General features: G+C 47.6%; 1 protein-coding gene across 2 annotated transcripts; it reads left to right on the top strand.

Moving 5' to 3' along the window:
* Positions 1-12,613: 12,613 nt before the first annotated feature.
* STEAP3 (STEAP3 metalloreductase) lies at positions 12,614-59,350 on the top strand. 2 transcript variants are annotated; one of them, XR_005719048.1, is made up of 6 exons: positions 12,614-12,684; positions 36,983-37,482; positions 39,057-39,584; positions 48,207-48,371; positions 56,495-58,950; positions 58,989-59,350. XR_005719048.1 is itself a non-coding variant. In XM_040228973.1 (5 exons), exons 2-5 carry the CDS (start codon positions 37,003-37,005, stop codon positions 56,774-56,776), a joined length of 1,455 nt encoding a protein of 484 aa, XP_040084907.1. In that variant the 5' UTR covers positions 12,614-12,684; positions 36,983-37,002; the 3' UTR covers positions 56,777-59,350. The 2 variants fall into 2 exon arrangements, 1 of the variants encoding a protein (XP_040084907.1); XM_040228973.1 differs by having other exon boundaries at positions 56,495-59,350.
* Positions 59,351-71,413: the final 12,063 nt, after the last annotated feature.

Genomic DNA, 71,413 nt, shown 5'->3' with positions numbered 1-71,413 from the left:
GAAACAAGAAAACAAACACATCCCTAGCCATCCACATGTTGTAGTTATTGCAGTGAAAAAGAAAAAGAAAAAAATTTGAGTTTTTTTCGTTCCCTTTCCTGAGAACAAAAAAGGTATAGAGAACAGTGAGCAGGCCAGAACATTCCCAGTTTTTTTTACTTTAACTGCTTCTAACTCTACATGTCTCGAAGTTTGCTTTTCTGCCCCCTAACTCTAAATTCTTAAAGTGATGGGAATACCAGACCACCTGACCTGCCTCTTGAGAAATCTGTATGCAGGTCAAGAAGCAACAGTTACAACTGGACATGGAACAACAAACTGGTTCCAAACCGGGAAAGGAGTACATCAAGGCTATATATTGTCACCCTGCTTATTTAACTTATATGCAGAGTACATCATGAGAAATGCTGGACTAGATGAAGCACAAGCTAGAATCAAGATTGCCAGGAGAAATATCAATAACCTCAGATAAGCAGATGACACCACCCTTATGGCAAAAAGCAAAGAAGAACTAAAGAGCCTCTTGATGAAAGTGAAAGAGAAAAGTGAAAAAGTGGGCTTAAAACTCAACATTCAGAAAACTAAGATCATGGCATCTGGTCCCATCACTTCATGGCAAATAGATGGGGAAATAATGGAAATAGTGACAGACTTTATTTCTGGGGCTCCAAAATCACTGCAGATGGTGACTGCAGCCATGAAATTAAAAGACACTTGCTCCTTGAAAGAAAAGGTGTAACCAACCTAGACAGCGTATTAAAAAGCAGAGGCAATACCTTGCCAACAAAGGTCCATCTAGTCAAAGCTATGGTTTTTCCAGTAGCCATGTATAGATGTGAGGGTTGGACTATAAAGAAAGCTGAGCACCGAATGCTTCTGAACTGTGGTGTTGGAGAAGACTCTTGAGAGTCCCTTGAACTGCAAGGAGATCCAATCAGTCCATCCTAAAGAAAATCAGTCCTGAATATTCATTGGAAGAACTGATGCTGAAGCTGAAACTCCAATACTTTGGCTACCTGATGTGAAGAAATGACTCATTTGAAAAGACCCTGATGTTGGGAAAGATTGAGGACAGGAGGAGAAGGGGGTGACAGACGATGAGATGGTTGGATGGTATCACCAACTCAATGGATGTGAGTTTGAGCAAACTCCAGGAGATAGTGAAGGACACGGAAGCCTGGTGTGCTGCAGTCCATGGGGTTGCAAAGAGTTGGACATGACTGAGCAACTGAACAACAACCACCTGCTTCCCACCTTTGATGAATGAGGGTTTCTGGAATGTCAGGAAAGGTTGTAAGGGGAGAGCTGAGGGAAGACTGGGCCTCACAGCCGCAAAGTTCAGGTCTTCCAGCCAGGGCTGGGCCAGGTCCAGTGGGCAGCACGTACCCAGGGTCCTAGCATCCTCCTTCCATCCCTCCAGGCTCTGGAATCCAGGGGACTGAGTGTGGCCAAGAAGGACAACAAACCAAGGAATATAGGTGAGGGCAGATTGGGGAATTAATGTGTGTTCAAGGACTAATTTTACCATCTGCATGTAGTTTACTCCCCTTCTGTCATCAGCTCCATTTTACAGATAAGAAAACTGAGGCTCAGGATTCAACTTCAAAAGCCTTGTCACTTCAAAAGCCTTGTTCTCTCCAGATATCAAAGGCAGTGGGTGGGCCATAGGTCCTCAGTCACTTCCCTTCCTGGATTCCAGAAAGCAAGAGATTTGATTTTGGCTAAATGACCTTTTTGAATGCCCTTTTTAGCCCTGGCCAGACGACTGTTTGGGCAGTTGCTTTGAACTCTGATTAAACATGCAGCCCTTAGCCCTGAGTGAGGAGCTCTGAATGCACAAGATTTGCTAGACTTATTTTGTCCCCTAAGTACACTTCACCCCCTCCCAGCCCCTCATGTGCCTTTTATGATCCACCCCCAACAGCTTCCAAGAGACAGAAAGGAAGTGGTAGGGAATGGGCACCAAAATACACCCATCAGCTTTGAATCCCAGCTCCACCACTTTCTGAGCTATTTCACATCATGTAGGTGAGGTAGGGATGTCCCTCTAGCTCAGATGGTAAAGAATCTGCTTCCAATGCAGGAGATCCGGGTTTGATCCCTGGGTCAGGAAGATCCCCTGGAGAATGAAATGGCAACCCACTCCAGTATTCTTGCCTGGAGAGTCACATGGACAGGGGAGCCTGGTAGGCTACAGTCTGTGGGGTCGCAAAGAGTTGGATACGACTGAGACTAACAATACAATGCAATAGGTGACGTAACCTCCCCATACCTGTCTCCTATTTGAAAATGAGGGGAATGTTCTATGAAGATTGGTGGGGTGTACCCTGTGGATCTGCAAGCCTTGTAGTTTCCCAGCCCCAAGATCAAAGAAAGAGCCCAGAGACAGTGACAGAGACAGCAGTGGTTTATTGGACAGGGGATCTTTTGCAGAGGGTCCTGGAGAGACCCCTCACTGAGTGTGACAGATGGTGAGTGAGACATGACAGCAGTTTTTGCTACTATTTGACATCAGCTGGGCTCATCAGTTATCAGGGACTAATTAAGCTCAGTAGTTAAAAGGATTAGGTAGTTATGTGAATGAAGCAAGGTCTGGTTGAAGAGGGGATATACAGAGAGTAAGAGAACAGCCATTTTGAATGACCTGCTGTTGACTGAAAAAGATGCACAGCTTGAGAGTTGAATTAAGCTTGATTTGGGGCAAAATGAGGACTGCAGCCCAGGAGACAGCATTTCAGATAGCTCTGAGAGGCTGCTTCAAAGAGGTAGTGGGGGCAGGTCAATCCATAAATTATGGTGAAGGGGGAGTTCAATGCCATCAATGTTTACTTTACAAGAGGTTTTCTGCTCGTTTCCAGGATCTGATGTCATCATGAAGGGATTTAGTGCTTTTCTGGATATGAGGAGATGCAAGGATTGGGATCATAAAATCTGTTCCTTAAAATACCCACCTATCTAAAGACCTGCCCCACCAGGTTCCCTGGAGCTCAGGGTGCCTCACTCCCTCCTGAACTCCCCTCAGGGAGTGTTGAAGGTGAACACCTGCAGCACAGGGTTCGATCTCCACAGAGGCGGGTGGCAAATGCCCTTGTTCTTCAGTCACTGGCAATACTCTGGGCAAGTGCCCATTTGTAGTTGACATTGCCCATACAAGGATTATATGAGCTAACACAGTTAACACGCTAGGAACAGGGCCTGGTATATAGCATGCCTCAGAAACTCTTAGCTATTATTATCACACACACTCATGCCTCTTCAAATTTTCCTGGGCACCCCCAGCCAGCAGGACAAAGCCTCGATTTTCACCCAAAGGCAAACCAGGCCTCTATTCATCTGTCCCCGTTGTCCCCAGCCCCATCTGCTGCAGCATCTTTCAGGGACCCCCAGATCATGCACAGGGCAAGCCCTGTTCACAGGACTCACAAGGCATTGGGGGGAGTTTCAGACACTTTGAGCTGGCAGCGGCAGGGAACTGGGCAAGAAGTTTCTACAGTCAGCCTGGAAGCTGACTAGAGGGCCCACAGTGCCCACTGACCGCTATGACAGGAGGGTGGAGTGGGGAAACTGGCATTCACTGGGGGTCTTTGACATGAGTTGAGAGGAGAGCTAGTTCCCTGAGGGCTTCTCAGAGACAGGGAGAGTTTAGATCAGGACGCAGAAGGAAGAAGACTTTTCCAGTGGGGAGAAGAGAGGCCTGCTAGGAAGTGCATTTCTTACGGAAATGACTTTTTTCGGTGGTCTGCCCACTTCACTCTTCCTTTTCCTCTTAATTGATTGACTACCTTTTAATGAACACCTGCTATGTGCCAGGCATTTTCCTGGCAGTTTATCACTTCATTCTTACAATCACCTGAAGGAGATATACGCTATCATTTTGCAGCTGAGGAAACCAAGTTTGAATCCTGGCTTCAGTCTGAAGCCAGGTCAGTATGTCGCTTTGTCCTGCAAATGCCTCTAAAGACCAATCCCTGGTCCCTCTCCCCAGCTGGAGTCCCCAGGATCTAGCTGACTGTGGCCTTGGTTCTTGGAATATATACCAGGACTTGGGCCACTATCTCCTTTATTTGTCCGGCAGGGACCTAGCTTCTCACATGCTGCCAGGGAATAGCAAATGTTTACACGACTCTGAGGATGACGGCCCACTTTTGCACATCAGTGGAATCAGGCAGTACACTGGAAACAACCAGACTCTTGAAAACCTAGCTGACATTTCACAGACCTGCTTCCGGGCTATGCAGATCTCACCGGTGGAGCCTCACCTCTGAGAGGCGAGGGCGGCTCACGGGACTCCGCCGAGGAGGGGCAGGGCTGCAAGTGTCCCCATCCAGATTCATCTTCCCTCTGGCCACATTACGTGGACTACTCCTGCCCTGCCCCCGCCTAGGCTGGCCCCAGCCCTTAGCACAAAGGTGTGCTGGCCGCTGCCCGCAGGAGCCGTGCACCTGCTGAGGCAGCAGGAGCAGAAAGACCTGCGGTTGAGGCAGACCTGGTTCAAATCCCAGCTCTGCTTCCTCACTGCGTGATGCTTTCTTCATCTGAAAATGTGGCTCGTTCTATTCACCTCACAAGATCTTGATGGGGCTTAAAGCACGTGATTTACATGTGGCACAGTCCTTGCCTCAAGGTAGTTGTTGTTCAGTTGCTCAGCCTTGTCAGATGCTTTGTGACCTCATGGACTGCAGCACACCAGGCTTCCCTGTCCATCACCATCTCCCAGAGCTTGCTCAAACTCACGTCCATTAAGTCAGAGATGCTGAGGTGGGAATCTGAGTTCTTGTCTACAGAGCTGAAGAATGGAATCCATGAACACGCAAGCACTCACGGTAGCAAGTGAATAGGATTTATTAAAGAGAAGGAAAGTACCAAGCTCTCAGCATAGACACTGAGAGGGGGTAAACAGTACCCACAAGGTGGGACTTAAAGCAGTTTTTATATCCTTCCTCAAATTATTTCTAACCAATTATTATAATAACCAATAATAACCATTATTTCTAACCAATCAATTTAAAGTTAATTTAAACCAATCAATTTAAGTCAAGATACTTAAAATCTTTATGGTTCCTCTTTATCCTTGGATTAAGTCACCACCCTTTTTCATGCCCTCTGGCCTTTTTACCAGATGTATGGGTTTAAGATTAATGATCTTTAAGAATTTTCCACAGTTTGTTGTGATCTGCACAGTCAAAGGCTACCAGACCACCTGCCTCCTGTGAAATCTGTACACAGGTCAAGAAGCAAGTTAGAACTGGACATGGAACAACAGACTGGTTTCAAATCGGGAAGGGAGTACATCAAGGCTGTATATTATCACTCTGCTTATTTAACTTATATGCAGAATACATCATGAGAAATGCTGAACTGGATGAAGCACAAGCTGGAATCAAGATTGCTGGGAGAAATATCAATAATGATATGAAGATGACACCACACTTATGGCAGAAAGCAAAGAAGAACTAAAGAGCCTCTTGATGAAAGTGAAAGAGAATAGTGAAAAAGTGGGCTTAAAACTCAACATTCAGAAAACTAAGATCATGGCATCTGGGCCTATCACTTCGTGGCAAATAGATGGGGAAACAGTGGAAACAGTGACAGACTTTTGCGGGGGTGGGGGGCTCCAAAATCACTGCAGATGGTGACTGCAGCCATGAAACTGAAAGACACTTGCTCCTTGGAAGAAAAGGTATGACCAACCTAGACAGCATATTTAAAAAGCAGAGACATTACTTTGCCAACAAAGGTCTATCTACTCAAAGCTATGGTTTTTCCATGTATGGATGTGAGAGTTGGACTATAAAGAAAGCTGAGTGCTGAAGAATGATGCTTTTGAACTGTGGTGTTGGAAAAAGTTATTAAGAGTCCCTTGGACTGCAAGGAGATCAAACCAGTCAATCCTAAAGGAAATCAGTCCTGAATATTCATTGGAAGGACTGATGCTGAAGCGGAAACTCCAATACTTTGGCCACTTGATGCAAAGAACTGACTCATTTGAAAAGCCCCTGATGCTGAGAAAGATTGAGGGCAGGAGGAGAAGGGGACAACAGAGGATAAGATGGTTGGATGGCATCACTGACTCGATGGACATGAGTTTGAGTAAACTCTGGGAGTTGGTGATGGACAGGGAAGCCTGGCGTGCTGCAGTCCATAGGGTCACAAAGAGTTGGACACTGAGAGACTAAACTGAACTGAAGATTAATAATCACCAGTTGCTTTTCCCCCAAGCATGTGGAACAGAATACAATTACTTCCATTCCCTGGATCTGAGTGCTGATAATTTATCATACTAAAGAGACATTCCAGGAATTCAGGACAATGGAGTGGATGTTTACTGAAAACAAGACCAAGGTCTCAGAGTTCTACACTGACTAGTAATTTCTACTTCAATGCTAATCCAGTCATCTTGTCCTCCATCATCCCCTTCTGCTCCTGACTTCAGTATTTCCCAGCATGAAGGTCTTTTCCAGTGAGTCGGCTTTTCCCATCAGGTGGCCAAAGTATTGGAGCTTCAGCTTCAGCTTCAGCATCAGTCCTTCCAATGAATATTCAGGACTGATTTCCTTTAGGATTGACTGATTTAATCTCCTTGCTGTCCAAGGGTCTCTCAAGAGTCTTCTCCAACACCACAGTTCAACAGCATCAGTTCTTTGGTGCCCAGCCTTCTTTACGGTCCAAATCTTTTACCCATACACGACTACTAGAAAAACCATAGCTTTGACTATACAGACATTTGTTTGCAAAGTAATGTCTCTGCTTTTAAACATGCTGTCTAGGTTTGCCATAGCTTTTCTTCCAAGGAGCAAATGTCTTTTAATTTCATGGCTGCCGTCACCATTTGCAGTGATTTTGGAGTCCAAGAAAATGAAGTCTGTCACTGTCCCATTGTTTCCCCATCTATTTGCCATGAAGTGATGGGACCAGATGCCATAATGTTTATTTTTTGAATGTTGAGTTTTAAGCCAGCTTTTTCACTCTCTTCTTTCACCATCAAGAGGCTCTTTAGTTCCTCTTCATTTTCTGCCATAAGGGTGATATTATCTTTATATCTGAAATTATTGATATTTCTCCTGGCAATCTTGATTCCAGCTTGTGCTTTATCCAGTCTGGCATTTCACACGATGTACTCTGCATATAAGTTAAATAGGTGGTGGAACTTCAAAAATGTCACTTCCTTACCCTCCTCCCTTTGGGAGTCAATACCCAGGAAGCAGAGAATTAGGCAGGATGAAACATCCCCAGGCCTGGAAGGAAGCCTTATCTAGCTACTGACCACAGTGCATGCACAGATAACCTTGAGGTCAGTGACCCCACCTGGGCCAGGAGAGGCTCTGACACTGCTGCGCTTGAGCAGTCTGGGCTGACTTCACGCTCCGCCCACACTGAGCTGAGTGAGCTGAGTGAGCCCTGGCCACCAGGCTCAGGCCCAGGGCAGCAGCAGCAGGACATGGAGAGCGAGCAGCTGGCGAGCAGAGCTCCAGGCTGCGGTAAGTCCCTTGACATGGAGGACAGCCCCTTGCACCCTCAATCAGGTGAGTTGGGTAGGGACGCACTGGGAGAAAGCAGGGAGGAGCATAGTATGGGTGTCACCTAGCTGGTCGAGCTTTCTTTTCTTAGTAACTTCGGGCAGAGTCATCCGTCTCCCAATTCTTCCACCTTCTCAAAAATCCAGCAGAGGATGGGAATGGAAGGGTAATATTTGCCCAGGGAGAAATGAATTTGCCGTTGTAACACACAAATGTTACCTATTTATTTTTCTTAAACAATCGGCTTTTTCCAAAAGCAATTTAGAACAGCTTATAAAGAAGAGCTTCACAACAAGGTTAATAGTAAATAAGACTTGGGAAATCATGGCCGGGGTAAAAGTAAAGTAGAACTTAAAGTAGCTCAGCTGGTAACGAGTCCGCCTGCAGTGCAGGAGACCCCGTTTCAATTCCTGGGTTGGGAAGATCTGATGGAGAAGGAATAGGCTACCCACTCCAGTATTATTGCCTGGAGAATTCCATGGACTGTATAGTCCATGGGGTTGCAGTCAGACACAACTGAGCGACTTTCATTAAATATATTTAGCAAAGATAAGATAATCATGAATATGGGTCTGAGTATCCTAGTCTCCATGGTAAAAAGGGAAATAGGATCAGCAACTGGAAAGGAAGATGCATACTAGTCTTATATTTTTTTCCTAGAGCTTTATGTAATAGGCATTGAGCACTGTGAGAAACAGGTTATTTACTTCATATTTCTAAAAATTCAGAAGCAGATAAAAACAGGCTATTTGGCTCACAAGAGCCTTTGAGAAAGCAAAGGGAATGGTATTAAAGTACCACCCCATTAGGGTGAATGCATTCCAATACAGGTTTCTGATGGTCAGATTGGCCTGGGTGTTCAGCGAGTTGTCCCTTTCCTCATCTGTGTTGTAGACCCGCATTTCTCAGACTTTAATATGCTTGAAATCTCTGGCAAGTCTTTTGAAAGTGCCTTTCTGATTTAGATCTGGGGTAGGCAGTTCTGAAAAACTCCCAGGGTACCACGTGTACCATACTTGGAGCAAGGAGCTAAAAGCCCAGACTTCTCTAGCTGTGCACCTATGCGGTTCCCCCAACAGAAGGTGACGCTGTGCTGCCATAGTTCCCACTGACCACTGATGTCCAGTCCCAAGCCATGATTCCCGACTCACACAGGGACTGACTAGGTGCCCACCATGTGTCCAAGCGCCCTTAGCAAAATGGCTGTTCCTGCCCACCCTTCCCCTAGTCTTGGATGTGCCCACCCCTCCCCCTAAAAGCACCTGCCTCTAGAACCTTGTTCATGCTCTTGTGCTGCCACAGTTAAATCTCTTGTGGATACAGTCTCATTCCACTGAACTCAGAGAGCTTTTCCTTTGGAGAGAGCTCATGTTGCAATAGAGGACTAGAAGGAGGGCAAGACTTACACCAGAGTGCCAAGCCCTGGGTGCAGGGACAGAGGGTTGAGGGCCCTGTTAGTCACACCTTATAATGCCTTACAATATTGACTTGAAATAATCCACGACATGAAAGATACTGTAAGCTTAAACCCTGAGCCCTGAGCACACTTCTGCAGCGTGCCTCCCCCCAGCCCACCCCATGCCTGTGACCACTGCCTCACCTCTGGGTGGTTTCAACAGGCTTTACCCACAGGGTCATCATGGAAGAAGACAAAACGCCTCCATTTTCCCTTGAAATAGCTTCCCCAAGTTGCAGTTCCGCTCCTTCCCTCATAGAAGGAAGCAGTTCCCTGCGCCCAGAGGCTTGGTTTGGGGAGTCTCACCTTGCCTGGGCTGGGCAGTGGAGGGCAGGGCACCTTTCCTGGGGCCGTAGCCCAGCCTGAGCACATCTAGGTCCAGGTGGCCTGGCTCCCAGCCAGGCTGTCAGAATACATCTGGCACACGGCTTCTAGTAACCATCTTGATTTAGTAGTCAATTAGAGTATTTATTTTGTGAAATGGATGTGTTCTGTCTGAGCTTATAAGTGCTGGATCAATCCAAGAAGCTGAGTCTGAACTATGTCCTTCTCCTCTCTGGGCCAAGTAGGAAATAAACCTAGATTCTCTTCCCGGGTACTCTCATCTTCTAAGCCAAAGGAGTAGCCTTGTCTGCAGGAAAAAGGGAACTCTCAGGACACTGACATGCAGGGGCTCCATACCCAGATATCCACCAGCGCACGTACTGAGCACCTCTGTGTGCCGGTAGCGCTAGCTCCGGGGCAAGCAATGGAGGAGACCAGATGTCAGGGGAGCACTGGGCAAAGCTTCCCAGGGATGCTGGGAGGTGCAGAAGGTTGAGAATGGCCAAGCATTCATTCAACAACTGTTTACAGAGCACCGACTATCTGCCAGGCTCTGATCCAGGCACTGGGAATACAGAAGTGAAAGAGGCAGATAAAACTCCCTGCCCTGAAGGACCTTACATTTCTGTGGGAACAGAACATTAATGAACAGCAAACAGAGAAGGCGTGTCTTATAGTGTGTTAGAAGGAGAAAAAAGGGCTTTCCTGGTGGCTCAGTGGTAAAGAATCTGCCTGCCAGTGCAGGAGACATGGGTTCAATCCCTGGGTTGGGAAGATCCCCTGGAGTAGAAAATGGCATGGGATTATTCTTGGCAAGAATAATCCCATGAACAGAGGGGCCTGGCGGGCTACAATCCATGGGGTCTCAAAGAGTCAGACACGGCCGAGTGACTAACACACACCAGAAGGAGAAAAAGGCTAAGTGAAGAGAAATAGGGCAGGGTACCCAGATATGAGGGAATGCCGATAATTGGGTGAGTCTCACAGAGGTGATGTTATTTCTCAAGGATCCAAAGGAGGGAGGGAGAAGGCCCGCGCGGCAGGGCTGAGTGAGAGCAGAGAGAAGGGAGCTGGAGACAAGGTCCTGCTGGGCCTGATCGCCATAGAAAGGACTTTGGTTTGACTCTCAGAGACCAGGGAGCCAGGGGCAAGTTTTGAGCCAAGGAGTAACATGATCTGACAAATGTCTCCGAAGGATGGCTCCAGCCACTCTGCCCTGGGCCTGGCTGTGAACACGAGTCTGGCAGAGGAGGTGCTCGACCAGTGTCAGGGCACCATCCTCCCCCCAGCTCAGGAGGTGGCACGTCTGCTTCCGGGAGTTGGGCTCCAGGAAACACTGATTCAGCTCTCAGCCACACTAGGCCCCACGTCAGGTGAGACAGACAGGCCAAGCATCAAAGGCCAACGGCATGGATGGTGCTCTGTCCACCAAGGTGCTTGGCCTCAGCAGGGTGTTCACCTCTCTCCCTCCCTGTGCCTTTCAGGCCCCTCATTGTTCTCTTGCACAAGTTCATGATCCACTAGGACATTCCTCTTGTATCTCTGCTGCTCCAGCCTTTGCCCTCTCTCCAACTCATGGGGAGCCCCTCAGAGCCCTACCAGGTCTCTTTAGAAGGATGCTAGACAGATCCTTTGAGAATATTGGATGACTTCTCAGCGTCTCTGTTTCCCAAGCTGCATCTCCTTGTGCTCCAGCTCCTCTGGAATAACAGGAAGGGTGCTCAGAGACCCTCATCAGACAGAGAAGATATTGAAAGGGCACCTACTGTGTGCAGGGCACCATGTGAGGGGCACCAAAGAAGGCTACATGCTCATTCCTGTTTCCCCAAAGTCACTACAGAGGCAATCTGCCATCCGAGGGCCAGAACCAGGCATGGGGCAACTGTGTCCCCAGCACTTTGACCATTGTGATATGGTGCAGTTCCCTGAGTGTGGAATGCACAAAGGACCTATGAGAACTGCTCCAGAGCTCAGAGAGGATGTTTCCCTGGGGCAGGGTGGCACAGGAGATGGGAGAGAAGCTGGGCCTCAGGGTCTGGCAGAGTGGAGAGCTGGGGAGGGTGGGTATTTTATGCAAGAGGAAACCTACGGAAGGGAGGAAACACAAGATTCTGGTGAGGTGAGAGGACGAAGAAAAGGACTCTCTCCCCACCGCCTGGCCAGAGCTCTGCCTCTCCCCTCATTGTGCTCCCTGAGGTCTAGTTGTGGGGCCATTCTTGAGGCCCAGCCGTCTGCCTTTCTGGTCTCTGGGTTCAGATAGCCCCTCCCTAGGACTTATCTCCCCAGAACAGCTTGAGATCCTGGAGTAATTTGAAGCTCTTTATCAAGGGCTGGCAGAATATGTCCTAGAGGACTAAACCAGAGAGAGTCCCAGGGGTCAGGCAACCCCCAGTCAGCCTCCCAGAAGATGTGTGACGCTGGTGCCCCACAACGATCTGAGCCCCTGTGTGGAAGGAGAGGAACGGTGGTCAGCAGCACATGATGAGACTGCAGGTGAGAAAGGGCTTCAGATGACGGCGCACACCTCTAGAAAGGTACCTGAAAGCTATCCTCACCTTATACCTGACTCACGGCTGTGCTGGGAGGCCACCGTCATGGGGGAGTGGAGCACAGCGCCCAGGGCTGGAGGCCATCTGTCTCTGGGCAGGACGGTAGTTTCAAGCCTAGGAAGTCTAGATGAGGAGACTAGGGCCCTCCCAAGGGCCCTCCCCCAGTTCCCAGGCCCTGGAAGTGAGGACTCTGAAGAAGGCTCAGAGGTCTACGCTAAGGGTAGACCAGGGACAGAGGAGCAACGGAAGCGACGGAGGCCTGGATGCAGCCCAGTGGAGGAGGGGGCCTCTGCTGCTGCGCCCCTTGCAAGATGGAAGGAAGCCAGGTTGAACTGGTGCCTTGGCATCTTCCCACCTGTGTGAACTTGGCCTGCCACTTAACCTGGCATTATGAAATGGACGTGGATTTGAGGTGTCCCTCGGATGAAGGGAGCCAGCCGGTCCCAGAAGTTACTGTGGACTCCAGACGCCCTGCTTGTCCGTGTTAAGAGTTGCCCACTTTAATGAGGGAGACAGAGGTGTAGTTCCAGAAGTTTAGGAACATTAGGCCGGGGGAGGGTCGCGTCGCTTGTCCCTGCCGCCCACTACCACGGCTGGAGCTCCAGGACCCGGCGGGGATCGAGGACCGAGGACCCTGCAGCTCCCCGATTGCGGTCCCGGGGGAGGTGGCCAAGCCAGATAAGCACAGCAGCCGGCAGGCGGGCGGCCTCCTCCCCCGCAGGTCCTGCCCCGCAGGCGGGCGGGGCACCGGGAGAGGAGGAGCCTCCGGGCCGGGCCACCGCCTCCGCCGCCGCGGACCTTCTGCTGCCGCCGCTCCGAGCAGCGGCGGGCCTCAAAGGTGAGTGGCCCCTCGCCCAGGTCGCCGCGGGGCTGCGCCCTGCCAGGGACCCCGGCCCCGGAGGCTGCCCCGTAGCCTCCTGCGCCTGGGCCGCCCCAAGCATGCAGGAAACCTGGGCGACTGGGACCCAGCCACGTGTGCCCGGCGGCAGCGAACCCAGGTCCTGGGTCCTCCACTCCCTGTGTACCTTCCTTCCCAACCTCGTGCGCCACCCGAGGTGGGCAAGGCCGGGTGCGCGCAGCGCCGGGGTCGGGACTGAAGGGACCTAGCTAATTCCCTGGCATGCTGCGTCCGGCGCCCCACCCCGCGGACCCGCCGAGTCCACCGGTCCCGCGTTCCCCGCTGCTACCGCCCGCGGTCTCAGGGGAGCGCCGGAGCGCTGGGCGGGATCTTCTCGCCAGGCCTCCCAGCCCTGTGCCTGCCCCGGGTGGGGCAGGCGGCAGGGGCGGGGGCTCCCGACCTTGACCGGGAAGAGGCTGGGCTGACCAGTGTCCTCTGCCCGCGGAGCTCTTGCCTGGCAAACTTACCGGTTTCCGCGAAATTGGGGGCAGGCTGCCCAGAGAGGCGTGGTTGGAACTTTGCTCACTCTGGGTTAGATGAAGCGGAGGGTACGACGAGTTAGTATGTCCTTTGAGGACCAGGAGGCTGGGTCCTCAGAGAAAATGCAGACAGGTCTTGGAGCCCCGGCAGAGGACTCTGGGGAGAGGCCTCAGAGGTTTCCAAGGCTGCCTCTGAGACACAGGCTGCAGATAGGGATCCTGGAAATACAGGGAAGTATTTCTGTCCATCAGAGTCCAGTGATGATATGATTAATAGCAGACATTTATTGTGCATTATCTACACCAGAATTCTTCCTTTGCTCACAGTATTCCAGTTAATCCTCAGTATGGAAAGGCACCATTATCTCATTTAAGATGGGGAAACTGAGCCTCTGACAGCATGCATATTTTATAAGGATACACAAGTACTAAGTTGCAAAAGTAGGATTTGTACACAAATTTATCTGACTTGAGAGCCAAGAGGATGCTACTACTGGGAGAGATAGGTCATGCTCTCAGAGGACTGTGGCAGCCTGAAGAATCCCAGGCGAGGGGCCAGAAAATCCACAAGACCAAAGAGTCTTACCTGGACATGACCCTCGGTCACCTGCATGGTTTCTTAAAAATACAGATGCCTATGTCTTCCTTGTTGGCTCAGTGGTAAAGAATCCACCTGCCAATGCAGGAGACGTGGGTTCCATCCCTGGGTTGGGAAGATCCCCTGAAGAAGGAAATGGCAACCCACTCCAGTATTCTTGCCTGGGAAATCCCACGGACAGAGAAGCCAGGCAGACTACAGTCCATGGAGTCGCAAAAGAGTCAGACATGACTAAGTGACTAAACAACAACAAGGTCCTACCCACAGCTGGCCGAGTCCAATTTTGCAGAGTGAACCCCGCTAGCATCTAGTCAGGAGCGCCTGGAGGGCTGAGACAATATCTAAGTCATCTCTACTGTCATCTGTATCCCCAGTGGCCTCCAGAGGGGCCAGCTTGGAGCAGGTGTTTTTGTTACCAAGTACAAGTTCACTCTGCTCTCCACACAATATGCCAATTAACCGTGAGACGAGGTATTGAGGCAAGGAATAGACTTTATTTGGAAAGCTGGCTGACTGAGAAGATGGCAGACTAATATCTCCAAAAAACCATCTTGTGGGGTCTGGGTGCTAGGTTCTTTTATAGAACCAGAGAGAGCTGCAGTGAGGAACTAAGGCAAAAATGCAGAATAGAGGCAATGAGGAAGTAAAGTAAAAAAGGCCATCAGTCTTGCAAAACATCTCTGGGAATGGCCAGCCTTGGGAAAGGGATATGCTATTCTCATCTTTCTTACAGCCATTCACTGGTGCACAGGTCAGATTATCTCCCTAGGAGCTGAATAAGGGCACTCTAGATTAACAGTCAGGCAGAGGGACAGGGTTCTCTGAGGCAGGCCCTAACGTATGATTATAATAACAAAAGCGATGAAAAGCAAGTCAAAGAAATAGATCCAACATGGAGTCAATTGACTTTCCCCTACAACACTTAAGCAATGTCTGATGGATGAATGGACTTCGTGGGTCAGGGGCTATCCCTGGGATAGAAAAGTTTTCCTGAAAGAGGCCTTGAATGATGGACAAGTGACCTCAGCCAGGCCTGGGGGAGGAAGGCCTGGATTTGGCATGTGGTGACCGTGGCCTCAGAGTTTGCAGGGAGCTTGGGCCAGGCCATTTGTTCATTGGAGGGTTGGACAGACAGCCTCAAGCTTGTTGAGCTCCCCAGGACCCGGCCTGGTCACACTGGGACCATAGGTATGCCCTCTTTGGCCTAGAGATGCCAAACAGATGAACTCCTCTCCCCTCCAAGTTTTCTGTCCTTAACTCTGGGCCTTTCCCTTGCAGGATATATCAGAGTGTTGGGCAGGGCTTCAGATAGTTAAAAGGGGAAATGTAAGGACTAAAGTCCATAGCTGCAAACCTGAACAGCGGAGTGGCTGACTATAGAGGAGGGTGCCTGCCTTCAGCACAGCCCTTTACCGTGTGGCCTAAAGCACGGCCTCCATTCTCTGAACCTGTTTCATCTACAAGACCTTGCTAAGGGCTTGGGACCTGATATTCCTATAAAACAGGAACAATAGTGCCTGCTGGGGGAGGATGCACTGTGTGATAGTGCTGAGGTTTAGGAGTACAATAAATATCAGACCCCTTCCCATTCTCCCAGGGTTTGAGTGAAAAGCAGCCGGGAACCTTACAGGCTCATTGCTCCTCTTGTCTGAACCCCTCAGCTCACTAGGGCATGGCCTCCGTGGTCCCCTTCTCTGTCGCAGACCTGGTCTTGAGCCCAGGCCCCAATTTAGTTTGGGTTACAGAACTTGGAGGTGGGAAGGCAAGGGGTGGGAAGACAAGGCACACTTGGTGGTTTTCAAACATTTGGCTACAGAAGGCTCACTTCCTCCTATCTGTGCCCCAGAGCTGGGCCCACCTACCTGTCCAACCTGATCTGCCATTCCCAGGCCTCTGCATGTCAGCCCTTCATGCCCTTGGCATGCAGTGAGCACCACTTCATAACTGAAATGCAGTCGTCATCATCAGTGAATAGTCAGCTCCCCACGTGCCAAGCATGTTATAGGTGTGAGCACACTTGAACCTTCCAACTGTCCTATGAAATAGACAGTGCTATTCTCTCAGCCCTGTGACTTTCCCAAGAACACATGAGACTCCATTCTTTTGACAGCACATTTGTTCCCCTAACCACTGACTATAACTGCTTGTCCAAATTTTGCCTAATTGTTTCTTCATTCAACATTTACTGAGCACTAACGTGGTGTCAGGCACTCAGGAACTGGTTTGAGTCCTACTTCTAGCAGGATGAGTGTAGGCTGTCATTTATAATCACACGAAAGCCAACACCCTCCACTTATTTCTGAATATGAGTGGGAGAACTGAAGCCCAGGTTCCACAGCTAATGCGAGGGAGCCAGGATTCAAAACCAGAGATGGCTCCTCCCTGAGCTGGAGGTATTGACCACGGCCCCGGCGGGATCAGTGGCTGCAAATTTATGCAGAATCATAAACCCCTGCATTGTCTCTTCAACCCAGAGCAAAAGATTTCCCCCGTCCTCAGGTATGGAACACTGTCACTGGAGAATTACCTGATGCTCAACTCTTTCCAATCAGTCTGTCCTCATCAGTCACCATTGTCATCTGGCAAACGGGCAACAGGTGAGCCCTAATTGCTCTGCAATCAGGCAGTAACTTCTCACCCCAGCTTCGGCTTAATGAGATCCAGGTGGGGTCAAAGCACACCGCACATTTTTAAGCCTTTTAGAGCTAACCAATTAGGAGATTAAACTGTGAAAAATGCAGTCTCAAGACTATCAAATCAGTCCAGGTAAATATAAAGGAGTTTATGGACTGGTGAATGGGCCTCCTAAGTCTTCCCTGGGGAGTAGGCTGTCTTGGTTCAAGTGCAGACGGCATGTTTCCCAGAGCCTGTGTGCCGTCCGTGATGGGAGGACCCATGATTGTAGCAACCAGTGCCTCTGGTGGCTGTCAGGCTGTGGAGAGGGGAGGCCTGTGATTTGACTGGTGGGCTTGGGGAGGTGACAGCATGCCCTGCTGTTGGGATGAAGGTCTCTCTGAAGGGGAATCATTCAGTGCTGACAGCTGAGGATGTTAAGGGGCTTCAGGTGGCCCTGAGATGGGCCCTCCAGGTAGATTTTGTGAAAGACAGGCTGGCCAAATACAGTGCCTGTGGAGTCACCCCAATGGGCCTTTTGAATCAAACAGCTTTGTGCCAAGCCCAGGTGCCCAGCCAGACGTGTACATGGGTCAGTATTGCATAGATACGGTGGGGTGGGGGTCTGGCAAATGAGCCATGACCTGGTGTGGGGCTGAGCCTCTCCTGGAGGTCGAGCAGGCCCTTTGTGGCTGTCTGTAGAGATGGCTCCACACTGGCTGGAAATCAGGTGGTGCCTGGAATTTTTAGGGAAGAAACAAGACGTGCTGAGCCAGGTGGCCAAGGGTTGTGATGAGAGTTCAGGGGGTTCGATCTGGGAAAGCCCTGCCCTCCTGGTGTTCCTAGATTAGAAGGCTGGAGGCTGGAAATCTGACTGCTCTGTGAGTTCTGGCTTGGCAGCCTTTGTCCTCTCGTAGTTTTGCTGTGGACTTCCCTTGTGGCCCAAATGGTAAAGAATCTGCCTGCAATGCAGGAGACGGGGGTTTCACCCCTGGGTCAGAAAGATCCCCTGGAGAAGGAAATGATAACCTGCTCCAGTATTCTTGCCTGGGAAATCTCATAGACAGAGGAACCTGGCGGGCTACAGTCCCTCGAGTCACAAAGAGTCAGACATGACAGAGTGACTAATCAACAACAAAGTTTTGCTACAGCTCTTCTAGAACATTCTGATCTGGCATGGCTGTGTGTGACATGTGAAGGGAGGGGGAATCACAAGATTGGGGGAGCTCAGGACACAACTAGGGGCTTGGGGAGAATCCCAGGGGGCAGGGCATCACAGCTGGAACCATGGGGTGCTGCTCATGCCTGGAGGGTTTGCTTTCAGAAGGAAGTGTGGTTTCCTGACAGGGGCTGTGTAGGTACACAGGAGTGGAGAGCCCTCAGGGAACTTACAGTCAACTGGGAAGCCAAATGAGGATACAAAATGCTCCTAGGCAGCGGAAGGGAAAGAGTCCAGGGCTGCATGTGGCCAGTGGCCTACAGCGAACACAGGCCAGGGGTACGAAATAGCAGTTGTAAGATGTAGGTTTGGGAGCTTTCATGCTTTCTGTTTTACTTAACCATCAGAACAGAGAAGGAAAGTAGCCTGCCCAAGGTCACATAGCTGGTACACGGTCAAACCTGAATTCACACCTAGATCTGTCTAACTAGATTCCGCATGAGGACAGCTGCTTCTGTATTCAGAATGAGGGAGATGAGTGGGGAGCTGTGGGGGGGTTTCTGGAGGTGCCTTGCATGCCCAAGGGCTCAGGCTAGATCTTCAGGGAAGAGGAGTGTCAATGGACAGGAGAAGTCAAGACTTCAGGTGGAGGTGACGGCACTGGCAGAAGAGGGGAGCAGCGGGGACTGAAGGAGGGGTGGCAGATGAGTTAAGCAGGGGAAAGTCAGTCTGTGCATTGCTGTCTAGGCTGGACTCTGGAGACATTCCACAATGCCCCTCCCTGCCCACAGGGTGAGACAGAGGAGCCTTAGCAGAGAACCATTCAGGCCCTGACCTGTTGCTGGTAATGAGTAAACCTGTCTGGAGAACAGGGTGTGTATTCTGGTCATCAAAGACCCAGATGCCCATGGTTCCTCAGAGCTAGTTTCCCAAAATCACCAGTTTTCCAACAAGTTGAAAACAATCAAAAGTACTTGTCGTAAGACTGAACTTGGCATAGTTTACTTCAATGATACAAAAGCTTCCACACCTCTGGCCTCCCCCTGTGCTGCTGGTGCGGCCTGGCCTCCAGGGTCACTGCACAGGCAGGCCTTCCCCGTCCAGGCTATGTCCTCTGGACAGTATTGTCTTTCTCTTCGCCCTTCTGTCTGTCTCTCTGTCTGTCTCCCCACCGGAGAGAGGCACCAACTAGCGAGTAAAGATGACTGTGAAGCCTTGTTGGCACCGAATGTAGAGAGAATTATCACTAAGCCAATGACAACCACAGTGATTGCAATAAATTACCCCCTGCAGCAATTGGTAAATTGCCATTTTCTGCAGCCATTACGTTTGGCTTTGTATCTGAGAAGTAAAGGCATCTCTCTCTCTCTCTCACACACACACTCCTGTGGTGAGGCAGTCTGCCCTGCGTTGGATGACATTTATTCATTTTATGTATCCTGGGTTCTGCTGGCTGTCCTGCCTCAGTTCCTGTAGCAAAGAGACTTGAGTCTGAGCCACTAATTATCACCAGTGAGGTTTCCTCTCTAAACAGGAAGTATCAGGCCAGAGCCACTCGCTCGCAGTGCACTCTGAAACCAAGCATCAGTCACTACCCCGTTCACTCCCTGCAGCCGGGAACCAAAGTGCAGGCTGAGGAGGTGGCAGCCCGGCTGTCCAAGCTCCTGGCAGTCCCACGCCTTCTGAGCATCCGCCTGAGTTCTGTGTTCCAAGCCAAAGTCAGGCAGCTTACAAGTCACGGGGAGACCCCAGGGAGAACGGGGGGCCAGATCACAGTGGGGCTGTCAAGGGACGCGTGCGTCAGACCCTCGCATCGGCTTGTCGTGGGTGAGTCTGGTTATAGGGTGCAAAGCCACATGGCCTGGGCAGCATGTGGGGCCCTCTCTCCAGCCCCTCCAATCCTGGTCTGCTTGAGTGTAACCCAGCATCTCGGGGAGCCCCTGTTTTAGAACTGGCACCAAAGAGCACCATCTGGTGATGTTCTTGCCAAAATGGGAAATCTTATCATCAGCACATTAAGTCAGAAACCTTTTCAAAGTAAAGGGGTCAAGGATTTATCACACACAGTGCCTTCAGTTAATGTGAGCACTGGCTTTGTGGGTTCTGGTGTGTTAAAAAAAAAAAAAAAGGTTAATGTTTATGATATATTTCTGTGGAAGGCAGGTCCATTTGGGAATTGTAAATTTTACTTATTAGTAACCACTTCTGGGTTGGTTTATCAGAGAACTGCTGCTGTAAATAGTCGAACCGGATTTTTTTAGAATGTTTCAACAATCTAAATGTTTGTAAAAAGCCCTATAAATTTTTCATTCACTTCTGTTTTGCAGGCGGTGTGGTGATAAACCTCTCTTTTCTGTCCAACCAAACTTGTATATGTGTGTCTTTGTGTGTGTACAGCGTTGTGTGTGTATGCGTGTGCACGCATCCCTGCTTTCTGTTATTCTCTTCCGTAGGAACTTCTCAGCCTTCCTTTTAAAAATATAATGATTTTTTAATGATGTCTAAATAATGATTCCAGGCAGTATTACAAGAAATATAACAGTAAAATGTTTGTTAGAGTCCATCAGAAAGGGAAAATGCCTGCAGAAAAAAAAATAGAAATGCACCAATTAGATGTGTGTGTCTGTGACCCAGCTTTTAAACCTGTCCTTGAGATGGCATCTTCTATGCTGTCTGCTGTCAGGTCAGCTGTGGGGGTTTGGGGGGGAGCAACTAGACACAGGTAGCACCTCCTTCTTGCCCCCTCGGCCCCTCAACCTGAGATCAGGGAGGGAGGGCCAGTGCTGCTGTGGTTTAGAATCTAGGACAGAGGGCAGCCCTGGATTTGCAGAAACAACTTGAGAATGAGAGATTGGAAAGTATGAGTTTGGGCAGCTCAGCTGGGCAGAGGGAGAGTGGAGAGGAAGCCAAGACCACCTCAGAGCCCCATGTAGACCAGATGACTGGCTATTACTCATATCCATGTGCATGAGCAGGACTGGATGGGGCTAGGGCAAGAGCCATCTAGGGGCCCTCAGGAAGTCCTAACTTGACCTCGGTTTTCTCATCTGTGACATGGGAGCAGTGATACCCTGAGTGTACAAGTCCACAGTTAAAGTCTCTCCACTGTGTGAGTCAGACCCCAGCTCATCGTCTCTTCTTTGACTCCTGATTGTTGCTGATGTGGCATCTGCCAGACACTTGCTGGGTACTGGGCTGTGACTTCCCAGCTGCATCTCAGTAGGGAAGGGCTGGCAGACCTCATAGCCCTGGGAAGACCAGGATTTCTACATGACATGGCTTTAGGGGCAGTCATGTGGAGGGAAGGAGGAACTAGGGGACTTCCCTGAAAACCGTATCTATTTGCATAACAACTAGCCGGCTTTGTACTTAGATTGTCTCTTTCAGCTTTATAAAATGGGAAAGATTTTGTAGGAGCTATATTCACTTTACCAGACTGGGAGATGTGAATTATTCATATCAAAGTGTATTCATTTTAATATTAACATTAGCACATGGGGAAGGGCGATGGAGATTTAAGGAGGCTGGGAACTCCACCACCATCCACCCCTTGGGCCTCTCAAAGAAAGTTCCTACCATTGTATGCTGGTTCCATCCTGTTAGCATGCTACAGGGAGCGAAGGGGACCAGGGGAGGGAGGTTAATCCTGCCTCAAAGAGGAGGTAGGGTGAGGGCTTCACAGAGGAATGGCCTTTCTGCTGGACCTTGAATTTTGTCATTTGGAAGGAAAAGACTTTTCAGGCACAGAGATTAAGTCTATGACTTGATCAGGAAAAAGCATAAGGAAGGATGTCCGAGTCAAGACCATTGGCCAAGTGGGTCTTGATTGGGAAAAGCCAAGGAATTCATCGAAGGGCTTCCCTGGTGGCTCAGAGGTTAAAGCGTCTGCCTGCATTGCAGGAGACCTGGGTTTGATCCCTGGGTCGGGAAGATCCCCTGGAGAAGGAAATGGCAACCCACTCCAATGTTCTTGCCTGGAGAATCCCATGGATGGAGGAGCCTGGTGGGCTACAGTCCATGGGGTTGCAAAGAGTCGGACACGACTGAGTGACTTCACTTTCACTTTCAAGGAATTCATCTGCCAGAAGCCACAGCTGTGCCTCACCTGCCCCAGGTACAGTTCCCTGATGGAGAGGGCAGATCGCTCTGAATGGTTGCTTCCTCCTGGCTGAGATTCATGGACCTTGGAGCCATTGGCCCAGCATCCCTGGAGCCTTCTTCCCCGGGTTTGTCCTTACCAGGCTGCAGCCTGCTGTGCCTCAGATGTGGTGTTTGATTTCCTACTTTGGCCAGAGTTGCACGAGCTGAACTGCACCATTCTGTTTCTTTGCAGTGTGTGAGTGCAGCTATGCATTGGTCTTCTATGTTACTAAGTTCATCAAACAGTGAAATGTCTGGCCAGTTCTAACAGTATAAGCAAGCTACAGTAGGACTTCAAAACTCATCATGTGATTTAATCCCCTCTGGGTAGAGGAGGACCCCAGCTAGGTGCTGGGATAACAGCCAGGGCTCATTCCCAAGCACACTCTGCCCTTGGGCACAGAATCTAGCAGTTAAGTCATCCAAACGACAAACACTGATTGAGCACCTACATGGTGCTAGGCCCCAGACCAATCTAGAGTCACAGACATGAGTCCAAAGTGGCCCCTAGTCTGGCGGGGTGATAAACGAGCAAGCCGGTATGTGTGGTCAATGGTAATGTGACAGGAATGCAGACTGAGGCACGGAGCACAAGGTGCCCCTGTCCTTCAGGGCCCAGGAGGAAGCCTGGAGGTGCTCCCAGGACCGCTCGGACCAGTTATTTGAGCTTTCAGAGACTTCTAACGAAAGTCAGAGTTCTGTGTGGAGCTGGCCTGTGGCAGGTGGTTGGGATGGAGTGGCGTGACAACCATCCCCACACAGAGCAGTTGGAGAGTGGAGGCTGAGTCCCACTGTCCCTAAGAGTTCAGAGGAAGAGGCCCCTAAGGGTCAGGGTCAGGCACTCCAGAGGCTTCCTGGAGAATGTGGCCCATCAGCTGGGCAAAGCCAGGAAACTTGCACCGCAAACCCAAGAATCTGGCCATGTGAGGCAGGCTGAACTGCTTGGCGAAAGTCTGGGGACCTGCCCTTTCCATTCCTCTATCCTCCCCAGAGGCAGGGGAGCCCCCAGGGCCAGGTGGCCCCATTTCTGGATGTGCAAATGTACATATGGCAAGGGGAAAGGGTGGAGGCAGCAGCCAGCCACAAGACCCATCTGGCCCCACGAGTTGCTGCACCAAGTGTCCCTGGAAAGCGAGAAGCCATCCAACCCCCATCGCTGAGGCGGCAGATTCAGTTGCCGCTGCCTGACAGCCTCCAACCTGGCTGGCTTAACCAGTCCATAGGGAGCTGGCTGCCTCCACATGCCAGCACCTTGACCTCACTGGGCAGAGGCATGCGTTCCTCCCTGACTCCCATAGTGCTGGGCACGCCCTCATTCAAGTACTTTTCTCCTGGCTGCAGGGTGTAGCCGACCTTTCCCCTAAGAGCCTCAAGCGGACACCTGCCAGAACACCTGGAGAAGGAAATGGCAACCCACTCCATTATTCTTGCCTAGAGAATCCCATGGACAGGGGAGCCTGGTGGGCTGCTGTCCTGGGGTTGCACAGAGTCGGACATGACTGAAGCGACTTAGCAGCAGCAGCAGCCAGAACACCTGCTAGGTATGCGGTGGGTATTCAGACCAGGGTTGGCAGGACCAACCTTTACATAAAACCGCACAGGATGTGCACTGCACAACTCCAGAGGGCACTGTTTGCATGGATCACAATGTAAATGGTGCCCCTGGGGTTGTGAGCAAGGGCCCCTTGCTAGCATCTTCCCTGCTTCACACCACTGGCCTTGGTGCTGACCCCCGGGACTTCCTCCGTCCCCCTTGCAAGCAGCACTGACCGCCCTCCTGCCTCTGTGCTGATGGTGGCTAGTGATGAACTGTGCAAGTGAGCATTTCCTCCAGGCCTGGCAGTGAAAGAGTACATGGATATGGATATGACTTCAGGCCATCTGAATTCTTGGTCCTACAGGAAACTAAGTCTTCTGGGGAGATCACCCCAGTTGAAGTGTTGGGGGCTCCTGGGTCCACAGGCTCTGTGTGATCTCCTGGTTTCACTACTCTCTTCTCCCTCAGTGGGAGAGGTGACCCCCTGCTGTAGACCTGGTGACCCGCACACAGGATGGGGAGGGAGCCATGGGAACAGGTTGCCTGGAGAGTTTGGCCTCATTGGCCAAGTGGGCAATGCCACCATAGCCTTGACTGCCTTCTCTTTACCAGAAAGAGCCAGCTTTGGGAGGCCAAGGTGTGTGCAGGGATGGGGTGCATAAGAGAGGCGTATACGAAGAGTTACTGATACCTGGGGTCCCAGGGGTCAGGGAGGCTTTATGAAGGAGTGGCCTAAAGGCTAGGCCTGACTAGAAGAATTCAAGGAAGAAGACAGATCGGGAGTGGTTCTTACATGCGAGTGATTCATCAGTTCACTCGCCCCTCACACAGACCTTTTGTGAGCATCTGCTGCAGTGTTTTTAGCCTGTGGTCCTAGGACCAGTAGCATCAAAAGTCCTGGGGATGCAGCCCAGCAGTAGGTTTTTGTTTTTGTTTTTGTTTTGGCTGTGGGGCACTTGGGATCATTTGTTGCGGAGCACGGACTCTCTAGTTATGGTGTGCAGGCTCAGTGGTTGCAGCTCCTGGCCTTAGTTCCTCCGTGGCATGTGGGATCTTAGTTCCCCTGACCAGGGATTGAACTCACGTCCTCTGCTTTGAAAGACTGATTCTTAACCACCGAACCACCAGGGAAGTGCTGCCCAACAGTACGGTTGTTTTTTTAATACATATATAGGTTTATTTATTTATTTTTGACCATGCTAGGTCTTCGTTGTTTCGCTGGCTTTCCCGTAGTTGTGGTGCATGGGCTTCTCATTGCGGTGGCTTCTCACTGAGGAGCGCGGGCTCTAGCCTCAGGCTTCAGTAATTGCAGCGCGTGGGCTCAGTAGTTGCAGTAGAATATGGGCTTAGTTGCTCCACGGCATGTGGGATCTTCCTGGATCAGGGGTTGAAACCCATGTTCCCTGCCTTGGCAGGCAGACTCTTCACCACCAGGGAAGTCCCACCCAGCAGTATGTTTTACCAAGCCCTGCAGATGACTCAAGTGTAGCTCAGGATTGACCTAATGCATGCTAGGCTCTGGGCTAAGTGCTGGGATTGCAGAAGTGAATTTGACTCTTCTTGCCCTTGGAGTCTGGGGAGGACAAAGGCAGGAAAGAGAGATCCTGTCAGTGCAAAGGGGCTGTTCTCAAAGACCATGAAGGCAGAGTGGCTGCTGGTGGGGTTTGATCCAGGAGCTGGGGTAGCTGGTAAGGGTTGCTGGTGGCCTGTCAACACCAGTGACTTGAGCTCCATCCCTGGGAGGGAGCCTGGTGCTGAGACTAGCAAAGCCTGGTCCCAGACCACCCTTGGTGCCCTTCCCCTGAGCACCAGCCTCTCTCCACTGTACCCCTCCCTGTTCGACCACCCCCTGTTACCTCTTCCTGAGCCCCAAAGAGCAGCATGACTTTTCCTCCAATTGTCTTAGAAGTGTGTGCAGATATCCAGACCGTTATCTCAGAGCATATTTTTAGAAAACTTTAGAGTAAAATTTTCCGTTCAGCAGAGAACACCGTTTATTGATTTAGGTGCATTTATTTCTGCTTTACACAGATCAAAGATTTTTAAAAATCCTAGGCAGAGAGGAACAACATGAAACTCATATGAGTTTTAACAGGCTCAGATTGTGGCACTTTGCTACCTCCTATAATCCTTACTGGGGCCAAACTGGCTCAGAGGTTAAAGCGTCTGCCTGGAATGCAGGAGACCTGGGTTCGATCCCTGGGTTGGGAAGATCCCCTGGAGAAGGAAATGGCAACCCACTCCAGTACTCTTGCCTGGAGAATCCCATGGAGGGAGGAGCCTGGTAGGCTACAGTCCATGGGGTTGCAAAGAGTCGGACACGACTGAGCGACTTCACTCAGTCACTCACTCATAATCCTTACTATGTTCATTAAAGTAAGTGACATCACTCCATTGTACAGATGAAGAAACTGAGGCTCAGGGAGGTAAAGTGACTTGCCAAAGCCACCCAGCTCGTAAGTGGTGCAGCTGAAATATGACCCCATAATTGCCTGTGTTCTTGCTGGCCCACTTTGCGTTTTCCTAAGGTAACTGATCCTGAGTAAATCCAGATGTTTTACGAGACCACACTCTGCTAGGCAACCTCCCAATGACCACTGATGGCTCTCAGGGGCCGATCTTCTGCCTAATTAAGGAAAGGATGAGTTTGGTGGGGAAAGATGAATGTATTGGACCTAATGCAGGCAGATTGGCAACTGTGTGCTAGTTTCCAGCTGTAGGTCTTTATATAAACCCTCAGCCACTTGGTGAGGAGCAGATGACGCCTACCTGTCCCCTCTGGCTGGAACACATGTGCCCTATTCGCTGACCTATCCCAGGAGCTGGTAGGTGAGCCTCAGGCCTCAGCGCCCTTCCTTGCAGGCCATCCACTGTGGCTCTGGAACAGCTGTCTGCTGACATAGGGTGGAATGCAGAGAAGTAGCTGTGTGGGCAAAAGCTGCAAGGCCCATTCAGAAGCCAAGAGGACTGTTTAGCCCGTGGTACCATCTGCCTTTGGGGCTTCTGAGGTGGCTGAGTGGTAAAGAATCTGCCTGCAATGCAGGAGACATGGGTTCGATCCCTGGGGTCAGGAAGATCCCCTGGAGAAGGAAATGGCAACTCAGTTCAGTATTCTTGCCTAGGAAATTCCATGGACAGAGGAGCCTGGTGGGCTACAGCCCGCGGGGATGCAGAGTCAGACACAACTGAGCAACTAAACAACAGCAACCATCTCCCCTACAGCAGTAGTTATAGTGTTGACTACATAAGCCTCACTTTTCTAGATGTCTTGGGGCTTAGAAACCTCAAATTTTGGATGGAGGAGCCTGGTAGGCTACAGTCCATGGGGTCGCTAAGAGTCGGACACTACTGAAGTGACTTAGCAGCAGCAGCAGCAGCAGCAGAAGATAACTTGGGAAGGTTGCAGAATCACCAACACTGATGTCACAAAATCTATGTATTAACTCATGCTGCTGCTGCTGCTGCTAAGTCGCTTCAGTCATGAGGAGTCCTTAAACTGTCACCAAAGCATGTTTGCTCTTAGTTTATACATAGTAACAGGCTGTGTAGTGTCTCAGGTTTTTTGTAACAACTTTATTGAGCTATAACTCCTGTACTATATAATTCATCCATTTAAAGTAAGCCACCCAGTGGTTTTTTAGTATATGCATAGAGCTGTACACCACAATCAATTTTAGAACATTTTCATCACTCCAAAAAAGAAACCCTGCACCAGTGAGCAGTCACTCTTGACTTTTCCCAACCCCTTACCCCCCGCCCCCATGCTTAGTTCCTGGCAGCCTATCATCCACTTTCTGTCTCTGTAGACTTGCCTGTTTCTAGGCATTTCCTATAAGTGGAATCATACAACATGTGGCCTTTTGAGACTGGTTCCTTTCATTTAACATAATATTCTCCAAGTTCAGAGTGTTGTCGAGTGTATTAGTACTTCATTCCTTTTCATTATGAATGTTATTCCACAGTGGGCATGAACCACGTTTTGTTTATGCATTCATGAGTGGCAGTCATTGGGTTGTTTCCTCTGGGGTTATTGTGAATGTGCATTTTTGTGTGTATATATGCTTTCATTTTTCTAGGGTATCTGTGTTCCTAGAAGTGGGATTGCTGGAATACATAGAAACTCTATGTTTAAATTTCTGAGGAACTTCCAGACTCTTTTCTCCAGTGGCTGTACCATTTTACTTTCCCAGTAGCAGTGGATGCGGGTTTTGATTTCTCTATATCTCCACTAACAATTTTTATCTTTGTCTCTCTCTTTTTTTTTTTTTTTTGGTTAAGCCATCCTAGTAGGTATAAAGTGATACCTCATGGTTTTCTTGGTAATTTGCTTTTCCTTGGGGGCTGATCATGTTGGGCATCTTTTTGTGTGTTTCTTGAAAACCAGTAAATCTTCTTTGGAGAAATGTCTACTCAAATCCTTTGCCCAATTTTATATAGGCTGTCTTTTTAATATTGAGTTGTAAGAGTTCTTTATATATTTAGAAACAAGTCCCTCATCAGATATATAGCTTCCAAAATTGCTCTCTCATTCTGTGGGTTGTCCTTTCACTTTCTTGATCGTGTGTTGTCTGTATTTCTTGTCCACAGCCAATTAGCAGGATCTGGGAGGGCTTTAATTAAGAGGCAAGCAGGCTGACAGCTGTGATAAATGCCCTGCCAGTGAGGGAGGAGATAAGCCTATAACAGTTCTAAAAAAGCAAGATGAGACTCGGGAACATCCCTTCTTGCAGCTCAGGTTGATCTCTGGGTTCTGGGTGAGGATGTGCTTGCCTTCTCTTGAAGCAGGCACTGCATTTTGGAAGGATTTCTGCCCCCAAAGGACAAATAGGGTAAGTTTTGAAGCTGGAAGCTCCTGTGACATGTATCTCTAGTCACAAATACGCATGGAACATCTGCAATGTGTCAGGCACAAGGCTGGGTTTTAGAAGTCAGGCCGTGGAACAGCATGGTGATCTCTACCTTCCCAAAGCTGACTGGGGCAAGGCATGGGGACGCCAACAGACAAGGACCTAGAGAAGCCCCCTAGGTCCCTAACCACAGGCAAAGTCCCAGGTGTGTACCGGGCTCAACTACCCCATGCCCACTGAGGGAAGCCAGGCGGTCTTCCACCATTCCACAGATGAGGAAACTGAAGGAATTTGTCCAGTGTCTACTGGTGAGGAAATTGTCAGGATGAAACCTAGAGTTTCAGCCTCTGAAAGCCATGCTCTTCATCTCTATGCTTTTTTAGTTTTGTATGTGTGTGTGTGTGTGTGTGTGTGTGTGTGTTTAAGTTCTGGGTAAGAATTTGCATTTTCATTTATGACTTGCCAGCTCCTAGGTGCTGGCTGTGGGTACATACACCCTTTGCCCCAGGGCCACGAGCCATCTGTGGATCCCTGCTCTTCAGCTCCTGGGCCTTTTCTCACACAGGCTCATCTTTCTAGAAGACTTTTCTGAGCTCACTTGCGCATCTTTCAAGGCTCAGCTCAGGCCCACCTCCTGCAGAAAGCTGCCCAGCTGCCCTGTCTGTTGGCAGGGTCCTTTCCCAGGGGACCGTGTTCAGTTGCATCTTGTGCCTGTCACTCTGTGGGGACCCCAGTGTCTGGAGGGTGCAAACTTCCCCAGGGGTTGTCAGGGATCATCCCTGGGAGTGGGAAGAAAACTTAGAGCTTCTGTTTGTGTTTAAATTTTTAGCCTTATCTCTTTACATTTATGTGTGTTTATATATTATTTATTCTGTGTATAACATTAGAGTGTACAAATCATACTAAAATATACTTAATTTATAAATAAATAGAGCAGTTCTGGTTTGATCCCTGGGTCAGGAAGATCCCCTGGAGGAGGGCATGGCAACCCACTCCAGTATTCTTGCCTGGAGAATCCCAAGGGCAGAGGGGCCTGGCAGGCTAAAATCCATGGGGTCACAAAGAATCAGACATGACTGAAGTGACTTAGCACAGCACATACATAGAATTACAGGAATGTGTGCCCCCCAGATTTAATGTTAAAATTTAAAAATAAAGCTTGAACACAACTTGGGCCACTTGAGGGCAAGAATTGTGCCATATTCCTCTTGCAGTCCGTGAGGCCAGAAATGTTAGTTAAGTTAGCCTCTGCCCTGGGGGTGGGGGGGTGTCATCCCAGGTGGCCTGCAGACCCTCCAGCTGCAGGGTGCCAAGCTGGCACCCCCGCCCCCACCCACATCCAGCCCCAAAGCAGCGCCTTCGTGGCTGCAGCCTGCTCCAGCCCCTGGGGTCTGACGGGCGTGTGCCACCCGTGTAGAAGGGGCTGCAGCGCTGTCCATGCCCTGAGTGCCCACCTCTGAAGGCATGTCCGAGAGCAGACAGAAGCTGGCAGGCAGGCCTGTGGGCCAGGCCTGGCTCCCAGCCACAAACAACCCATGTTGTGGCCCTGCCAGGAAGGAAGAGAGGCCCAGCAAGCAGGGCAGAGACCCAGAGGGGACTGGGAACTGTGGTTTGTGCCAATTCCTGCACAACCAGGCCTACATGTCGTTCTGTCCACAGTGTGAGAAGGGGAGGTGGGAAGGTGTGTCTGTGCAGGCAGCAGGCCCCAGCTGCTCCAACCCAGCTGCAATTTGATCCCCTCCCTTCCACCTCCCCCAGATCTGTAAACAGAATAGCAGGGGAGCCAGGGCCCAGGCAGGGTTAGGCCCTCTCACCTTTGGGTCACATGGACAGGCAACAGGGGCTCCGCTAGACCTTTGGGGCCTCCAGGATCCTACCACATGTCCTGCCCTTGCCAGCATCATGCCAGCTGCAGGCTCATGCTGGGCAGTGGGAGGGCCGAAGAATTTTGAAAGGCCCATGAAGCATTTCAGAGGATAGTGCACATAGATATACACACACCCACATGTACATGTACACATAGCACCAGTCAGAAAAGGTGGCTCTGAGTTCTTATTAACTAATTTCACCCTCGCAACAGTCCTTGGAGGAAGATGCAATTTGTGTCCCCATTTTAAAGGTAAGAGGACTTAAGTGCAGAAGCACCTGGGTAGTGAGCAATGGGCATGGCTATGATCAGAACCTAGCACCTCTGCCCTGGTGGCTGGTCTTTTCCTGTCCCAAGGACCACATTTTGGTAGCAAGAAGCACTTTGGAGGTGTTTCATGTTTAGTTTCCATTTACCCTGAGGCTCAAAGCAGGGCCCCTGAGGACAACAAGTCTGGGATGTTTAATAGGTCCCTAGATGTTCCAATGTCTCAGGGTCAGTTCAGGGCAAAACTGGGACCAGCCCCAGGTCTCTGGGGCTGTGGCTTCCCTCAGCTTCAGCTGCGTCACCTCAGATCCCTGACGGGAAGCAAATATGAATGAGGTTCTGAGCAGTGAAGCTTGAGTGCCAGCCCTGAACACTTCCTCCCACCTCGTGATGCTAAGTCTGGGGATAAACACAGACAGGATTCCAAGTCCAGGTCTCACTGACTTCTCTTTGGGCTGGTTCATGTTTACTGTGAGGCTGTAGATCACTCGGGGCTCTTCAAGGACCAGCAGAGGCTGTGTGTGCCGTGAAGCTGTCGTTGGCTGCCCCTTTGGAAGCCCTATCCCTTCTTTTCCTGCATCACCCAACACGCACACACAGACACGTGCAATTATAAACCACTGGAGAGTGGGGAACATTTCTTATTCATCTTTATGCTCCCAAGAGTGTTCAGCATGTGGTAGTTGCTCAGGAGATGAGAAGGAGAAGGGGAGACTAAAGCCAGAGGAGAGGCTTCCGTTCTTGAGGGGACCTGCTTGGGATCCTCCAAATCATTAGCAAACATGAAGGTGACCTGGAAGGCTCAGTGTGGTGACTCTCCCCTCTGAAGGAACAAAGCCTGCTCTGGCACTGATATCTCCAGGTGGCTGGGGCAGGGACTAGGGAGACCCCAGGGTACCTGTCCAAGCCCCGACTGGCCATAGGGAAAGCTGGAGTCCCTAGGGAGGGATGTACAGTTATCTTGGCTCAAATCCCTGACGCTAGCCTGGGAATCTAAGACTGCCTGCAAAGCCCCTGTCACCACTCACCCCTCTCCCCAGGTGCACAGGCACTGGCAGGGTCTCTGCATCCTTCCATCACCTCATCCCTGCTGCTGGGACAGTGCTGGCACCCAGGGTCTGCTTCATAACCAGAGCCACCACCCACCCAGTGCTGGCTTAAGTGCTGAGAGAACACTGTTCTGGATGCTTAACACATACTGGTTTCTTCATTCCTACAACACCCCCCCCCCCCGCCCCCGCCAATAATGTGCGCCGTTATCAGCTGTAGTCACCGTAATGTTCATTAGATCTCCCAAACATACTCATAACTGAAAGTCTCTACCCTTTGACCAATATCTCCCCATTTCTCCTAGTCACCAGTCTACTCTCTACTTCTAAGTTGGGATTTTTCAGAACCACATATAAGTGGGGTCATGCAGTATTTGTCTTCTGTATTTGGTTTATTCCACTTAGCATAATGTCCCATGGGTTCATCATGTTGATGCAAATATCAAGATTTCCTTCTTTTTTTAAGGTTGAATAATATTCCATTGTACTCATACACCATATTTTCATTATCCATTCATCCACGGACAGAAACTGAGGTTGTTTCCATATCTTGTCTACTATGAATTATGCTGCAATAAACACAGGGTACAGATCTCTCCAAGATAGTGATCTTATTTCCTTTGGTAAACATTCAGTAGTAGTTTCTGGATCATATGGTAGTTCTATTTTTAATAGTTTGAGGAGTCACTGTGCTGTTTTCCACAATGGCTGTACGAATTTACATTCCCACTAGCAGTGCATCAGTTCAGTCCAGTCCAGCTCAGTCGCTCAGTCGTCTCTGACCCTTTGCAACCCCATGAATTGCAGCACGCCAGGCCTCCCCATCCATCACCAACTCCCAGAAGGGTTCTCTTTTCTCTGCATGTGTGCCAAGGACTTACTATCTTTTGACTTTTTGACACTAGTCATCCTAACAGGTATGAGGTTTTGATTTACATTTTCCTGATTACTGATGTTAAGTATCTTTTTATATATTTGTTGACCATTTGTATGTCTTCCTTAGCAAAATGTCTGTTAATTCCTTTGCATTTTTAATTGGATTACTTGGAGTTTTACTATTGAGTTGTATGATTTCCTTAAATATTTTAGAAATTAACCCCTTATTGAATATATGATTTACAAATGTTTTCTTCCATTCCACAGATTACCTTTTCATGTTGTTGACTGTTGATTTTTCCTTTGCTGTGCAAAAACCTTTTAGTTTGATGTAGTCAAACTGAACTTGTTTGTTTTTACTTTTGATCTTTGTACTTTTGGTGTCAAATCTAAAGAAGTCATTGACAAGACCAATGTCAAGGAGCTTTTTCCCAAGTTTTTTTCTAGGACAGTAATACAGTTTCAGGTCTTGTTCTTGTGGGTTTTTTTTGAGTGTGAGTCTTTAATCCATTTTGAGTTGATTTTTCTGTATGATATGAGATATGGGTCCACTTTCATTCTTTTCCATGAGGATGTCCAGTTTTTCCAATGCCATTTATTGAAGAGATTGTCCTTTCCCTATTGCATATTCTTGACCATATATGCAGGGGTTTATTTCTGGGTTGGCTATTTTGGTTTATGTCTGTTTTATGTCAGTAATATATTGTTTTGATTACTAAAGCTTTGTAATATAATTTGAAATCAGGAAGTATGATGCTTCTAGCTTTGTTCTTCTTGCTCAAGATTGTTCTAGTTATTTGGGACCTTTTGTGGTTCTGTATGAATCTGAGTATTTTTTTTTCCTATATCTGAAAAATGTCATTGGAATTTTTGTATAGATTGCTATGAATCTGAAAGTGTTTTAATTTATTAGCATCTTCTTCAATTTCTTTCATCAGTGTTCCATAGTTTTAAGTGTACAGATCTTTCCCCTCCTTGGTTAAATTTATTCCAAAGTATTTTATTCTTTAAAAAATACTTATTTATTTGTTTTATTTGGCTGCTCTGGGTCTTAGTTGCAGCACACACGGGATCTTTTGTTGTGGCAAATGGGCTTAGTTGCCCCAAGGCATGTGGGATCTTAGTTCTCTGACCAGGGATCAAACCAGCACTCCCTGCACTGGGAGGCAGATTCCTAACCACTGGACCACCAGGGAAGTCCTTGTTGGTGGTACCGTATGGGACTGTGAAGAAGGCTGAGCGCTGAAGAACTGATGCTTTTGAACTGTGGTGTTGGAGAAGACTCTTGAGAGTCCCTTGGACTGCAAGGAGATCCAGCCAGTCCATTCTGAAGGAGATCAGCCCTGGGTATTCATTGGAAGGACTGATGCTGAAGCTGAAACTCCAATACTTTGGCCACCTCATGAGAAGAGTTGACTCATGGGAAAAGACCCTGATGCTGGGAGGGATTGGGGGCAGGAGGAGAAGGGGATGACAGAGGATGAGATGGCTGGAAGGCATCACTGACTCAATGGACATGAGTCTGAGTGAACTCTGGGAGTTTGTGATGGATAGGGCGGCCTGGCGTGCTGTGATTCATAGGGTCGCAAAGAGTCGGACATGACTGAGCGACTGAACTAAACTGAATTGAACCGATGGGACTGTTTAGTGAATTTCTTTTCCAGATAGTTCATTGTTGGTATATATACAGCTTATTTTTGCATGTTGATTTTGTATCCTGCAGCTTCACTGGATTAATTTCTTAGTTTTAATAGTTTTTTGGTGGTGTCTTTAGAGTTTTCTATATATAAGATCATGTCAACTCCAAAGAAAGACAATTTTATTTTTTCCTTACCAATCTGGATGTCTTTTGTTCTTTTTCTTGTCTGATTGCTCTAACTAGGACTTCCACTACTATGTTGAATAGAAGTGGCCAGGAGTGGGCATCCTAGTATTGTCCCTGATCTCAGAGGAAAAGCTTTCACCGTCTCACCATTGAATATGATATTACCTGTGAGCTTGTCATATATGGCCTTTATTATACTGAAGTACATTCCTAATTCTGTATCTAACTGGTTGAGAGTTTTTATCATGAAAGAATGTTCAATTTTGTTAAATGTTTTTTCTGCATCTATTGAGATGATCGTATTAATTTCATCCCTCATTCTTTCATTATGGTATATCACATTTAAAGGTTTACCTATGTTGAACCATCCTGGCAACCCAGGGATAAATCCCACTTTGATCATGGTATAGGATCCTTTTAATGTGCTGCTGAATTCAGTTTCTTAGTGTTTCATTGAGGATTTTTGCATCTATGTTCATCAGGGATATTGGCCTGTAATTTCCTTTTCTTGTAGTGTCCCTATCTGGCTTTGGTATCAGAGTAATGATAGCATCATAAAATGAGCTTGGAAGTGTTCCTTTCTCTTCAGTTTTATTTTTGTTTGTTTGTTTTTGTTTGTTTTTTAAAGAGTGAGGAAAGGATTAGCATTAACTTGTCAGGAAATCTCTGGAAGAATTCACCAGTGAAGCCATCCAGTCCTGGCCTTTCTTTTTTGGGAGAGGCTTTGGGGTTTTTTTGTTTGTTTGCTTATTAATTTATTTTAAAATAGTCACAATAAATCCATTTTATTTTAAAATAGATATTTTCATGAAAATGATATTTTCCAAAACAAAAAGTAATGTGAACAAAGGCATTGTTTTATATTTTTTAATATCTCCTTAAGGTCTGGCTTAATATGAAAGAGCTGGATTCTCATGTTTCTGCATTCAGTGTGGGGCAATATTTGATTGAAATGTATGAAGAAAATCCAGCCTCACAGAGACATGTAGTTAGGAAAGGGAGGAGTGTCTTAGTAAATTCTTTATCATTATAGATATTCTTCTTTGAGTCAACATCTATCTAGTCTGCTAAGTCAGAGAGTTTTTTAAATTACTGATTCAATCTCCTTACTCATTACTGGCCTGTTCAGATTTTTTATTTCATCATGAGTCAGTCTTGGTAGATAGTATGTTTTTAGGAATTTATCCATTTCATTGGTGTTGTCCAATTTGTTGTCATATAATTGTCCATAATAATCTCTTGTAATCTTTTGTATTTCTGTGATGTCAGTTATAATGTCTCTTTCTTTTGTATTTTATTTGAATTTTTTTTTTTTTTCTTAGTGAATCTAGCTAAAGGTTTGTCAATTTTATCTTTTCAGAATACCAGGTCTTCATTGATTTTTTTCTATTGTTTTTCTAGCTTTTATTTCAATTAGTTCCACTCTGATCTTTATTATTTCCTTCCTTCTGTTAACTTGGACTTTGTTGTTCTTTTCCTAGTTCCTTGAGATGTAAATTAAGTTGTTTTGAGATCTTTCTTTTTTCTTCATTTTGGCATTAAGCTATACTTTCCTCTTAGAGCTGCTTTTGCTTCACTTCATACTTTTTGGTATGTTATACTTCCATTTTTGCTTGCTTCAGATATATATATTTTTTAATTTCTCTTTTGATTTCTTCTTTGGTTTATTGGTCATTCATGAGTATGTTAATTTCCACATATTTGTGAATTTTCTAATTTTTCTCCTGTTACTGATTTCTAGTTTCATACCATTGTGGTTGGAAAAATACTTGATGTGATTTCAGCTTTTTAAATTGTTAAGATGTATTTTATGACCTAACATATATACTCTATTCTGGAGGATGTTCTGTGACATGTGAGGAGAATATCTATTGTGCTGCTGTTGGGTAGAATGTTCTCTATATATTTGTTGAGTTCATTTGGTCTAAAGTATAGTTCAAGTTCAATGTTTCCATGCTGACTTTTTTCTGTCTGATCCATCCATTATTGAAAGTGGGATAGTGAAGTCCCCTACTATTATTGCTATTTTCCCTTTGGGTATATTAATATTTGCTTTATGTATTTAGGTGTTCTATCTACCATAATTTTAAATTCATGATGAGTTTAAATCATATTTGGAGAGCTCTTTCACAATTAAACGTGTGACATTGGTCATTATTGGTGACAAAGCTGCAGATAGGCCAATACTACTGTGTTGCTGCTTACATTCATACTGAAGAAAATAGCAACTTACAGCTAGAAGTTGGTGACAATTAAAACAAATAACTTTCCCACCCAAGCTTACTGTAAATTTGTAGCCCAAATTCAGGGGCCCAATCTTAGGTCCCATTCACTGTCAAGTCCCACTCCAGTCCTACCCTCAGAGAGTAGAATTCTGATGTTTGTTCATTCATTCAGTAAGCACTGAACACCAGCTCTGTGCCAGGCCTTGTGATAAATGGTGAGATCCATAGTCAAATAAGATGAGGTCACTACCTTTAAGCTGCTAATTGTCTACTTAAGGAAGAGCATCAGAGATACCATTCCAAAATGCAGAGTGTAAACAAACACAGGAACACATTGTCTACCCTTCCTGGTAATCCAATAAACCCAATGATGCTGAGGTCAGGGTCACTCCCGGATAGTAACACTGGATATTACATAATGCTTTTGAAAAGACATGCATAGCATTGATCATAGAAATTCCATACCCTTCTTTCTCAGCGCACTCACTCTCACAAATTTGTACCAAGCAAATAATTCAGGACAGAGGACAGAGTAGAACACAGAGGTCCTTCCCTCTCCTTTTATGGAATCTGTGAGCTCCTGAGGAAAGGGCTGGGACTTATTCAGCTTGTGCCCCCACGCTGGCACATGTTAACACTGAAAGGCCTGTTGGGTGAATGTTGCACCATCATGCAGTTCTGATGGACAGAGAGGGAGCTGGTAGGAGGGGCAGTCCACAAGCCCTCTGCTGACCAACTTCCTGTTTTCTCTTCTAGCCACCAGAACAACAGGAAAGATGGACAAGCCACTCATCAGCCACCACCTGGTGGACAGTGATGGCAGCCTTGCTGAGGCCCCCAGTGAGGTTCCCAAAGTGGGCATCCTGGGCAGCGGCGACTTTGCCCGCTCCCTGGCCACCCGCCTGGTGGGCTCCGGCTTCAGTGTGGTGGTGGGGAGCCGCAACCCCAAACGCATGGCTGGGCTGTTTCCCTCGGCAGCGCAAGTGACTTTCCAGGAGGAGGCGGTGGGCTCCCCGGAGGTCATCTTCGTGGCTATGTTCCGGGAACACTACTCCACACTGTGTGGCCTCAGTGACCAGCTGGCTGGCAAGATCCTGGTGGACGTGAGCAACCCCACAGAGCAGGAGCACCTTCAGCACCATGAGTCCAATGCTGAGTACCTGGCCTCCCTTTTCCCCACCTGCGCAGTGGTCAAGGCCTTCAATGTCATCTCTGCCTGGACCCTGCAGTCTGGTCCAAGGGATGGAAATAGGCAGGTAAGTGCTGGAGGAATGCCAGTCATCATAATCAATGTAAATGGCTAACTTTCACTGAAGGCCCTTGATGAACCAGGCTGTTCATGTACATTATCTCAGCTCATCTCACATGACTGCAAAGTTCCATTTCACAGAGTAGGGCAGTGTGGTGCAGAGTTGTTAATGAGCTTACACCAGGTCCCATAGCTTGGTAAGCTGGGGTTTCAACCGGAAATCTATGTTCTTCTATGGTAATTTGATTTCCAAGAAAATAAGGAGGAAAAGATTGATGGCTTTCTTTTTACTATCTGGAGTCAAGAAGAGAGATTTTGCTTTTAGGACTGGACTTAGAAAGAAGAAACTGCACCAGGTCCTGAGGAAGCAGGTAAGTCCCAAACTTTATCTCATTTATCCCAAAGGCTTCCAAGAACTGAGCAGATTTCTCAGAATAGTTAATAGCAGGTTTTTCTGGAGTTGGAAAATGGCTCCAGAAAATAGCCATTGCTGCATACAGTTGGCTCTAACCAAGACAAGATGGTTTTTAATGTCAAGAGGCCACCTGCACTTTCCTGAAGGAAGAATGCCAGGCTCCACATGTGTATGAGACCCTCTTCCAATGAATCCAGCTCAGATGGCTTCTCTGCCAACTCCATGCCAGGCTGTGGGAGAGCCCACCGGTACCCAGCCCCTCTAACTGGAGGGTCCTCTTTACAGCCTGCATGGGGACAAGGGACAGTGGCTGAATGTAGAATAGCAGGGCCTGGAGGGAACAGAACCAGCAGCTAGCTGGCTGGGGAAGCCTTTGAGGTCAGCTTTGGCCTTGGCCCTAACTCATGTCATCAGGCACAGAAAGGGCATTCCTTCTGAGGCACAGAGGTGAGAACTGATGTTCTCAAACTTCAGTTTCCTCACCTGAAAAATGTGGACAGTAGTTACTTTCAGGCTTGTGGCAACGCTGAGGGATCACACGTGTTAAGCCTGGCACATAGTAGGTCCTGAGTCAGTGTTGGTAGAGCAGCTGACCACAGCAGTATCAGCAAGACACGTGGAGTGTTTGGGGCCAGAGGACACCAGTGGACCTGCCTAGGGGCTCACAGAGGGGAGCAGTGGGCTACAAGGCAGGGGCTGGCTTGGGGAACACCTTGTGTGTTGGCTGAGAGCTGTAAGGGGCAAGAGGACACTTGTGGACTGAGGGATGGAGCTGCAGCTACAGCAGCACGTTCTAAGCCATACGCAAAGCCCAGTTGCTGACCAACCCTCAGGGCAGGCCAGAGTCCTCGAGACACCTATTCCAAGGGCTCCTGGAGGCTGCCTAGATGGGTGTTCTGCTTGTGGATGCTGATGGCTATGAGCTGGGTGAGATGCTCACTGTTGAATGAGTGTTGGCCATTATCCTTGAGTAGTGGGTACTGCTGGGTCAGAGACTGGGAGACCACAGGGAGGAAACGCCTCTGGCCTGGGAGTCAGGGTCACCTTCTGCTCCAGCTGTACCTTACCTGGCAGTTTCCTCGGCTCTTTAGTGAGAAGTTTGGCCAGGAGACTCTGAGGCCCCACCCAGGGACCCCATCTGACACCTCCCACCTCCCTCCCCACAGGTGCCCATCTGCAGTGACCAGCTGGAAGCCAAGCGCACTGTCTTGGAGATGGTGAGGGCCATGGGCTTCACCCCTGTGGACATGGGGTCCCTGGCCTCAGCCCGGGAGGTGGAGGCCATGCCCCTGCGTCTCTTCCCAGGCTGGAAGGTGCCCGCTCTCCTGGCCCTGGGGCTCTTCATCTTCTTCTACACCTACAACTTTGTCCGGGATGTGCTGGAGCCCTACATGCAGGAGGGCAAGAACAAGTTCTACAAGCTCCCTGTGCTCGTGGTCAACACAACACTGCCCTGCGTGGCCTACGTGCTGCTGTCGCTGGTGTATCTGCCCGGCATGCTGGCAGCTGCCCTGCAGTTGCGCCGCAGCACCAAGTACCAACGCTTCCCCGACTGGCTGGACCACTGGCTGCAGCACCGCAAGCAGATCGGCCTGCTCAGTTTCTTCTGCGCTGCCCTGCACGCGGTCTACAGTCTCTGCTTGCCGCTGCGCCGCTCGCACCGCTACGAGCTAGTCAACCTGGCCATCAAGCAGGTACAGCCCTCGTGAGTTGTCTCCTGCCAGTCATGGTACTGGGTGTCCCATAGGTACAACCCTCCACTTGTCATCTGCCAATTCTTCCCAGTGGCACAGCTGTAAAGAATCTGCCTGCCGACCCAGGAGATGCAGGAGGTGTGGGTTGGAAAGGAGGACTGGTTGATCCCTGGGTTGATATCCCCTGGAGTGGGGAATGGCACCCTACTCCAGTATTCTTGCCTGGAGAATCCCATGGACAGAGGAGTGCGGCGGGCTATGTACATGGGGTCGCAAAAAGTCAGATATAACTGGGCAAACATGCCTATCACTAAGGAGGAAAAGAAAACCATGGAGAATGGTGGGGTGCAATTTTAAAGGGTGGTGTAGGAGGCCTTGCTCGGAGAATGCGATGGCACCCCACTCTAGTACTCTTGCTTGGAAAATCCCATGGATGGAGGAGCCTGGAAGGCTGCAGTCCGTGGGATCGTGAAGAGTCGGACACGACTGAGCGACTTCACTTTCACTTTTCACTTTCATGCATTGGGGAAGGAAATGGCAACCCACTCCAGTGTTCTTGCCTGGAGAATCCCAGGGACGGGGGAGCCTGGTGGGCTGCCATCTATGGGGTCGCACAGAGTCGGACACGACTGAAGCAACTTAGCAGCAGCAGCAACAGGAGGCCTTGCTGAGTAGGTGATATATGAGCACAGGTTGGAAGGAGAAGAGTTGCTTGGCACCTTTGAGAAATAGCAAGTAGGACCTCTTGGTGGAGCCCAGGGAGGCAGTGGTGGGTGAGGCCTGGGAGGCTGAAGCCATACCAGAGAGGCCCTGAAGGCCAAGGAAGGGGTTTGGCCTTAGACCCTAAGCCAATGAAAGGTTTTGAGTAGAGGATTGATAATCCATCTGGGGTTTTATTTGGCTCACTCTGCTGCCAGGTGGAGAAGATAGAAGATCTAACTTGATCAGATGAAGATGCTGGGAGACCAGTTAGGAGGCTGTGCAGGAACCCTGATGAGAGGCAATGGAGGCTTGGAATGGGGTGGGGGCAGCAGAGGGGCAAGAAGGTACTGAAGGCATGTTTTGAAGCCCAAGTACACAGGATTGCTACAATAGGCTTGGGATAGATGAGATGCTCAGGTTCTCATCCTGAGTACCAAGGGGGATGGAGTTACCGTCATCTGAGATGGGGAAGGCTGCTGGGGAAGAAATATGTTTGGGCGGGGCACAGTAATTATGCATTTAGGAAAGCCAGATGGTGCTCTTTTGCCATCAGGATTCCTGGGAATGCAGGGCCTTCAGGCCAAACCAAATAGCACCACAGGCAGCCTCCCCTGGCACCTGTACCCACAGAAATAGGCCCCCTAGATGCTTCCTCATGGTTTACAAACTCACAGGGCCTGATTCTGGCTCCAAAGTGCAGGTCTGCAAGCAACGCTGCTTTTCTTTATTTTCGCTAACCTGCTTGATTCTACCTCTAGCCCTTAGCCTCTGGCCTGGTGTGTGGGTCCTACACACTCCAGGACACTTAAGTCATCCAGTGAGACCCTTGTCATCTGCCCCTGGTTCCAGCTGCAGTTTTGTTCTTGCTTGGAAAGCAGGGATCCTACTGAGGCTGTGCCCTCCCCAGGCACATCTGCCATGCAGCCGTCCCCTCAGAGGCCTGGCCACTTCCCAGAGCAGGACTGTGGGAGCAAGATGGGGCCACTTCCTGGGAACCACAGACCTCAGCCCCTACTCCCTTGGGTTCCTGCTTCCCTGCTCGCAGCTTCTCAAATGCCCTTGTCCTTCCCCACCCATGGACACCTGGCATCGTTTCATCTGTAGGCTTGGGCCTTCATAAGAGAAAGTTGGAACCCAGACTTCAGACTTCTTGTTGCTGGCAACGAGAGAGAAAGGGAAAAATGATGGTCACACACTCTTTAAAAAGAGCTTACTCTTAGCATTCTAAGAGCTTTACATATCCAGCGTGAATTCATTTAGCCCTTATCTCTATAAGGCAGATGCTGTAATACCCTTATTTTACAGGTGATAAAACTGAGGCACAGAGAGTTTAAGTTACTTGGCCAGAGTCACACAGCCAGTAAGGGGCTGAGGTGGGATGCAGATCCAGCCATTCTCTTCCAGATCCATGTTCATGCCCATGTAATTTCTACAGGGAAAACAAGTCCAAATTACCAGTTGAGTAGGTGATCCCAGAGCTCATTCATTCACTGAGTTCTACTCTACCAGGCCCTAAGGCCACAGGATGAAGTAAGACAGTCTCGTCCTCCCCTTAGCTGGCATGGGGTGGCGTGCAGACCTGCAGGCCAGAACCCTGGACTCTTGTCCTCTAGCATCACTGACGAGAACAAAGAGCTTAACCTTGAGCAAGTCATAGCCCCTCCTTTGTTCTCAGCACCCTGATGTAGATGGAGGTCTTACCCAGTGCTAGTGGGTTTGATGCTCTCCAATATTCTCTCACTGGGCAGGAGGCCCTGCACAGCTTCTCAGGGTATGGCGCAGTACTTGCTGCCCAGGAGGTGGCAGATCTGGGTGGCAGGCATTTCAGGCAGTGGGTAGGGAAGAAGGTGATACCCCCTTCCCACCAGAGCATGAGGCAAACCCCTGGCTGCCCCTTCCCCTGCTCACCCTCTGACTGCCACTCTCCAGATTCTCCGCCCTGCAAAGGCTCTTTCTGTTTTTGTTTTTAATTCAATCGTTTATTTATTTTCGGCTGTGCTGGGTCTTTGTTGTTGCGTGGGCTTTCTCTAGGTGGGGCAAGCAGGGGCTACTCTGTTGCCGTGTCCGGAGTTCTCATTGCAGTGGCTTCCCTGTTGCTGAGCACATGCCCTAGGCGCACGGGCTCAGCAGTTGCGACGTGCGGGCTCTAGGGTACTCTGTTTTCAGTAGTTGTCACTCATGGGCTTCAGTAGTGGCTTGTGGGCTCTAGAGTGTGGGCTCGGTAGCTACGGCACATGTGCTTCTTTGCAGCATGTGGAGTCTACTGGACCAGGGATCAAACCCATGTCCCCTGTCTCGCAGGCAGATTCTTATCCACTGTGCCACCAGGGAAGTCCCCAAGGCTCTTCTTGATATCATGTTAATATAGTTTTGCCATGATGCAAACACCAAGGCACAGACGGGCAAGTGCAAGGTCATTTTCCCTGAGTTTCAAAGCCCTGTAAGGCTGCAGGCCCCAGTGGAGGTTGCCAGGCAACCATCACTCCCACAGGATGGGATCAGAGACAGATAGCAAAGTCAAGCGAAGGGGCCGAACCTTGTTCTGCAGTGTTCTGTAGGGCAGAGCCAGGGCTGCTATGGGTATGTCGGGGGTGGGGGCGGTTAACAGCAGAGCAGCCCAGAAGTAGGATGCACACCCAAGAAGTGATGAGTTGCCTGAACCTGGAGGTTTAGATACTGGATAGTATGCAGGTCAACCATGCCCACAGGCTCCAAGACTGGGCATCTGAGGTTGGCCTGCATTCAGCCCCTAGCAGCAGGGCTCTGGGAGCAGTTTGTGACCTGTGACTTTCCCAGTCTGCCCTCGGGCTGCCCTCTCAGGGCCCACCTTGGCTGCCCGACTGGAGGGAAGGGAGCATGCTAGCCTGGGCACAGGAAACACAAGTTTCCTTTAACCCCAAGTCCACAGAATTGGAGACGTAGCTGTACACCAGCTGCAGAGAAGACCTCTGAGACCATGTTTGTCGATATTAATAGTACTACCAGTGGTAACTAGTACTTTCTGATTTACATCTATGGTAAATCATATTTTATTTACTAGTGTTTTCTGATTTACTTCAATGGTGCCTTAGAAATACATTTTAAGATCAAAATTAATATCAAAGAAAATGTTTTATGCACACACTGTCTTCTCCTTCCTCTCACCCTAAATCTAGTCTAAGCTGTCAGAGAGAACCATCTAGATCTCACATCTGACCGTGTCACTGCTGAAAAGCATTTGGTGACTCAGGATAAGGACAGACCCTTCCCAATGCATCTGGGCTCTGTCCCCAGCCCCATCTCCCCAATGCTTCTTTGACACGTCACACTCGGGGCCCATACTGTCCTCGGAATGGGCAGAGCTCATTCCTCCAGCTTGGACACCCCAACCTGGGACACCTTGGCTGTCTGACGAACTCCTGTTCCTCCTTCAAAACCCGACCTCTCTTAAGCCTCTCCAGCGACTCTCCCATTCCCCCATTGCCACCTCTGTTATCTGTTGTGTTGGTCCACGTTTCTATGATATTTCTTCTGCATCACTGTGTAATCACTCATCTACATGTCTGCCCAGTCTAGATTTCCATGACTGGGTGGGTCTTCCACCCCTTGAGGTCCATGGTTCCTAACACAGAGTCCCAGTGCATATTCACTGAGTGACTGTTAACTTGGTCACTATGAAGCTAACACCAGGCATCTCTTAAGAGAAGTCTGGGTAGAGCCTGGGGAAAGAACTAGTCTAACTTCCCAGCTGCCATTAAGATGAACAGCACCAGCCATTTATTATATTAATCATCTACTATGTGCCAGTCACATGCTTCTCACTTCACAAACATCACCCATTTAGTCTTTGCAAGAAGAGAGAGAGGTGCTGGTACTCTGGAAAGCGACTGCCTGGATCTCATGACTGACCCCCAGCAGCAGACCCAGCACTGGAACCCAGGCCTTGGGACAGCGAAGCCATTCTCACCAGCACCCTAGACTGACCCTTCTCCTGCCTTACCATAGCCTCCGGGTTTGGCTAGAGGTCAGCATCACCCTCTTGCCAACTACCACCCACTTTTGGGACATGGTGAGCCTTCTGGGTCTCCTGTCCCTGAACCCTTCTGCCTCTAAGCTGAAACCTACAGGGAAAGGAAATGTCATGCATGGATGTCAGCATTCCATCTCTTGTTGATGAGCACTGTCCTCATCATGTCAAGGTGGGCAGCTTGATTAGCTCTGAACATGGGAGAATCCCTATGGGAGTGGAGAGCTATTGAATCTTTGTCCCGGTTTAGCCGGGTGTGGCCCTGGTCACTGGGAGCCCTGAGAACAGCACTGTGGTTGGATGAGACCCCCACGGCCTAATATCCAGATGCTCACACAGGTTCCTCACCACCCATTACTCCCTTGCCTGCCTCACCCAGCCCCTTCCCAGCATCACTGCTGAGTGGAAATATTAGGAAAAAAAAAACACAAGACATTTTGCAAGCAAATGCGGTGTGTGTCATCATCCAGACTCTTGACTTGTGACATTAACTGCCTAATCTTACCAAAAGGCAGAAGGGAGTGACTAATGAAGTATATCTGAAGAACAAACAATCAGAACATGGGGATGACTTAAAAACAGCAGTTGTTAGTCCTAGGAAGGTGTGAGTAAGCCTCCACCAGGTTCAGGTAGGAGGGAGACCTCCCAGCCTCCTTCAGGGTAATATCCGGCCCCGCCTTCCCTAGCTGGTGATGACATTTGTTTGGTAAGGGAGCAAAATTCTAGGATTTGAGACATGAGCTCTTCCTGCTCTGTCAGTGGAGAAACAGAGGCCCAGAGTTGGAGTTGCCCAGTGTCTCACAGGACTTGTGGTCAGGGTGAGAACCTGGGTCTCCAGACTCCTGGTCCTTTTGTGGCTTAATGGCACCAGCAAGAGCCAGCCTGCCCTGAAATAGAACAGAGTCCATCGTTTTTCACAAATTGCAGGAAAAGCACTCAATGGATAGCATTTGCTCAGTTTCTTTCAACTTTTTCTCATAAGCTTTTCAACCATTTTTGCTCAGCCCACTAGATTCATTTTTATTATTACATCTTCTAGCTGCACTTGGGTAATTTTTTTTTTTCCCTCTGCTGAAATAGTTTCTGAAAAACCTGACTGACTCTGTTTTGCAAAGCAGAGATGTGCCTGCTAAAGCCTGGTCATATTTCCTAAGGGAAATGCTGTTCCTTGTCCTGTGGGTAGAAGTGAAGCACCAGCATTTGCCAGTGTTCTGAGAGAACACCTTGACTTCCAGGAACTCTGCTACCTGGTCTAGTTGGGAAATCATAGTTTTAATAGAAGGATCTGTCAGCCCGGCTTGGAGGGGGCTCAGGTGCAAGGGCACTCCCCGTGGGGAGGAAGGAAGTAGACACCTCGGGGCCTGCAGTGGCTCATCAGTGGGTGCATCCCTGGAGCTCAGTGGGGGATCCGGAACTCTGTGAGGGCAGGTGTCTTTGTTCTCTGTGGCCCATGGCCTAGCACACAGTTCAGTTCAGTTCAGTTCAGTTCAGTTCATTCTCTCAGTCATATCCGAGTCTTTGTGACCCCATGGACTGCAGCACACCAGGCTTCCCTGTCCATCACCAACTCCCAGAGCTTATTCAAACTCATGTCCACTGCATCAGTGATGCCATCCAACCATCTCATTTTCTGTCATCTCCTTCTCCTCCTGCCTTCAATCTTTCCCAGCATCAGGGTCTTTTCCAGTGAGTCAGTTCTTCACATCAAGTGGCCAAAGTATTGGAGTTTCAGCTTCAGCATCAGTCCTTCCAATGAATATTCAGTACTGATCTCCTTTAGAACTGACTGATTGGATCTCCTTGCACTCCAAGGGACTCTCAAGAGTCTTTTCCAACACCACAGTACAAAAGCATCAATTTTTCGGCGCTCAACCTTCTTTATGGTCGAACTCTCACATCCATACATGACTACTGGAAAAACCATAGCTTTGACTAGATGGACGTTTATTGGCAATGTAATGTCTCCACTTTTTAATATGCTGTCTAGGTTGATCATAGCCTTTCTTCCAAGGAGCAAGCATCTTTTAATTTCATGGCTGCAATCACCATCTACAGTGATTTTGGAGCCCAAGAAAATAAAGTTTTGTCACTGTTTCCATCGTTTCTCCATCTATTTGCCATGAAGTGATGGGACCAGAGGTCATGATCTTAGTTTTCTGAATATTGAGCTTTAAGCCAGCTTTTTCACTCTCCTCTTTCACTTTCATCAAGAGGCTCTTTAGTTCTTCTTCCCTTTCTGCCATAAGGATGGTGCAATCTGCATATCTGAGGTTATTGATATTTCTCCTGGCAATCTTGATTCCATCTTGTGCTTCATCCAGCCTGGCATTTCTCATGATGTACTCTGCATATAAGTTAAATAAGCAGGGTGACAATATACAGCCTTGATGTACTCCTTTCCTGATTTGGAACCAATATTGTTCTATGTACAGTTCTAACTCTTGCTGCTTGACATGCATACAGATTTCTCAGGAGGCAGGTCAGGTGGTCTGGTATTCCCATCTCTTGAAGAATTTTCCAATTTGTTGTGATCCACACAGTCAAAGGCTTTGGCGTAGTCAATAAAGCAGAAGTAGATGTTTTTCTGGAACTCTCTTACTTTTTTGATGATCCAACGGATGTTGGCACAGTAGGTGCTTCTTAAGTGCTCATGGGTCTGCTTGGTGAGTGGATCTTGGCCTCTGCTGTGTAGCAGTGGTTGATGTCATGGCATTCCGAGCGCAGGTTGGAAAAGAACTTCCAGACACAGAGCATTTTAGATGGGAGTGAGTTTATTAAGAACAAAGAGTTGAGGTAATGTGGGGGCTGTGAGCACAGTAGGCCAACCTCCTGACAGACCAGGGAGAGCCGATGGGACGCTGTTAGAACAGCTCGCCAGCTCAAGGGAGAGCTGATGCTTTACATGGGTTGGTAGCCAATTTTTATGGCCTCAAGACAAAGAAAATTTCTGCTTGAAGGGTGGCATTAGGTGACTGGTTTGGGTGCAATAGGGTGAGTACCAGGGGGGAAGGTTTGGGAGGAGGGGCATTTTTTGCCTAATTTGGAGTCAAGAATCTGGCCAATAAGGATCAGGGCGGGTTTTGGCAATGGTTACAATGAGGCTCAGTCAGTTCCAGAGGTGACCTTGGATCTTGGCTCTGCATCAAAGGCCTCACACCTGTGACCTCAGTATGGAGCTCCACAGTTGAGTCAAAGCTGTATTCCTCAGACAGAAATGAGGAGCTGGATGAGAAGATGGGAGCTGGGGGCTAGTTAGGAAATGGTGAGGGGTTTGGTGTCTGTGTGTGTCTGGAGTATGAACCAGTGATGGGGGCAGCTTGGGGGACCATGGGTCCAAGCTGAGACAGGCTGGGAGGGGAGGTGGGCAGCAGGGGCAGCAGCCCACCTAGCTGATGGGATTCTGAGCTTGGAGAGCTCCTCCCTCCTCTGGGGGACTTGGGCACCCGAAAACCTTGAGAGATGGCCATGTTTGGAGGTTCTTTGTGTCTTATCAAATTCTCTGCTCCTTCCTCTTGGCTCATGTGGCTGCTCTGGTTGACTGGCCCCAGGCCAACTTGTGAAAGCCGTGGGGAGGGAGCCATGTCTTCGGAGCCCGCTGCCTGGCTCCTAACCTCAGCTCTGCCATCTCCTGAGGTGTGTGTGACCACGGCAAGGTAACTTGATCTCTGTGCCTCGTTTCCCTCATCTGAAAAATGGGGACAGTAATGAACTCTCCCTCACAGAGTCGTTCTAAGGATCAGGTGAGCTGATACTTGAAAAGTGCTTCAAACAGAGCTAGAAACACATTACATGAGGTGGAAAGTAGAAATGTTGGTTGTTCCTGTGTTTCTCCCATCCCAAACTCCTCACTGGCCCAAATCCCAGGGCATCGACCTTGGCCACAGTGTTCATGGTTTTCCTTCCTTCTATACCAGGTCTTGACCAATAAGAGTCACATCTGGAATGAGGAGGAAGTGTGGCGGATGGAGATCTACGTGTCCCTGGGAGTGCTGGCCCTTGGCATGCTGTCCCTGCTGGCTGTCACCTCACTGCCATCCATCGCGAACTCACTCAACTGGAGGGAGTTCAGCTTTGTCCAGGTAAGGTAGCCTGGGCCCTGCCTCTCCCATGCAGGCACCTTCCCATCCACATGCTGCTTGGGCTTTCATAATCTGTGCAACAGAACCACTCAGTCCGGTGTCCTGGGAGCCTGGCAGGCTCACCCAGGTCTCCTGAGAAAGGGGCTGCCTGGGACCAGCTCAACCTCACAACATCTGGGGAAGCCAGATTTAGGCACGTGAAAAAATCAGATGGCAGAACGCTCAACCCTGGACTACACGTTCTCAGTTTCTATAATTCTTGGGCTTCTGAAACAAAATCCCATAACATGGAGTCACTGGACATGTTGCTGATCTGGCTAGGAAATCAGCAAGCCCTTGAGTGAATCCAGTGGCCACCCAGCACCCTCAGATCAACCGGACCCTGTTATTCCCTTTGACCTCTTGATTCATGCAGAGTGGATGGGAGGTGGGCATGAGGGCCTCCAATTAATAGGAAATAAACCACAGCATTTCCCAAAGGACACCACTCCTATGAAAAAGGACATGTGGGGTCAAATACATTTGGGAAAAGATCCGCTGCCCCCTGAGTTAGTCACAATGCACTTTGGATGCACAATGCATCAAATTAAAGTCTACCACAAGCAAATCTTGTTCAGCTAACTCATTTGAGTTGTAGCACCCTCCCTACCCGACTTCCCCCACCACCACCACCCACATAACAGCTATCTACACTCTACAGAACACACTTAGGAAGCTGCTACTAGTGGCAAAGTTTCTCCATGCATTTATTCGCTGTTTATTGAACGCATACTCTGCACCCAGCATTGTGCTAGACCTGTGAGCAAGCCAGGCACGCATGTGTGCATACCCGGGTGCTCCGTCATGTCTGATTCTTTGTGACTCTATGGACTGTAGCCTTCCCAGGTTCCTGTGCCTGTGGGATTTCCCAGGCAAGAACACTGGAGTGAGTTGCTGTTTCATCCTCTAAAGCCAGGCATAGCCATGTTTTAATTTTAAGGACAACTGGGAAGGGACATTTGCATTCCTCTGGCATCGCCCACTGTTCTCTATACAGAGCACGTGGTCAACCCCCCAGTACTGACACACTAACTCACCCACTCCAGTGATGAGTGCTGACTAATACTGGGTTCTACCATCGACATGGTATCAGGGCAGGGAACAGCTATCACTTCCACCCCCACTGCCAACAAACATCTGTTGCATATCTTCTCTGTGCAGCAAGGACACAGCATGAGATTCCAGCAGGGACACCAGTGGTGTGGTACTCTTATATAATCCCAATTTATTGTTCCTAACTGGGGACACGTGCATACCCTAGAACGAGACAGAGTTGTGGTGTTTTATGTCAGTTTCTGACTCTCACTGGCTCTGCTCATCTTGGAAGGTCTCTGGAGGAATGCTCAGGCCTGACTACATGCTGGCAAAAGAGGGGAAGAAAGAATCTTATTTATCTGCTGCTAATCCTCATGTGTCAAACACACAAATCTGGGATTTTCCAGTTCCTGCCTGGAGTCTGCCGGGGTGCATGGTTTATCCACAATTAAAACAGACTGCAGTTTGCTCCCCTCACCAGAAAGTCGCTTCCTTAAGCAGCCACAGATTACAAGCCCCGGCTCCTGCTGCCAGAGAAAGCCGAGGGATTTGGTTTTGTTAGCAAAAGCTGACAGGGACCTCAGCAGCCGCTCTGCTTTACATACTGAAGAGTTGAAATACAAATAGGAAAGTCCTGCTGATGCTGCAGGAAGAGGGGGTGGAAGGCCAAGAGAGGGGTGGAAAGGCAGGGTTTTACTTGTGGAAATCCAATGCCCACATTCTGTCCTCAAATGCTTTATCTCCCAAGAGTGCTGACATGGAGGAGGAACAGACTTGTTTCAGCTCTAGAACCATGGGCAGATATGTGCGCTCCCAAAGCCTTACCTTACACTCTTGTGAAGTGGAGTGAATTCCCTCCAGAGGTGCTGCGACTCACCATGCAAGATTATGTGTAAAACACAAATACAAAGTGATTTGCCATTATTCTCAGGGCATGTGGCCACATTTCCCTGATCACCAAGCTACCAGTTGCCCATTTCTGAGCCCAGTAGGAAGCAGCAAGAGACTGAACAGTTGAGTCACTCAGCACTCAGGGGAGGCCAAGAGACTCCCCTGAGGGCCTTAGAACAGTCCAAGGCAGGGTTTGCAAACTGCAGTGGACACTCATTGATGGGTCATCAAATCAGTTTTGGGGCTACAACAAGCTTTTCAAATAGAGTAGAATGTCTCCCAAAATGTCAGGGCACTTTACATGTTCTAAGCACAGACATCTCTTTTTCAGTTGTATCAGTTCAGTAGTTATACATATGTGTATAGACATCATTGTGTCCTGGGTGGTAATGAAAGTGCGATTCTTATGGTGAGCTGACGTCAAAAAGTTAGAAGTCACAGAGCTCTTGGAGAAGTGCAGATACCCAGGACTACCCTGACCTGTGGGTTGGCTCTAGAATCTGTCTTTATAAGCTCTTTGAGTGACTTAAGTGCATGCCATGTGGTGTGTGACAGTCTCTGAGATGGCAGAGCCAGCAGACCTGGGTTTCAGTCCCAAGACCACTCCTGACCAGCCCTGCCCCACTAGACAGTTTCTTAGCCTCTCTGAGCATCCTGGCTGTGGCCTCACTTGTCTGTGTCCGCCTCCTGTAGTCATTGGGAGAATCTGTGTTGAGGACGTGTGTAGTGCATGACATGCACCCAGTGGTGGCTGTATACTTTCTGAGGTGAGCTTCTCCGTAAGGTAAGCACTGCTCTAGAACGAGGAGTACCCCAACCACATTTCCTTCCCCAGCCAAGAAAGACCGCAGCAGGTCACCAGGGCCTAGAAACTGACTGTGGAGACAACGTGGTTCCCAGTGGGCCTGGCCTGACCCCTGGGTCTGTAATGATTTACTGAGCTGCTGCTGCTAAGTCGCTTCAGTCATGTCCGATTCTGTGCGACCCCATAAACGGCAGCCCACCAGGCTCCACCGTCCCTGGGATTCTCCAAGCAAGAACATTGGAGTGGGTTGCCATTTCTTTCTCCAATGCATGAAAGTGAAAAGTGAAAGTGAAGTTGCTCAGTCGTGTCTGACTCTTAGTGACCCCATGGACTGCAGCCTACCAGGCTCTCCCATCCATGGGATTTTCCAGGCAAGAGTACTGGAGTGGGTTGCCATTGCCTTCTCCATCTTGATGCCTTCAAGCCATCAAAACAGTGTGTTTGTTGATTCAACAAGTTGACCTGTGCTTACATTCCTGAGGCTGTTTTCAAAGTTTTTAATTTGGGGTTTTGTTTGTCTAGGTGTTTTTGTTGCTGTTGTTTTGGGCTGTGCCAACTGCTCCTAATGAAGCCAGTTAAACATTGTCAGATTGCAGAATACCCAGATCAGCGCAGCTCAACTGGAAGAGAAATTAGGGTTCAGTTCTTAGCACCTCAGTTCTGCCCCATAGTTAGAAGAGCTGCCTGTGGCCTTGCCCGCTCTAGCCACTTGCCTGAAATAGTAGCAGAGGCCTGCTTTGATCCCAGCCTTGTGAGCAATGGTCCAAAGCCCCTTCCCACCACAGAAGCTGAGCACCGGCAGGAGCCAGCAACAACCTGTGGTTTCTTTCTCACTAACAAGCCTACATATAATAGAAATGGCCTTAGCTTGTTGTGGGGGTCATTAATTGCCCCAAGACCATGCCTCCCTTTGGCTGTTCTGAGATTTTTAAACTGTTCCCAAGGAGAGTGAGTTTTAGGGAAACAAACTTGCTGGAGTCATCCAGGCTTCTCGTTGGGATTGGAAAGTCAAAAGGCCCTTTGTCACTGGCCGGTCTTTGGCTGTCAGCCCTCTCTGTGAGCCATCAGCCCGAGGCTGGGGCCTCCTGTCATCCGTCACCGTGGGATTCTGGATGGTGAAGGGAAGAGGACGTCTGAACGGGAGCGGGTCTTTATTGTCTCCCGGGGCATGTCTTGTTTGCCCAGCACAGTCCATCACTCTCCAGATCATGGCCAGGGACAGTGGAGAGCATGGGCAAAACACTGGCGCCCAAGGACATGTCACCATGGGAGGTGCTTAGGCCTCCCTGGGGCTGCCAGGACTCGTTCCTGTGCCAGGGTGGGTTCTCACTGCTGCAGCATCTGGGAAGGTATCACAGTGCAGAGTGTGAGCACATTCAGGCTCTGGGTGGGTCTTTGTCGAAGCAACAGAAAGGACTGGGTCCACCCCCATCAAACAGCCTGAACAGAGGGGACACGAAGACGTCTCAGCCTGAAGCTAGAAAGTCTCAGGTGAGGAGAATCTCCCAAATTGGTGATTCTTAGTTCTGTCTGCCAGAGAAGGCAATGGCAACCCACTCCAGTACTCTTGCCTGGAAAATCCTATGGGTGGAGGAGCCTGGCAGGCTGCAGTCCATGGGGTCGTAAGAGTCAGACACAACTGAGCGACTTCACTTTCACTTTTCAGTTTCATGCATTGGAGAAGGAAATGATAACCCACTCCAGTCTTCCCTGGGAGAATCCCAGGGATGGCAGAGCCTGGTGGGCTGCCGTCTATAGGGTAGCACAGAGTTGGACACGACTGAAGCGACTTAGCAGCAGCAGCAGCAGCAGCAGTCTTGTCTGCAAACAGCATCATTGTTGAACTTGTAAAAACTACCAATGTCTGAGCCTCATCCCAAACCAATTTAATCTGAATTCCTAGGACTGGCCCTGAGGCATTAAGATGTTCCCCAAGCTCCCCAAGTGATGTTACTATGCAGCCAGATTTGAAAACACAGTCTCCGGCTATGAAAAGGCACATCCCAGCCATCTCAGCAAAACCCAGTGAATTCATCTGAGTAAGGAGAGCAGTAGTTTGGGCCTTGAAAGTTGTTTGGGAAATAGCAGGGTGGTTGGAAGTCTAGTTGAAGATTTATTCCTGATGGAGAATTACTCTGTGGTCAGATGAGGACCCTGTGCTTATAGTTTGCACTCTTCAAGACCCTACTTTCAGTTACTTGGGATATATACCAGAAGTGGGATTGCCAAAGCACAAGGGGACTGGTTCTAATTCAGTGGGGAGTCACCGTACCACCTTCTGCTGTAGCCGCACTCTTTCCACTCCCACTAGCAGCAAGCGCTCCAATTTCTCCACATCCTCACCAGCACTTTTCTTGTTTTGCTTTGTTTTTAATAGTAGCCCTCCTAATGGATGTGGATTGGTTTTGATTTACATTTTCCTGATGTTGGGCATCTCTTCATGTGTTTACTGACCATTTCTATATCTTCTTTGGAGAAATTTTTATTCAAGTCCTTTACCTATTTTTGAATCAGGTTTGTTTTTGTTGTTGTTGAGTTTAAGAGTTCTCTATATATTCTGGATATTAATACCAAATATTTTCTCAATGCTTGGAACTTCTTTAACCCGAGTCTTCATTATCAATAGATCAGAACTTAGAAAAAATTAGTGTGGTTCAGAAGTTGCTAGGAGATTTGGAATTCTTGACAGGTCTGGAAGTGACTCTGGTTACATGTGACTCACAGTCAAGAAGCCTCCCATTTGGGGGCCAACCATTTTCATATGATACCTGAAGTAGCTGTGGGTAGCACAGAGCCAACCATGGCCTTTCCCAACAGGCTGTACTGAGCCAAGAAGTTGTTAAGGATGTGATAAAAAGATCCTTGAAGTGGTCACAAAGCCAAGAAGGACCAGAGATGGCTAAGGAAGGATCGAGACAGGATCTTTTGGCAGCTAGTATTTTTTTTCTTGTTCAGTCACTAAGTCATATCCAACTCTTTGAGACCTCATGGACTGTAGTCCGCCAGGCTCCTCTGTCCATGGGATTTTCCCAGGTAAGAATACTGGAGTGGGTTGCCATTTCCTTCTCCAGGGAAATCTTCCCGACCCAGGGATCGAGGTCAGTAGTTGCGGCTCCTGGGCTCCAGAACAGTAATTGTTGGGCACGAGCATAGTTGCTCTGAGGCATGTGGGATCTTCCCCAATCAGGATCGAACCCACATCTCCTGCACTGGCAAGTGGGTTCTTTTACCACTGAGCCACAAGGCGAGCCCAGCTAGTATTTTACTTAGGGTTAAAATGTTATATTTGTAAACCTATTTATGAACTTGTATGTATAGCCATTAGAAAATACTTATTATTACTATTTTTAGTAAAAGCATTACAAGCAATTCTTCTGAACCAGTTACTGAGGTTCACCGTCTTGGGTTTACACTGGGGCGGGTATAAGCAAAGCGCCACCCATGCTAGTGAGGAGTAAGCCGGAGGTACGGTAGTAAAATCAGACCCACTTAGAGCTGTGTCTGAGGGGAGTGAAAACAAGACAGCATCTCTCAGCTGAGCCCCTGGATTGATGCTAACAAGCTGGCCCGGAAGGAGATCCAGGAGGCCAATTACAGCTTCTCTGTGGAAAGCTCAAAACCAACCTGTGACAAGCAGCCTCAGGCACCATGAGGGGTCTCCTTGGAGAAAATGCATGTGTGTTCATTGCTTGATGGGTCATTGCATGTTCCTTATGCAGTGCACACTGGCCTCTCCCACCAGGGCTCTCTCAGGGCCCTGTACCCCTCCCCAACCTCTACAAAGCCCTAACCCTAGGTGCCCTCTGCTCTGCACTGTTGCCTGCCAGGTCTGGGGGCTGCAGAATGCTGCATCGATACAGCGCTTTCCCCACAATTCTGACTTCAGCTTTTTTAATCACTTCCTTTTCTCTGAGGCTAATGAAGTGACTTGCCGAGGGTCACAGTGTCAGTTGAGGCTAGCACCAACAGTAAATCTGGAAGGCATCATTTGTAGTTTGCAAGAAACCCTGCCTGCAAAAAGATTCCCAGAGGCTTCAGTTACAGATCAGCACTTCTTGGCTATTTCACATTGTGGTCCCCATAGAAAGTCGTGTTTGTATAGCACTTGGGGTGATGAGCTGCTCGTGGCTGGAAGTGACCCACAAAAGCCCACACCCGGCTCAAGGGTGGGATGCTCTGCTGTAAGATGGCCTGGACCGTGTCCATTCAGATTTGTGATGGTCTTGATCTCCTTAGCATCACTAATCTCCTTCCAGGCAGGAGAGTAATCCTGGTAGGGTTTGTACCTGGGGTGGTTGTAGCTCAGAGCATGGGCAGGAAGTAAGGGACCAGTACCCACAGGCAGCATCTCTGTTGCTATGGGCTTTGTATACAGCGTGAAGACATCTAGCCTAGAGGCCCCTGAGAGCCATCTTCACTGTTGGTGCTGAGGGAACTTTTTGCATTGTGTTTTATCTTTTCTTTTTTTTTGGCCATACCCCACCCAACAGCTGGAGAAGGCAATGGCAACCCACTCTAGTACTCTTGCTTGGAAAATCCCATGGGCGGAGGAGCCTGGTATGCTACAGTCCATGGGGTCTCGAATGGACGGACACGACTGAGCGACTTCCCTTTCACTTTTCACTTTCATGCATTGGAGAAGGAAATGGCAACCCACTCCAGTGTTCTTGCCTGGAGAATCCCAGGGATGGGGGAGCCTGGTGGGCTGCTGTCTATGGGGTCACACAGAGTCGGACACGACTGAAGCGACTTAGCAGCAGCAGCACCCAATGGCATGTGGGATTTCAGCTCCCCAACCAGGGATGGAGCCAGCATCCCCTGCATTGCAAGGCAGATTCTTAACCACTGGACCACCAGGGAAGTCCCTGTGTTTATCTTTAAATCAACTTAAAATCCACTTGTTTTTTTCTTGGCCTTATCTTATGCCAAATATTATCTGTGAAATTATGATTTTGATATGCTAGCAGACACTTATTACTCTATATGCATGAATATATACACAAAACTACTAATGTGTTTTTAAACTTCTTTTAATTTAATTCCATCTTAAGTCCTTTGGCAGCCACTAGAGGTATGAATAACACAGTTTGGGGGAAAGCATTGTTGTTTTATTAAATCCTTATGAATCAATCAATTCTTACACACATTGGCATACAAGCATTGTTCCTGTTTTTCTGTTGGGAAAACTGAGGTTCAGAGAGTTTGGGTAGTAATAAGATCATGCAGAGAGTGAGTGATGGCGCTGGGATTTGAACCCAGAGCCCCACTAAAGCCACCCTGCTTCTTTCCCCTGTCATTGGTGGGATTGCTCTGTCCATCCTCACCCTTACTGCGGCCTTCTTTTCCCCCACAGTCCACTCTGGGCTTTGTGGCTCTGGTACTGAGCACCCTGCACACGCTCACCTACGGCTGGACCCGCGCCTTCGAGGAGAGCCGCTACAAGTTCTTCCTGCCCCCCACCTTCACCCTCACCCTGCTGGTGCCCTGTGTTATCATCCTGGCCAAAGGCCTGTTTCTCCTGCCGTGCGTCAGCCGCAGACTCACCAAGATCCGGAGGGGCTGGGAGAAGGATGGCTCCGTCAGGTTCACACTGCCAGTGGACCACGCCCTGGCCCAGAAGACAAGCCACGTGTGACGGACCTGCACCCAGCTTCAGGGAACCAGACGCAGGCAGGACAGTGCCCAGAGTTTGCCAGGACTTCTTGATCATGCAGGACAGCAGAATTACACACAAGCTGGTGGGCCGAGGTCTGGATTCCTGGGATGTGTGCAGTAATATTCAGAATGACATGCTTGTGTGTGATATATATATATATATGTCCACATGTATTTCATATAGATAACAGGATTTACAATTACACTTATTAGCTCAAAAGTTGAGTCCCTGAGATTTCAACCTGTAGATTTCAAAGCCAGTGCCAGATGTTAGGAGAAGGGCAGCTCACACTTGTGACATCTGCAGAGAGCTGAGCAAACTTGGCACAGAAAAGGCAATGAGAGGCTTGTACTTTGATGACTGCATCCATGTGTGCGCCTCCCTGCTCCCTGCCCATTTTGCTACTTTCCCTAGGCATTTGCAGAGCTGAGGCTCTCAGGTAGCAGGGCAGACAAGAGCTCTGCCTGGAGCCCAATCCAGGTGCACAGGGCTGACCAGTCACCAGGGAGCAGGGTGCCGCCCTTCCTTTGGCTGCAGCAGGAGGCCAGGAGGGGTTGAGGGCACTGGGGATGAGCCCAGGTCTGTGCCTAGGGAGCCACCTGAAGGTTCATCCTTTGCCAGGTTAGGAGGTGGGAAGGGGGAAGAACTGGGGCTGAGGCTGCTACCCCTAATCCTCCCTGAGCTGGGGAGATTTTTTTTCCTAAAAGTCAGAAATCACCCCGCCAGCTGCAAATTGGTCCTCCTGTGGGAGTGTGAAATCACCTCCTTACCGGAGCCACTAATGAACCCTGTCTTGAGAACAAGTGTACTTTTTTTTCTTTCTTTAAGTTGGCGATGACTGTTCTTTAAACCACTGTGCCTTCTCACCTTGTAAATCATTAGTTTGAACGTCTCCCCAAGAGCAGACCCTCTAAAAGTTGGTTCAAGGGGGAGGGGAAAACAAGGCCTGCTTTTCTTGGGGCCCCAGCCAGAGGGCTGAAGGATGTATAGTCCTCACTGAATTGTCCTGTGGAAGAACACTGGGGACTTTTTAAATTTCCTGCTGCCGCCAGGCAGAGAACCTGCCTTCTGAACACCCCAAAGCTACACTGGCTCCAAGTTCTTCCTAATGCAGAGTTATGTTTCAAAATAGCTGTGGGGGGTAAGGTAGGAAGCTTTTCCACCAAAACCACAAACGGGAAACACTGCTGCCCCAAAGCACAAGAGAGGCCACAGGCCATGTGTCCTTGGATTGTATGCTGTCCCTCACTGATTCATATTGAAACTTTTTATTTCCCCTGTGGAGAGAAACAGCTGTTCTCGGCTAAGCCCCCAACCCCTGGCAGCATCGGGACGATGTGTCATCTCTGAACACAAAGCGGTGCGGTCTGATGGAAGACATCAGTGAGATGTACCCTGAAAGGGGACGTTGGTCATGCTTATATTCTTAGGTCGCCCAGGCCAGGGGGCATCGTGTTGTTCTATCACAAAGTCTGACTCTTTGCGACCCTGTGGACTGCAGCTCTCCAGGCTCCCCTGTCCTTCACTATCTCCCAGAATTTGTTCAGATTCACATCCATTGAGTTGGTGATATTAGCTAACCATCTCATGAAATAGAGAGTCAGCTGGCAAAAGCTGACCCAGGAGTGCCACAGAAGAAATGCTCCTGCCTCCCCATGGAGACTGCATGAGCTCATGTCTGTGGAGCGCATTAGGGTCCTTGAGTAAAAAGGAAAAAAAAAAAAAAAGGAGCCAAGTGTAAGCATATCTCATTAGGCCAGGGACTGATGGAGGGAAAGCAGTGCAGACAGAACTGCCTGCTTCCTGCGGATGTTTCTGTCTGCTGCTCGAGAGCCAAGAGGTGTGAGCTTGCCTCCCAGATGGGCCCTGATGGAGCGGCAGCCTTGGCCTCAGAGAAGCTCACTGGAAAGGCGGTGGGCGAAGCAGAGATTTCAGCATTTGCTTGACAAAAATGCCCATCAATTTCCTGCTGATAGGAAGCAGGGAGAACATGGGCAGCTGGGACTCACCAAGGATTGTCAGCCCCACTCAGTATTAGCTGCCCTTTTCCTCCAGCCCTCCCTGGGCCTGGGATATTTCCTTACACCAAAGATGCTGACACAGAGCCAAGTCCAGTATACTCCCTCCCCTTCTCTGCCCACCTTCTGCTGCAGGTGTTCCTCAGGGGGGCAGGTGCTCCTCAGGGGGGCAGGTGTTCCTCAGGGGGGCAGGTGCAGCAGAGGACCTGACCACACCCCAGCTGGACAACCTGCTCATGAAAGGCAGGGTGGGCTGTGTGTTTGGCCTTGACCTGGTGTCATCTGCTGCTCTTCCATACCTCACCAGGCAGCTGACAACAGCACCCCCATGAGAATAAGTCACTCCCTTCCAGCCTGGGAAATTCTCTGTGCCTCTGGGTACAAAAGTGCCTGAACCAAAATGCTCTGGAAACCTGAAATGCCATGGTATGAGGCTGAACGTTTAAAATCTATGCTATTGAAACTGCGTGTTTTGTTTTTACATTGAGGAGCTTGTCTGAGAAGCAGCAAAAATAAACACCTAGCCTTCCATGAATTTCAGGCTGTTATTTTTGTCTCATTGATCACCTGCCCATTCATTGGTTCACTGGCCCAGTGGGCCTTCTGATTAGAATATGCTCTGAATCAGGTCATCTGCAAGGTGAGCACAGAATGGTCTAGGTTAGCACTCACCTCTGAGGAAGGGACATGCAGACCTGCAGCAACAAGGCCAGTGAGGACACAGAGGAGATCCAGGTGACAGAGTTCCGGGGTATTGAAAGGAGTACCAGGAAGACTTCCTGGAGGGAGCAGTGTCTGTGCTGTGGTGTGATTAGAGCAGCAGTGCTCCTCAAACCATAACGTGCACAGGAGTTGCATCAGGATCTTGTCCACACCTCGGTTTGGATCCATGGGTCAGGAATGAGGACTGTGCATCTTAATAAGTTCCCAAGTGCCACTCACGACGCTGATCCTCGGACGGAGTGACAAGGGCTTTGATGGCTTTCTTAGTCTCTGCTGTGCTACAGTCTACAGCCCACAACCAGTGCATGTCTGCTCCATTAAGCTTCCCCTGGACTCTGGTTCCCTGGCTGCCCTGGTTAGATACTGCTGATGCTGCTGCAAACCCTGTTCTCTTAAAAGTAGAGGGAGAAAGCACCCCACTGGCCACAGTCTTGCCCTCTGTGTGCTCCATGTAGGATGCTCCCAGGCGGTCCCACACATCAGCTCTGGGTCCATCAAGAAAACAGGAACTCTTCACAGAACACCCACCTGTCATGCAGTCAAGCTTTTCTCCTGAAGCAACCAGAATTGTCTCGTACCAGGAAATAAAAAAGAAACCCATGTGCAGAAAGCAATCCAGTGGTTGAAAACCATTTCTTGGGAACAATAACCAAAAGATGGCCTTGCCATTTTGAGCCTGTGAAAAGAGTTTTCCAAAATAAGAACCACAGCCAGAAAAAAACTTCACTACAAATAATTTTCAATAGAAAAACAAAATCTTGTACTTGGAGGTTTGCAAGCAAGCATCCTCCCACGCATAAGGCTGGCAGAGGTAAGTTTAAAAAGGAATAAAGTAGATGAAAAAATATCCATTATTTTGGTAGCTCACATAAGAACTAAGGAACAACCAAAATAACTCATATTAGTTAAAGAGAATTATCATTCAGCTATTTGAGAAGCTGAATTTGTTTCAAAAGTAATGAAGGAGGACACTGGGAAGTGCAGAAGCTCACTTGCACTGGATCTCTTTAGAAAGAGGAAATTGGCACTGCCACAGCAGAAACTCTCAATCTCACCAGACTAGCACCAACTTTTTCTAACAAATATGCTGAAAATTCCTTTCTATGAATGAAATTCAGAAATAATATAAAATACTACATGTAGTTTTTTCCCAACCCAGGGATCATACCCAGGTTTCCTGCATTGCAGGCAGATTCTTTACCATCTGAGTCACCAGGGAAGCCTTTAAATCAACATAAGGTCTTAATTGAAATATAAAGTAGAAACAAATCCAAAGCAATTTACACTAACATATCAAACCAGTCAATCCTAAAGGAAATCAGTCCTGAATATTCATTGGAAGGACTGATGCTTCACCTGATGCAAAGACCCTGATGCTGGGAAAGATTGAAGGCAGGAGGAGAAGGGGGTGAACGGATGAGATGGTTGGATGGCATCATCAACTTGATGGACATGAGTCTGGGCAAGCTTCGGGAGTTGGTGATGGACAGGGAAGCCCGGCATGCTGCAGTCCATGGGGTCACAGAGTAGGACACAACTGAGCAACTGAACTGATATATATGTGTGTGTGTGTGTGTGTGTGTATAATACTAATAATGAGTATAAATTATTATAAGTAATGATCTTACAGTAAGTAAGTTGGTATTGAGAGAAACACAATGATATTCAACTAAACACTGTTGACCCTCTTTAAAACTAACGTTTTAAAATAAGGGCTAAAGAAGTATAAGAGAGAGTGTGTGTCTGTGTGTGTGTGTGCGTGTGCTCATGTGAATGTTGGAAACAGTGTTGAATTCTATGGAGAAGTCAAGTAGGGTAAAGACCAGTAAATGTCCACTGAATCTGGAAATATGGAAATTTTAGGGTGAGAATTTCAATGGAATGTTGGGGATAAAGTAAAGACTGGGAATGAGAGAGAAGTAAGGAAATGGAGGCTAGTTCTAGATACTATTTTAAGATTTGGCTGTGAGGTAGGGGAGAGAAAGGATTGGAGAAATGGGGGATTAGAAGGAGAGTTGGTTATTTTTTCCCATGGTTCTGACCTGAACATGTTTTAAATGTTTCTGGAAAAGAACAAAATGAACTGGAGTCTCAAGAAGAGAGAGAAAGAGGTCAAAGTTCTAAAGGGTATAGGAAGAGATAAGGTCTAGAGCATAGGTGGCTTTAGTGCATATATTTGAAAAAACCTACCCCCTAAAATTGGGCTTCCCCAGTGGCTCGGTGGTAAAGAATCTGCCTGCAGTGCAGGAGCCGCAGGTGACACAGGTTTGATCCCTAGGTTGGGAGGATCCCCTGAAGGAGGGCATGGCAACCCACTCCAGTATTCTTGCCTGGAGAATCCTATGGAGAGAGGAGCCTGGTGGGCTACGGTCCACAGGGTCACACAGAGTCAGAAATGACTGAAGCGACTTAGCAAGCACACACACCCCCCAAAATTGGTAACAAAGGCACAAGTAGGCAGTCTTTGAACAAAGACCACTCTCCTCCCTCTTCCAGCTCAGTGAAGACTCCAGACTTCTGCAGCCAAGGACATAGGGCTCCCTCTCCTCAAGCTACCATTGGAAGGGCCCTATTCCTAGGAGAGGCAGAACTTCAGGGTTTCACATCCTATCCCTAGCTGCCTATCAGTTCATTCCCTCAGTCATGTCCAACTCTTTGCAACCCTGTGGACTGCAGCACGCCAGGCTTCCCTGTCCATCACCAGCTCCTGAAGCTTGTCCATCGAGTAGATGATGCCATCCAACCATCTCATCCTTTCACCCCCTTCTCCTCCTGGCTTCAATCTTTCCCAGCATCAAGGTCTTTTCCAATGAGTCAGTTCTTCGAATCAGGTGGCCTGATTAGTTGGTGGCCTGATTAGTTTGTAGGACAATTTATGCCCTAGGGCATTACTAGAAACAATAGAGCAATAAGCTTGCAATTAGTGAGGTTTAACAACTGAATGTTGTCAGGGAAAGAAAGAGCACTTATCAATACCACTATCATCCCAAGGTGATTGTGGAAGTATCCAAGTTGGGTCTTCTGATGCCAAAAACTCAGCCTCTGTGCACTGGTGCCAAATCAAATCTTAGAGACAGAGTCGGGGTGGGATGACCCAGAGAGATGATATGGAGAGGGTGGTGGGAGGGGGGTTCAGGGTTGGGAACTCATGTACACCTGTGGTGGATTCATGTCAATATATGGCAAAATCAATACAGGATTGTAAAGTAAAAAAATAAAATTAAAAAAAATAATAATTAAGAAAAAAAGAAAAGAAAAGAGCTTTATTGCTTTTCCAGGCAAAGGAGACACAGCAGGCTCCTGCCCTTGAAAACAGTCCAAGCCTGGGAGGATATGGTGAGGAGTTTTATAGCAATAGTTCAAGAATGGGGTTGCTGATAAGGATCAGGGTGTGTGCAGGGCCTGCACTCCTTTAATCTGCTCTTAGGTAATCTCTTGATGAGCTTCTCTGGTTCCTTTAACCTGACTTCAGAAGGTCTTCTCTAGAATGAAGAACTGCTGACATCTTGCACTTGGGGGTTTTAGTTCTATAGGATTTCCCTGCTGGCTCAAACGGTAAAGCGTCTGCCTACAATGCAAAGAGTCAGACTGAGCAACTTCACTTTTTCACTTTAGTTCTATAAAGAGCTTAAACATATCGCTATGCCATCTGGAGGTAGAAACAGGACCCTGCCCCAACACTGCACTGTTGTTTCTTGGCTGTTTTCTTTGTCTCTGAATTTCCTCCCTTCCTTGATTAGTAACTGTTTGAATCTGCTCTTTGGGACACAGGGAAGGTCATGGAGGTCGGGGTCTGTTCCCTACAAACAAGGAATGGGGACACAGAAATGCTTCTATACCCAGGAGCCCCAGAGGGTCTTGCTTGGTTTCACTCCCTGAGAAACAACACCAGAGACTTCACACTTTATAGGATGGAAAAAATAAATATTGCTAAAATAATCCAGTCACTAAAAAACAGGCAAACAAAAATAACAGATCTTGGCTGGGGAAGAAGGGAGACAAGTACCCAGAGTCCTACAATATACCATCTCAAATGTCCAGTTTCTAACAAAAAATTATGAGGCATGCAAGCAACAGGAAAATGTAACCCATACACCTTGGGAATAAAAGAACAACAAAAGCTGCCTCTGGAAACAACCAGATATCAAATTTCACAGAAAGGACCTCAAAATACCCATTATAAATGTGTTCAAATATGAAAGAAAAATGAAGATATTCACAGATAAACAAAAACTGAGATAATTCGTCACTAGTGAACCAACCTACAAGATATGCTAAAGGGATTTTTAGCATCAAAAGAACACTAGACAGTAACTCAAACTCAGATGAAAAGTAAAGAACACCAATAAAGATAACAACAGAGGTAAACATATAAATGTATTTATTTGTAATTTTCTACCATCTGATTTAAAAGACAACACATAAAGCAATAATTATAATCTGAGCTGATGGGCACACAGTGTATAATGGTGTAATTTGTACAACAATAAATGACAAAAAGGAGAGAGAATGGAATTGAATATATATATAGGGGCAAAGCTTTGTATAATACTGAAATTAAGTTGGTATTAACCCAAACTTAAATTGTTATAAATTAATATGTTAACTATAATTTCAAACACAACCAGTAAGAAAATGATATATAGTAAAAAAATGACAAGGGAATTAAAATGATACACTACAAAATGTCTATTTAACACAAATAAATAATGGGGAAATTGAGGCACAAAAGAGAAGATATATAGAAAACAAATGGCAAGATGGGAGACATAAGTCCTACCTTATAAATAATTAGATTATAGGTAAAAAGATCAAACACTCCATTTAAAAGGCAAAATGGATAGTTTTAATGAGTCAAGAAAGGCAATGCCAAAGAATGCTCAGACTACCACACAATTGCACTCATCTCACATGCTAGTAAAGTAATGCTCAAAATTCTTCAAGCCAGGCTTCAGCAATACGTGAACCGTGAACTCCCTGATGTTCAAGCTGGTTTGAGAAAAGGCAGAGGAACCAGAGATAAAATTGCCCACATCCGCTGGAATGGAAAAAGCAAGAGAGTTCCAGAAAAACATCTATTTCTGCTTTATTGACTATGCCAAAGCCTTTGACTGTGTGGATCACAAGAAACTGTGGAAAATTCTGAAAGAGATGGGAATACCAGACCACCTGACCTGCCTCTTGAGAAATCTGTATGCAGGTCAGGAAGCAACAGTTAGAACTGGACATGGAACAACAGACTGGTTCCAAATAGGAAAAGGAGTACGTCAAGGCTGTATATTGTCACCCTGCTTATTTAACTTATATGCAGAGTACATCATGAGAAATGCTGGACTGGAAGAAACACAAGCTGGAATCAAGATTGCCGGGAGAAATCTCAATCACCTCAGATATGCAGATGACACCACCCTTATGGCAGAAAGTGAAGAGGAACTAAAAAGCCTCTTGATGAAAGTGAAAGAGGAGAGTGAAAAAGTTGGCCTAAAGCTCTACATTCAGAAAACGAAGATCATGGCATCTGGTCCCATCACTTCATGGGAAATAGATGGGGAAACAGTGGAAACAGTGTCAGACTTTATTTTGGGGGGCTCCAAAATCACTGCCGATGGTGACTGCAGCCATGAAATTAAAAGACACTTACTCCTTGGAAGAAAAGTTATGACCAACCTAGATAGCATATTCAAAAGCAGAGACATTACTTTGCTGACTAAGGTCCGTCTAGTTAAGGCTATGGTTTTTCCTGTGGTCATGTATGGATGTGAGAGCTGGACTGTGAAGAAGGCTGAGCGCTGAAGAATTGATGCTTTTGAACTGTGGTGTTGGAGAAGACTCTTGAGGGTCCCTTGGACTGCAAGGAGATCCAACCAGTCCATTCTGAAGATCAACCCTGGGATTTCTTTGGAAGGAATGATGCTAAAGCTGAAGCTCCAGTACTTTGGCCACCTCATGTGAAGAGTTGACTCATTGGAAAAGACTCTGATGCTGGGAGGGATTGGGGGCAGGAGGAGAAGGGGACGACAGAGGATGAGATGGCTGGATGGCATCACGGACTTGATGGACGTGAGTCTGAGTGAACTCCGGGAGATGGTGATGAATAGGGAGGCCTGGCGTGCTGCGATTCATGGGGTCGCAAAGAGTCGGACATGACCAAGCGACTGAACTGAACTGATCAGGCTACAAGAGAAACACTTCAGATTCAAGGTCACAAATAGGTTGAAAATAAAAGGATAGAAAAAGATACTCTATAGAAACAATAACCAAAAGAGAACTGTCATGACTATATGAAAAAAGACAAATAGACTTAAGACAAAATAATTTAATGGAGTCAGAATCTTAAAATAAGAAAAAAGTCAATATATCAGGAATATATAACAGTTATAAAGATAAATGTCCTAACAACCCCCCAATACAAGAAGTAAAACTGTCAAAACTGAAGAGAGAACTAGACAATTCAAAAATAATAGCGGAGGAGCCTGGTGGGCTGCAGTCTATGGGTCACTAAGGGTCGGACACGACTGAGCAACTTCACTTTCACTTTTCACTTTCATGCGTTGGAGAAGGAAATGGCAACCCAGTCCGGTGTTCTTGCCTGGAGAATCCCAGGGATGGGGGAGCCTGGTGGGCTGCCGTCTATGGGGTCACACAGAGTTGGACATGACTGATGCAACTTAGCAGCAGCAGCAGCCTTCAATAGCCCATTTTCAGGAATGGGTAGAAAACCTGACAAAAGACAATAAGAAAATCCAAGCTTTGAACACTATAAACCAATCAGACTTACACATATCCATAGAACACTCCAACAACAGCAGTGTATACCTTCTTCTCAACAACACATATTCCCCAGGACAGACTATACATTAGTTCCAATAAAATGTACCAGTTCCAATAAATTTTAAAAGACTAAAATCACACAAAGTATGTTCTTCACAATGGAAAGAAATTAGAAATCAATAACAAAAATACATTTTATGAATTTAAAATATCTGGAAATTAAACAACATAGCAATGGATCGAAGAAGAAATAACAAAGAAAATTAGAAAATATTTTGAGATGAATGAAAACAGAAACATACCAGAGCTTATGGTGGTTTAGTCGCTAAGTCATGTCTGACTCTTGCAATCCCATGGACTGTAGCCTGCCAGGCTCCTTGTCCATGGGATTCTCTAGGAGAGAATACTGGAGTGGGTTGCCATTTCCTTCTCCCAAGCTTAGGATATAACTAAAGCAATGGTTGGAGGAAAGTTATAGCAGTAAATACCTATATTTAAAAAGACTAAAGACCTCAGATCAATAATTTGAATAAACTAGAAAAGCAAGAGCAAACAAAAATCCCAATAAAAAAGCAGAAGAAAGAAAATTATAAAGGCTGATTGAAAATAAATAAACTAGAGAATAGAAAAACAATAGAATCAACAAAACCAAAAAATTGGCTCTTTTAAAAAATCAACAAAATCGACAAGACTGATCAAGAAAAACAGAAGCCTTAAATCAGTAAAATCACAACTGAAGTGGGGACATTACTACCAACCTTACAGAAATGAAACAGACTATAAAGGAATACTATGAGCAACTATATGCCAACAAATTAGATAGTCTTCTAGGGCAAATTCCTAGAAAGTCACAAGCTATTGACACCAAATCAAGAAGAAACAAAATCTGAAGAGATCTATAACAAGTAAAAACAGTGAGTTAATAATCAAAATTGTTTTGATTACTTCCTACCCCAAAAAAGGCCATGACAAGAAGGCTTCACTAAATGGATACTACCTAATGTTTAAAGAAAATTAACAATAATCCTTCACAAACTCTTTCCAGATATTAAAAAAAAATATGTGTACATTTGCTATTATGGGTTGAACTGAGTCCCCCCCGAAATTCACATGTTGAATTTCTAACCCCCAGAACCTGAAAATATAACCTTACTAGGAGAGTGTATCTTTACTGAGGTAATTAATTAAACTGAGGTTATTAGGGTGGGCCCTAATCCAATATGTGTGTATCACATATTATAGTTATGTGTAACATATTAGGCAGGGGAACCAAAAATCAAATTGCCATCATCTGTTGGATCAAAGAAAAACCAAAGGAATTTCAGAAAAACATCTACTTCTGCTTCATTGACTACACTAAAGCCTTTGACTGTGTGGATCACAACAAACTGTGGAAAATTCTTACAGAGATGGAAATACCAGACCACCTTACCTGTCTTCTAAGAAACATGTATGCAGGTCAAGAAGCAACAGTTAGAACTGGACATGGAACAACAGACTGGTTCCAAATTGGGAAAACAAGTACATCAAGGCTGTATATTGTCACCCTGCTTATTTAACTTACATGCAGAGTACATCATGAGAAATACTGGGCTAGATGAATCACAAGCTGGAATCAAGATAGCCAGGAGAAATATCAACAACCTCAGATTTGCAGATGATACCACCCTAATGGCAGAAAGCAAAGAGGAACTAAAGACCCTCTTGATGACAGTGAAACAGGAGAGTGAAAAAAAAATGGCTTAAAATTCACCATTCAGAAAACTAAGATCATGGCACCTGGTCCCATCACTTCATGTCAAGTAGATGAGAAAACAATAAAAACAGTGACAGACTTTATTTTCTTGGGCTGCAGCCAAGATGGTGACTGCAGCCATGAAATTAAAAACATTTGCTTCTTGGAAGAAAAAGTATGACCAACCTAGACAGCATATTAAAAAGCAGAGACATTACTTTACAAACAAGGTTCATTTAGTCAAAGCTACAGTTTTTCCAATAGTCATGTATAGATGTGAGAGCAAGACTATAAAGAAAGCTGAGCACCAAAGAACTGATGCTTTTGAACTATAATGTTGGAGAAGACTCTTGAGAGTCCCTTGGACTGCGAGGAGATCCAACCAGTCCATCCTAAAGGAAATCAGTCCTGAATATTCATTGGAAGGACTGATGCTGAAGCTGAAACTCCAATCATTTGGCCACCTGATGTGAAGAACTGACTCATTGGAAAAGACCCTGATGCTGGGAAGGATTGAAGGCAGGAGAAGGGAATGACAGAGGATGACGTGGTTGGATGGCATCACCAATTCAATGGACATGAGTTTGAGCAAGCTTCAGGAGTTGGTGATGGACAGGGAGGCCTGGCGTGCTGCAGTCCATGGGGTCGCAAAGAGTCAGACAGGACTGAGCAACTGAACTGAACTGAAGATAGAGATGCAGACATAGAGAACAGTTTGTGGACACAGTGGGGAAAGGTGAAGGAGGGATGAATTGAAAAAGTCACGCTGAAATATACACACTACCATATACAAAATAGACAGCCAGTGGGAATTCGCTGTATGAAGCGGGGAGCTCAAAGTCGGTACTCTGTGACAACCTAGAGGGGAGGGATGGGGTGGGAGGAGGGAGGGAGGTACAAGAGGGAGGAAATACATGTACACCTATGACTGATTCATGTTGATGTATGGCAGAAACTAACACAATATTGTAAAACAATTATTCTCCTATTAAAAATAAAAAACCACAACTGATTAAGAATAGAAGGGAACTTCCTCACCCTGATAGAGGGCATCTATGAAAAATCCATAGCTGGTCAAAGACTGCTTGATTTTCTCCTGAGATCAGGAAGAAAACAAGTATATCCACTCTTCCCAACACTGTACTGGAGTTCTGTCCATGGCAATTAGGCAGGAAAAGAAATTAGAAGGCATTCAGATTAGAAAGGAAGAAGTGAAACTATCTCAGTTTAGAGATGACATTATCTTATATATATGAAATCCTAAGGAATCCACTAAAAACTTGGAACTAATACAAGATCAATATGTAAAAATCAGTTTTGCTCTATGTCCTAGCAATAAACAATATAAAAATTAAATAATTCCATTAATAATACCACTAAAAAGACTAACCTACTTAAGAATAAACTTAACAAAAAGGTGTGAGTACACTTAAGTACACAGAAAACTATAAAACATTACTGAAAGAAATTAAATAAGCACTTAATAAGCAAAAAGACATCCTATCTTCATGGATTAAAAGACTTAATGTTGTTCAGTCAGTTCAGTTCAGTCGCTCAGTCGTGTCCGACTCTTTGTGACCCCATGAATCGCAGCACACTGGGCCTCCCTGTCCATCACCAACTCCCGGAGTTCATTCAGACTAACGTCCATTGAGTCCGTGATCCCATCCAGCCATCTCATCCTCGGTCGTGCCCTTCTCCTCCTGCCCCCAATCCCTCCCAGCATCAGAGTCTTTTCCAATGAGTCAACTCTTCGCATGAGGTGGCCAAAGTACTGGAGCTTCAGCTTTAGCATCGTTCCTTCCAAAGAAATCCCAGGGTTGATCTCCTTCAGAATGGACTGGTTGGATCTCCTTGCAGTCCAAGGGACCCTCAAGAGTCTTCTCCAACACCACAGTTCAAACACATCAATTCTTCGGCGCTCAGCCTTCTTCATGGTCCAACTCTCACATCCATACATGACCACAGGAAAAACCATAGCCTTGACTAGACGGACCTTAGTCGGCAAAGTAATGTCTCTGCTTTTGAATATACTACCTAGGTTGGTCATAACTTTTATTCCAAGGAGTAAGCGTCTTTTAATTTCATGGCTGCAGTCACCATCAGCAGTGATTTTGGAGCTCCCCAAAATAAAGTGTGACACTGTTTCCACTGTTTCCCCATCTATTTCCCATGAAGTGATGGGACCGGATGCCATGATCTTCGTTTTCTGAATGTTAAGCTTTAAGCCAACTTTTCCACTCTCCTCTTTCACTTTCATCAAGAGGCTTTTTAGTTCCTCTTCACTTTCTGCCATCAGGGTGATGCCATCTGCATATCTGAGGTGACTGAGATTTCTCCCAGCAATCTTGATTCCAGCTTGTGTTTCTTCCAGTCCAGCATTTCTCATGATGTACTCTGCATATAAGTTAAATAAGCAGGGTGACAATATACAGCCTGGACCTACTCCTTTTCCTATTTGGAACCAGTCTGTTGTTCCATGTCCAGTTCTAACTGTTGCTTCCTGACCTGCATACAGATTTCTCAAGAGGCAGGTCAGGTGGTCTGGTATTCCCATCTCTTTCAGAATTTTCCACAGTTTCTTGTGATCCACACAGTCAAAGTCTTTGGCATAGTCAATAAAGCAGAAATAGATGTTTTTCTGGAACTCTCTTGCTTTTTCCATGATCCAGCGGATGTGGGCAATTTGATCTCTGGTTCCTCTGCCTTTTCTCAAACCAGCTTGAACATCAGGGAGTTCACGGTTCACGTATTAGTATTCCTCAAATTGATCTACAGATTCAGTCAATCTTTATCTGGCTTTTGTGGGCTTTTTTTTTTCAATAATTAATAAGCAGATCCTAAAACTCATATAGAATTTCAGAAGGCACAGAACAACCAAAATAATTTTGAAAAGAACAAAAGTTGGATGACTTACACTCCCCAATTTCAAAACTTACTACAAAGCTACAGGAAATAAGACCTATCAACATATAGGTCAATGAAACAGAATTTGGAGTCAAAAAATAAACCCATATACCTATGGTCAATTGATTTTAAAGAAGGGTGCCAATTGATGGTGAAAGAATATCTTTTCAACAAATGGTGTGACAACTGGATAGTCACCCACCAAAGAAAGAAATTAGACCTCTCCCTCACACCACATGTAAAAATTAACACAAATGGATCAAAGACCTAAACATAAGAGCTAAAATGATAAAACTCTTGGAATAAAACATAGATATGAATCTTCATGACCACGGATTAAGCAATGGTTTCTTTAATATGACATACAGAGCATAGAAACAGAAGACAAAATAGATGAACTGGAATTAAAAACTTCTATACTTCAAACAACATCACCAAGAAGTGAAAAAACAACCCACAGTA

This window comes from Oryx dammah, unplaced genomic scaffold (genome assembly GCF_014754425.2).
Source record: "Oryx dammah isolate SB20612 unplaced genomic scaffold, SCBI_Odam_1.1 HiC_scaffold_27, whole genome shotgun sequence".
NCBI classification, from domain to species: Eukaryota; Metazoa; Chordata; class Mammalia; order Artiodactyla; family Bovidae; genus Oryx; species Oryx dammah.
The sequence above is the reverse complement of the archived record's forward strand: the minus strand, read 5'-3'. Positions and strand labels throughout refer to the sequence as shown.

What these genes read in the sequence shown, in the direction of transcription:
- STEAP3 (XM_040228973.1), top strand. Translation starts at nt 37,003, where the DNA reads ATGGACAAGCCACTCATCAGCCACCACCTGGTGGACAGTGATGGCAGC. An exon ending in TCAACCTGGCCATCAAGCAG is followed by an intron (nt 39,585 to 48,206) that starts GTACAGCCCTCG and finishes CTTCTATACCAG; the next exon opens with GTCTTGACCAATAAGAGTCA. An exon ending in GGGAGTTCAGCTTTGTCCAG is followed by an intron (nt 48,372 to 56,494) that starts GTAAGGTAGCCT and finishes TTTCCCCCACAG; the next exon opens with TCCACTCTGGGCTTTGTGGC.